General features: G+C 48.5%; 1 long non-coding RNA gene and 1 pseudogene across 1 annotated transcript; both read left to right on the plus strand.

Annotated features, from left to right (window-relative positions):
* The first annotated feature begins 9,024 nt into the window (after positions 1–9,024).
* Positions 9,025–32,909, plus strand: LOC144123030 (uncharacterized). Its single transcript, XR_013312971.1, has 3 exons — positions 9,025–9,197; positions 29,521–29,643; positions 32,584–32,909. It is a non-coding gene; the product is annotated as an uncharacterized LOC144123030 (long non-coding RNA).
* An 18,622-nt stretch (positions 32,910–51,531) lies between these two features.
* Positions 51,532–57,425, plus strand: LOC144123805 (uncharacterized; annotated as a pseudogene).
* The last annotated feature ends 14,664 nt before the right edge of the window (positions 57,426–72,089 follow it).

A 72,089-nucleotide genomic window follows, 5' to 3' on the forward strand; every position in this document is an offset into this window, starting at 1 on the left:
GTGTCGGTACCAGAAATGTGCATTCGTGACAGTAGCAAGTCGTTAAGCTTTAAGTTAAAAAAAAACATTTTTTTTTCATTTCCTCACCTGTAGCATATGTGCTTACTGCACCTAGCAGGTTGTTTTTAAATTCACAAAAACTTTTCCGTTTCCTCGCCTGTAGCATATGTGTTCAAAATGCACAGGTTCCCACTGGACAACCCAAACCTACTTTCTAAATGGCTCCAAGCGATGGGGCAACCGGACTTCAGGCCCAGCAGGCACCAAAAACTGTGCTCGGCTCACTTCGTGGCAAGCAATTTTAGAGCTGGGCGTCGGTGCGCGCTGCATGAAGGCGCAGTGCCATCGCAGTTTTCACGCTACTCTGGGGGCACACAGGTGGGTATGCACACACATATTTTATTGCATTTCATCAATTAGCAAGCACACAACATAGAGAGTAGCAGCGGCCAAATTTAGGAGCACAAGTTCTTGGCTCGGCAAACAGTAAAAGTTGATATTTTACTTCAAAGGAAACCTCATAAATGACACACACTATAATTCAAATCAGACGAAGGGTAAAACGGCACAAGAAGAAATGCGCAGATCCTGAAGTGCTCAAGGAATTACTGGACAATCTAGCACGTGCCTTACGCGATTCAAAAGATTATTTCTTCAACACATCCCTTCAAAATTTTATAAAAACTGAGCCATGTAAGTTTTGGAATTATGTTAGTGAAAAAAAGAAACCAGTCACACAAATTTTGGTGAACAACACTAAGGTATGTGATCCTAAGGCTATTGCTCTGCATTTTAATAGTTATTTTCAAAGTATATTTTCTGTTTCTGCCCCGAGCACATGTATCGACAACAGCCGAGCGTATTATCCCGCCAAAGTGAATTTTATTTCTTACCCTGGTGTCTTTTCCATGTTACTGAATCTGAAAACCAAACGTGATGTGGCCCTGACAACATTGCGAACGCATTTCTACAACGCTATGCCGAAACTCTTGCTAAATTCCTTGTGATAATTTTCGCGTTTCAATGTCAATAGGCAAAATACCTGATGACTGGAGGACAGCCCGAATTACTCCCTTTCATGAAAAAAGAAGACCGTCTTCTTTTGCAAACCTACTGTCCCATATGATTGACGTCCCCGTGCTGTAAGCTATTAGAACATAATATAGTTGCACACTGTATGAACGAATTTTTATAAGTAAATCTCGTGCTAACTAGCTTCCAGTGCAGGGTCAGAAAATGATTCTCTACGGTAACACAGCTAATTACAGTAATAAATTCATTTGCTTCCTGTATAGATAATAAAGGCTAAAGCAATGCTATATTTCTGGATTTTAGCCAGGCATTTGACAAAGTTCCTCATGATAAACTAATTTTTAAAATTAAAGCAGTTGGCATTCCTGATATTTTAGTAACATGGATTACTGCATACTTAAAAGACTGCAAACGGTTTGTTGAGGTGGGTGGACAATGTTCGAACTCTGTTCCAATTTCATCCAGTGTTCCCCAAGGAAGTGTTTTGGGCCCTCTGCTTTTCCCACCAGTGCATATTTGATTGTTCGCTGATGGTTGCATTCTATACACCGAGAAGTTACAAATAAGGAAGATCAAAGTGACCTGGACAATGCTTTGAACAACGTTTTCGGATGGTGCAAACGATGGGGCATGATTCTGAATGCTGATGAAAGTGTTTATATGCCGATAACTCGGAAAACCATACGTCATAGCTACGCATATAAATTAGGCTCTCTCCCTCTTCAACAAGTATCCAGCTACAAATACTTAGGAGTAACCATAAGTAGCAATCTATCGTCGAACTTGCACATAAACAATATCTGCTCTGCTGCATTTCTAAAATTGGGCTCCTGAAGACATAAACTAAAAAATGCCCTGTCTAACATAAAGCTACTTTGTTATTATTCAATAATTACACCTAAACACGAATATGCTTGCATAGTGTGGGACCCGTATACTAAATTTAACGTAAAAAGTCTGGAATGAATACAGAGAGAGCTGTGAGGTTTATTTTTAATAGATATGCAAGCACGGACTCCCCAACCACATTAATGGAGATTAATAAAATTGAACCACTTTAACATCAAAGAAGAAACTTGGGTTAGAATTTATTTCTCTCTTATTACATAACAAACTTGGTTGGATCCTCATCATACTTTACGCTGGCACCAACCAGACAAACTCGTCAACACCATCCCAGTTCTCTAATCCCTATATTCGCTAGAACGGACACAAGTTTTCGTTCTTTCCACGCACAATAGGTGATAGGAATCAGCTAATTAAACCGTTGACCTGTGAGTTTTAACCAATTGCTATATTTTGTCATTTTCTTGAAGTGTTGCGTTTTTGTGGTTTGATTGAATTGTTCGCCCGCCCTGCTTGGACTGTGTCCGCAGTAGTAAATAAAATAAATAAAAAATGTATCTTCACTGACAAGATCATGCAGTGCAGGCACAGTGCTAATCAGGAAATGGGATGTAACTTACTATAGTTGCCAGGGGGCAGGTCTTTGGTACAAGTATTACCATAAACATTTAAAAACATTGAGCACACTTGGCAGGTATTTTACAGAGGGATAAAGTTCTGTGGGATAAATGGACGCTGGAATTTGGGACAACCTCTTGGCCTGATTTCATACAAGTGGCAGTGGTCTTACAACAGAGATGCTGAAAAATATACAACGGAGCCGCCGCGGTGGCTAAGTGGTTACGGCGCTCGGCTGCCGGCCCGAAAGACGCGGGTTCGATCCCGGCCGCGGCGGTCGAATTTCAATGCAGGCGAAATTCTAGAGGCCCGTGTACTGTGCGATGTCAGTGCACGTTAAAGAACCCCAGGTAGTCAAAATTTCCGGAGCCTTTCACTACGGTGTCTCTCATAGCCTGAGTTGCTTTGGGAGGTCAAACCCCTATTAACCAAGCCTAAAAATGTACAACAATGTCAAACACGAAACTTGAGCACGCATGTCTTTCTCTCCCAGGAAGCACCGCAACCTAGTGAATGTGCTGACACGGTTCCACAGGGAGAAAAAACACCATCATCATGCTCAACAGATCAGCGAGATGCTGCAATCTCCCTGCCAGCAGAACAGAAGCCATCGCCAGTAAAGCATGACCACGCATACAGCAAAAAAATAACTGAGGACAGGCTGAAGCTGCTGGAGAAAAGTCTTGCATCTGCCCGAAAGAAATTTAAAGTGCTGCGTGGCAAAATGACCAGATATGAAAAAAATGTAGAACATGAAAAAATGTCATTAAGGAGATGGAGAAAAATTTGCTTTCACAAAAATCTGAAAAAAGCTTGAAGAGTTTAGGAATCTGCCACAAGAGATTTTAAAAATATGGAGTGAAAATGCAGCAACAGAGAGAGGGTTTATTGATAGGAAAGGCAGAGAGGTTGGCCTGAAAAATAAATATCTGGCCTGCTGCTCTGCTCTGGGGGACGGGAAGAGGAGATAAAAGAAGGTCACAATGGGGGACGATGATGATGGGAGGAGGAAGATGAAAAACTACTTTAAAAAAAAGGCACACAACAACAACAACAACAACAGAGCATTCCTGTCGCAGAAGGTATAGTGATGAGATGAAGTTTTTTTCCACACTGTACTACTATTCACAAGGGGCACATGAATGAAGACTTGGGTACACTGTCTCCTACGGCCAGTGTACCGGCTATCAGGCAGTGCCTACAAGTTGTCAGTGGCTGGCCGGGCTTTACTGCTGAAGTTCCCAACAACCTAAAGGTCAAACATGGGCAGGAGTCGACGCGGGAGCGCCTGTGCTCCATTGTACTTGATGGTATGAGCATAAGAAAGGCTTGTGAGGTTGATTCCAGTGGCTGTCTCATCAGTTATGTAGACCTGGGACACTCTCAACAACCTGAAAATGTCGATGATGCACCGCTAGCCTAAGAAGCGTTTGTGTTCATGGTGGTTGGCATAGCAGCACTGTGGAAGTTGCCATCTGGCTATTTCCTAATAAAGGAGTAATTACTCATTGGCATCCACCCAAATGCAGCCATACGGCTACAAAGGAAAGCTATACAGCTTTCTCAGAAACTTCGCAGTTAAAGAAACATTCGTTCTGGTCGGGCTTCGAACCCGGACCACTGCTTCACCGGAGCAGTCGCTCTATCAACTGAGCTAACCGGGACGGCAAGCTTATGGTAGGGCGAGAACGAATTCATCAATAACTCGAAATGGGAACAATGTTGGTCAAATGTTTAGGGGAATCCCCCAAGGTGGAGTTCATTTGTAATAAAGGAGTAATTACTCAATGGCATCCACCCAAGCGCAGCCATACGGCTACAAAGGAAAGCTATACAGCTTGCTCAGAAACTTCGTAGTTAAAGAAAAATTCGTCCTAGTTCGAGGTTCGACCCCGGAACCTCAGTGCTGGCCTCTATGGTGAAGTGCTCAAGAACTTGCTCCTCGACGCCACACACTGTATAACCGAGTGTGGGCTGACAGTAGTGGCTGTTGTGTGCAATTGTCTCCGCACAAATGTGTCGATGGCAAAGCTGCTTGGCTGTCAGGTCTAAGAGCAGTCATACAATGACCTGAAGACCTTTTTTCTGCAAACATTTTCGTGCTTTTTGATGCCTGCCATGGCATAAAGCTGCTCAGGAATCTGCTTGAGGACAAAGGTTTTCTGGTCAGCAGCGGCTATGGGGTAAGGAATACTACATTTTCGCGATGAGAAAACTAAAAAGTATATTCAGTTGTCAGCAAAAAGAAATTTGGAGGACACTTGAGCTCCGCCTTTAATAGCATGACGCGTCAGCGATAATAATGGCTCTCGTCTGCAGTTTTTCTTCCGGGTCTTTGTATGCGTACATACGCTTCGTTACCCGCTGGATGACTAATCCCTCAATTTGTGCATCTATTATCTCACGCATACTCATTACCATACAGTCAACAGCTACCATGTTATATTAGTGACCACCCGGCATAGACATAAAGCACCACTTCAATAAAGCTGTACAAATGTGTCCGTGTGGCCTAGGGGAAGTGTCTGACAAGAGACCTGGGTTCGATTCCCATCTCCTACCAACTCTGCCATGTCATGCGGTCTTGTGACGTCACGTAATCAGTTGACCGATCAGAGCCCGCCTGTGTCACCTGCCAGCTACCAGAGGAATGCCCATCATTTCTTTGCTCACAATGCTGAGAACAGCGATGCTAGAATTTTTTTTGCAGAATGGGACCCTTAATGCTGTCGTGTTAAAGCAGCCCATGTAATGCCTCTACAAAATATATTAAATGGGCTGCTGTTCATTGTTTGGTACACAAACTAAAGCTACTCACAAAGCTGCACTCACAAAAGATTGAGATCAAGGACAGTGAGGAGAAATGTAATCGTGTAAAAGATTATGCTGTAAGGAACAACAGTCACATCAGGCTTGGATGTCTGAATGACAAAAGAAAGGAGCATCATGTGAATCTCCTTGACTGTGCCAATGGCTTTGTTCATATGTCATGACCAGAAAATATATCAAAAAGATGCTGGCTGCTCTGAAATTAAAAGAGTGTAGCAGATGACCATTTTGCTTTTATGCCAAGAGAAAATTTTCTTCCTTCACTTCGAGTTTAAATCGTGATTGGCATCATGAAAAATATTACAAAAGAAAGAATGAAAATGGTAGTGATCATTGCAATCACTTCGCATAATGGAAAATGCTTTAAAATAAGAGAGGTTCATCAGCAACGAAAGTATGTAATGATCCAAAAGTTGTAGTTGATAGTATGCCATCTTGTTCAGAAAAAAATGGCCTGTGGCAATAGTACCTGCATTTCAAAATCTGCTGTCGCCGAGCTTATAACTTGCCCTTTTTCGAGAAAACAAGCCTGAAAGTTCTAAACTAGCATGCACTACCTGCGTATGTTTACACTGTCCATACATTTCATTTGGAAGTAGTCTTTGATTGAAATATTTCAGTAAAAAATATAATAAATGTTATAGATGCAGAAAAGCTTAGTTTTCTCAAATCTGCTTTTTTGTTATTTCCGCCATCTGATTCTCAATTCTCCCATTTCCATCACTAAAGCGATTTTATTGTACTCAACTATCCCTGTGCAAAAATCACCTTCACTCCGTCGCTTAACTCATGATTTATGGAGTTTAATGTCCCAAAGTGACTCAGTGAAAGCCGTTGCAGGCTCCAGTGATCAGCTGGAATTATTTTATGTGCATTTATATGGCACGGTACAAAGGCGTCTTGCATTTCTCCTCCCTTGAAACAAAGCCGCCATGGCTGGGATGAGCCACTAGTCGCCCGACTCAGTACTTCAGCACCCCTACTACTGAGCCACTGCAGCATGGCTATGCTTTAGTAATAAAAATTTACATGAAACACAGACGATTATTTAGATTTCAAGTCTGCTTTAAAGTGATTACCTAAGGACACTGCAGGAGAAAAATTACATGCAGCTCCTTTTATACAGTGCAGCTGCAAAAATGAAAAAATGAACAAACAGGACCTTTAGTATTCACGAAAGGTGGCAAATGCCTAGAAAGTTAGGAGTGCTTTAAAATTAACCCAAAACCCTGTGTCTCTCTACTCTACAGACCATACAGTGGAAGTACAGTGGAAGCCTCCACGACCTGCAGGATAAGGAAGGGCTGCGTACAGCCAACAAACTTTCAAGAGCCCACATCGAGTGCTATCGACAGGTGAGGTAACCCCTGTAAAGTCGCCAGCACTAGTTCAACTGACCTGCTTTTGTTTCCTTTAACTCGTGATGAAAGGTAGACTAGCCACACAGACATTCAGCAGTTCTGTGAGCAAGGCTCTGGAATTCGCCTCGAGGGTGCAGCTTCCAGACTTTGCTGACGGCAGTGGCAGGGCCAAGTTTATCACCTTGATCAATCGGTAAGACCTGCAATAGGCTGCTTTGCGTGTATTTTGTAAAGTACCGCGAACAATGGCATACGGCTAGGTTAATGCATGAAGCATTTTCAGGACATAACGTATATGAAACCTCTAAATGGCCCATGCTAAGTGGGACAAGAACACATAAATTAATAAGACATTGTTTTTATTTAGCTTGAGGCATAATTCTCAATGTTACTAGGGTCATGACTTGGACATGCTGAAAATGTTCCTATCTCTCTGCTTGTATCCAAAGATTGTGCGGGTCATGGAAGCGTCTGAAATGAAAATATTCGTGATCTGAAAATAGAAATTCAAGGAAAAGCAAGCCACAGAAAAATAAGAAAGCAATCACCAACGAAAAGGTGACAGAAGTGTAACTGCAAAAAACCTTCTGGCAACCGTACGCAGCAGTTTTCAGTAACTAACACCAGTTCCAGGCAGAGAGCAAGCCTGTTCTTTGCACGAGTCCTTGATTTGTATTCGGGTTGCGTCACACAAAGCGGGCAAGGCGCTATCGGCATGCCAGTGCATTATTACAGCTCCGGTGCTTCAACACAGCGAACACTTTGCTCACTGCCCCCCTCATCTATTTAGAGTAAGCACTTGGCTGTTGGCCCACAAATTCTGTGTTTATCACAGGATGCTGCACTAGCAATAGCAGTGAAAGACAACAGTTTCCAGAACCTGCGAGATCAATGTACAATCAATATTGTTATGAACACGAGCTTTGTGCATGTGCAAAAGAACCTCAAAACAAAACGCTTACACAGCCAAGCAACTGGCAGAGCTTGTTCAGTTAAATGCAGCTGTGCTCAGCCAGCATTGTTTTAGTGAGTGCACCAGTAGCTAGGTATTACTACTTTTCCCCGTAGGTGATAGCATCGTACTGGAGTGTCACATCATGCACTTCGATGGGTCACACAACTGCGTATTTCGCATCGAATATTCATGTATGGGTGAATATTAGTACATATTGCTTGAGTAAATCTTTTCAGTTCATTTGGGACGTACAATTATGCGATTCGTATTTGAGTCAGATCTATTACTATGAAATTAATACTTCAATGAATTTTTTGCTACACTGTTCATTTTTTATTTGCTTTGAAACAAACTGTTGGAATACCCCTGTAAGTAACTCTCTCTTGTTTGAAACACCTATGACTAGCTTGACAGTATCTCAGTGGCCTATTTACAGGCACTTTTCAGCTCTATAAGCCTGTAAAGGGTCTTTATGATATGCTAATGTATAAAATTCATGTGCAGAGTTTAATTTGTTATGCACTGGTTCTATGAGAGGTTATGTGCCTGAAGCCAGACATACCTCAGTTATGCTCACTTCATCAAACCCTCTTTCTGGCCCTCCTGTGGCTAAAAGCATGACATGGTGCCGCAGGTGCCACCACCTACAAAAGGATCAATCTCTGCATGAAGCACCTCAGGAGACAACACTCCACAAAGGGGCATTGAGAACATGCCTGTTTAAGGTTAATGCCAGAAATGCAATGCAAGTATTTAAGCAGAACTTGGGTCTTGCCTGCACTTCGTAATGAACATTAACCTCCCTGTGAGTGTGTTTAGTGCACAAATGCTTAGGGAAATGAGACACCTGTCGTTGCATATGACAATAGAACTTCATATTCGTCATATTATGCTGCAGGCGCATGAATGATTCCTGCAGCTTGTATTGATATACCAGAACACGCGGTAAGCTAACCACGTCACTACCACTGCCTTTCAGGGCATTTGATCACTTAAACTCCTGCGACCGAACTGCCAAAGGGTTCAAGGCGCCAATGTGGCCATCAGCATTGCACCCGCCGCGGTGGCTCAGTGGTTAGGGCACTCGACTACTGATCCGGAGTTCCCGGGTTCGAACCCGACCGCGGCGGCTGCGTTTTTATGGAGGAAAAACGCTAAGGCGCCCGTGTGCTGTGCGATGTCAGTGCACGTTAAAGAACCCCAGGTGGTCGAAATTATTCCGGAGCCCTCCACTACGGCACCTATTTCTCTCTTTCTTCTTTCACTCCCTCCTTTATCCCTTCCCTTACGGCGCGGTTCAGGTGTCCAACGATATATGAGACAGATACTGCGCCATTTCCTTTCCACCAAAAACCAATTATTATTATTATTATTATTATCAGCATTGCAGTACCAACGAGAGATAATGGAGGCTGCCGGTTAACAATGGACCTTCGGCTACCAGATGGAAGTCCAGAGGCTCAAGACTGCAGGCGCATGTCTGTGATGGCACTAGCATTTACACTGAAGAGCGTGTCACAGCTGACAAACACGCTCTTTGATGCTGAACTGTGCAGGTGAGTACACATCTATGCCACAGTCACACACTGTATATCCGCAGAACAGCTAACTGGCAATGTTTACTATGTTCACGATGCAAAATGCCTTGCACACATTTTGATTTTTTGTACTGGTTCGTAGCTCCTTTTTGTGTGTCATGTAAACATCAGCAACTAGATTGTAAACACCGGTCCTATTATATGATACCCACAATGAAATTATTGCGCATTACAACTTAATACTTGGCACTAACTTTATTACGTAGTTATTCATTAGAAAGTGGTGTGTCCCTGATAGCAATTAATTGAAAAGACCAAGAAACAGACCACACTAAGATGCTCAACACTCTATGTGCGATTGTGGCAGTAAACAAGCAGCATAAAATTTTTGCTTGCTTATCTTGACAACTGTTATTGAGGTGGCAAAAGCTGCAATTATGCCATGAGATGGCTAAAAGACAAATTAAAGCACAAGTAGATCAGTCCTTTTCTATCTAGCTGAGCCAAAATCCTTTGCTGCAGAGTAAGAAATATTGCAACACTCAATATTAATGCCTCACATACACTAACGACCCGCCGCGGTGGCTGAGTAGTTAGGGCACTCGACTACTGATCCGGAGTTCCCGGGTTCGACCCCGACCGCGGCGGCTGCATTTTTATGGAGGAAAAACGCTAAGGCGCCCGTGTGCTGTGCGATGTCAGTGCACGTTAAAGATCCCCAGGTGGTCGAAATTATTCCGGAGCCCTCCACTACGGGCACCTCTTCCTTTCTTTCTTTCTTCTTTCACTCCCTCCTTTATCCCTTCCCATACGGTGCGGTTCAGGTGTCCAACGATATATGAGACAGATACTGCGCCATTTCCTTTCCCCAAAAAACCAATTATTATTATTATCACATACACTAACATGTTACAAAATTGAAAAAATTGTTTTAAAAATGTGATTACTGCTAAATGCTTTAAATGACCTTTCTTAACAGCACTTACAGAATCCTGTCTGCAGATCTCATCTCATTTTGAATGAAGGACATCTGCAGTAGCAGTGCAATAGTATATTGTTGGTCTAGTTGGTTGATACTTCATTAGTGATATTCACTCACTCTCTCACTCACTCGCGCTCACTCACTCAAAATTAAAAAAGAACATTTTGACTTACCCGCCGCGGTGGCTCAGTGGTTAGGAAGCTCGACTACTGATCCGGAGTTCCCGGGTTCGAACCCGACCGCGGCGGCTGCGTTTTTATGGAGGAAAAACGCTAAGGCGCCCGTGTGCTGTGCGATGTCAGTGGACGTTAAAGATCCCCAGGTGGTCGAAATTATTCCGGAGCCCTCCACTACGACACCTCCTTCTTCCTTTCCTCTTTCACTCCCTCCCTTACCTCTTCCCTTACGGCGCGGTTCAGGTGTCCAACGATATATGAGACAGATACTGCGCCATTTCATTTCCCCAAAAAACCAATTATTATTATTTTGACTTCATTTCTTCAGCCAAACCTGTACGCACTTTAAGCTCTATTAAGGAAACTGAGATTATTATACATGCATAAAAAAGACTACGCAGGCTTTACTCGCTCTGAAATGCTTTTTTCACAGTGCACAGATACGCAACAAAGTTAGCCTCCAGACACACAGAAATGCTGTGCTGGCCGAAATGAGTTTATTGCTTTTTGTTCTGATGCTGTGGTAATATTTAAGCGATAATTTGCCATGCCAAAACTGGGAATAAAGCTGGAGACAGTGGCGCTTCAAATACGCTTCCTCTATCCAGTAAAAGGGTACAAAACATGATGTTGCCCATTGGTTGGGAAAGGTTGTCAAGCTTTTGCATAACGTTAGTTACTAGCTAAATTCATGCTGCCAACTGTTTGCAGCAATCTCTTGCCTCTTGCCTTGTAACATGCATCAAGCAGAGATAAGCAGTGCTCAGTGTGATTCCTGATACTGTTAGTGCTGTTCATACAGAGCAAATTGAATAATATGAATATCAGCACAACACAATAAACACTTACTTGTCCTATGCAATGGTGGCAGTTTGGTGCATGCAGAGTCCACCAATTTTTCTGACATCCTGTTTTGCAAAAAACCTAGCTTCACTCTTTTCTCAGTACACACTCACTGGACAGAAATATTACATAACAGATCAAGTCTTCCAACCTGCACTGGATGATGTCAGGCAAAAAAAAAGAATCGTTCATTTAACCAAAAAATATTTGCATTCCCTTTGATAATGGCAATATATTGAACTTCCTTACAAATCTGGTTTCGCTACAGAAAAAGATGTGCGCAAAGATAGCTCTTTCTTACCATCTTCACCAAGGCACCCAATGAGCGTGTTTTTTATGGTCCTTTTAATGCCTACATTCAATGAAAATCCTTCTACCATCCAAAAGGCAAACAGTGAGCCAGTATCAGCACTCTGACTGAACAGCTTAGGATACTCTGCCTCGCCTTCATTGTTCAGTTACCCCTTCGCTGTTCAGTTACCGTCATGACTATGCACATAACGGATACACTCTGCTAAAAACCACACTTCTTGACACGGTTTCGGTGGGTTCGCCCTTACACCATATGCCATCCCATGCACAGCAGCCAAAGTACTTGCAACTTTGAAACTACTGACAGAATGTGAGAGCATCACACGCCACAAACTCATACTACATGCCCACACGGGCTTAAATTATGATCTTCTGAGCTGTCCAGACAGCATCACTCCATGGTTGATCACTGTCATCCACTCGGAGTACAGGTGTCTGAAAGCTGTTTCAAATGGCACACAGCTCCAAAACAGCGCGCACCGGAAAATAACGACCATACTAGCAGACAGCTGTCGTTGCCTAGCAACTCCTCAAGTAGTGTGCCGCGCAAGACAGTGTGTGCACATGTGAAGCATAGTTACTGTTTGCCATTTTTTTCCTATTATCGGCTCCCTATTGTCGGCAGCCCTCAGCCAGGTGTCTTCGACGTCAATCACGACTTGACTCCCGCACGTACAGAAATGCAGAGAGAACGATAAAGGACGGCACAAATATAAACCAACCTCAGGTACACTTTGCTACCTCACACACGAAGGCTGAGAATAAAAGGGCAGAAAGGATTAAGCCAAAGAAAGGATATGGGGCATTGACAAAAGGGTAAATTTGCATGAGAAGGCTCACGCAGGACCCCCTGGAAATGTACTTCAGCTGCAACAGGCAGCACGGTGGCTGGAACAACAATCACCTGCCCAGTTCCGGCATGCCTACGGAAGCATAAATGGGCATGCAGCTATGGCTGCCTCACAGAACTGCAATGTCTCCACAGAGCTGGAAGGCATTTGCTAATCCAAGATCTAGGGACAACTGATCAGGCCCTGCGTGGAAGATAGCAGCAATGAATTTCAACTGCCAACAGCTGCACTGCCACGGTCACTTTTTGAACATGGCTACTTTGCTTTGAGTGACTTTAAAATCAAATTCGTTCTGTACATAGGCGGCTACGTCATCAAAGCCATCAGCATCACACTCCATTGCACTGACTGCGCTGGACTGCTTGTATCTGATAGCGTAAGCAGTCTACTGACATTGATTAATAACCAGGGTGGCCTCATTGAGCCATCTTGCTTTGTGCACGCCGCAGTGCATGCTGTGAAAGGATGTTCCTATAGACACCAGATATCAAGTAACACAGTGTGAATGAACTGACACTAAAAGCTGTGAGAAAATTTGTGCAGCATCACAAGCCTATACTGTAAGAACTTGCACACCATTCTGAGGATCCGCACCACTTGATCACCCTGATAAGAGTGGTGCAGAAGAAGTACATTGGATTATGGTTTAGAGAGATTGCCTGCCGTGCCACTGAGAAAAACCGTGGCACCTACCTCAGTCATCTTTTCACAAAGCGCGTGCTTGTTGCACACCAGTGAACAAAGCCAGCACGTGCCTTTCTGCATCACTGACTTTTTTTTTGCCTACAATGATTTAGGTTCGACAAGCAACTGCTACAGAGTGTGCAACATTCACAATTCATTCCTCCATAAAGGTCCTTAAGTTAGGGCACCACATTTGGGCACGTTAACTTGGTTGTTTAGATTTACAAAAAAACATAACTTGAATAACTTGCACTTGTGTAGACTGACAGATTGGATGTAAAAGCTGGCAACTGGAATTTATGCCATGACACCTGTGTGAACTCAGAGTGAATGCTATAAGTGGTCCCTGTTTGTGACACTGTTTATGAGTTGTTCACTTGCGACACTGCAAAGTTACATGAGTGAGTGCGCGTAGCGATCCTTCAAATTGAAGTGAATGTGTGAAGTGTTCCTGCTACGTGACCGTGTGCCGTGTTTCAATGTTTTTGTTATGACACTTACCGAAACTGACAAAATGGCCACTCTGGTTAAAACTAAAAATTTTTTTCTGGAAGGGCCGGAGAAGTTGAGCCCTGGAGTCGTAGTTGTACCCCGCAGCTCTCTCCTCCTTGTGGTTCCCCCCAGGAAACGCTGGGGTGTTGGCAAAGCCTTACTGGCATCAGCCTTTTCCTCAGTAGGCTAAAGAGAGCTGAAATCAGCACTTGATAAGGCATGCTAACTGAATTCGTATAGCCCACAAGCTACCTGAATTCAAGCATAAAGCATTCAACAGGTTAAACAGCTACACAGGAATAAACGTAACAGAGCACGAAACATGCAACATATTACAAAAAATAAAGAAGTTAAAGGCTTAAAAATGCTCAATAACTGCAAGGTTTCTGTGATTAAGAACATCAGGAAAAGCATTGTCAAGAGTAAATGCTACACGCCACGGCCACAGACCCCTCGATAAGCCGGTGGATTCTGGCTACTCCGGGACAACACTTTCATGCAGCTCCTGAATTCTAGCAGTAATAAGCCCACCTGGTCAAGAGAGATACATGAACTGTAACAGAGCTATGATCAAATATATACATGTTTCTTCATGCGTGTCACGGATCTTTCCTGAGAACACTCGGACCGAAAGAATGGACTAGGCGACGGGTGTACACACACAAACGCACATGTAATACACCCTACGTGACACACGCACTAGAACACAAAACTAACAAAACCAACACAAAACACAGACTATAACTACACACGACCCAGGCGCATTGCTACCAGCGTCTACTACTAGCGTTCTACTATTAGCGGTGGGCGTTCGTGCTCACGGTTGGTTCGGTGCGGCTGCGGCGTTGTATGGATCCCGTAGCCAGCGTCGAGGCTGCGTTCGGCGTGCTTGGGCTGGCGTTGCTGGCGGCGTCGTATAAGCTCCCGGGTCCAAGCGCCCGTGGAGGTGATGCCGGTGTTGTTGGCGTTGGGGGCGCCACCCGGATGGGTGGCATCAGCGCTGGAGGTACCCCTGGCCGTAGCAGGTGGTAACGTCCTCCGTTGACTCCCCGGAACGGGCTCAGGCACGGCAGGAAGTCCACGATGCGATGCCGTAGAACGCGAGCTCACCGGAGCAGTAGCCGGCGTCGCTCTCTTCCAGCCGATGTGTCCCTGACCCGCCGGAGCCTCCGCTTCTCTGCTGTCCCCCCCCCCCGTGCCTCGCTCTCACTCGCCCTTTTATAGCCTCGGTGTTAGTTCACGTAAGCCTTGTCGTCGTCTTCTTTTCTCCACCAATAATCTCTCTCCACCTCACCGAATGCTTCTTCTTCCTCTTCTTTATTCGTCGGTTAATCCACTTCGTCTTCTTCACACCTCTTTCCTTTAAAATTTAATTTAGGCTCCTTAATATATGTGACAATGCACCATCAACGACGACCATGTCCACTGGCGCATGCAACCTTTTCTGACCGAGGCTGAAAAGAGGCATGCGAATAACAGTCCAGAAATCAACTGTAGATTTGCGCTCACCATCCGCCTTTCCCTCTTAACCACTATTAAGATATTTTCAACACGATCCTGAAGAGCAGCAGATATATCCGCTCTTCTCTGAAGCAGCACATATGCGTGCGCACACAAGGAGAACAGTGTTTTCGGAATGGGACATTTCAGTAACATCACTCTGTGTTCCCGAAAAAATCCGACTGGCCCACATCTGGTAGCTCACCAGCCCCTGATACTTTGAGGTTCCACGGTGGCTGAAGTGCAGCGCTGCCAGCTTTCTCTATAGTAATGTGTATCCTCTATGGAGAAGAACGCTCACCAGATTGAAATCTAGTGGCTTGTTGACTGTGCTACAGATTGGATTTTTTTGGTTCAGTTTGATTTTCACTGTAGCTTTTGCTGACGTTTTGTGCGCTTTTGTTTTTGTATTGCAGCTACGCACATGGTTCATTTGAGATATGACCCCCAGCAGCACAAGTAGTTGGCCCAACATTGGAGCCGTATTGGCAAAGGCCGGCCCTACAAAGGACCAGGATGGGACCATCCTGTTGCAATATTGGGTCGATGACCTGTGCTACTTGGGACGCATCCGAAGGTGCTTGACTTAAAGTGAGCTATGCGCAGTGCCTGGTGCCTGCTAGGCCTAAACTCCGTTTGTCCACTCACTGGGAGCCAATTTACACAGCAAGCTGGGTTTTGCTCAGCGGGAACCTGTACTGCCTGTGCCTTTAAAGGTGAAAGAACGGAACAAGTATTTTTGTGAACTGATTACTAAGCAGTCTGCTGCCGTGACCACTCTGCACATTTCTTATAGGAGTCTCGGAGACACTTTAAAAGCGCAAAGTACTTCGACAAGCGAAACTTATGTTAACCCTACTCGCAGGGCTTAAAGTGGCTCCATCGGAGGGGGAGTCTCTAGTGATTCGAGCACAGGCGGAGAGGGTAACAGAGGAAAAGACAGAAAACTGCTGGCAGCCTGTTTTGTGCGTAGTTTTATATAAAGGGGAGAAATAAATTTAAGAGTGTTTTTTTTTGCTCCGTTTATAACATAGTTTTATACAAAGTGCACGGAGAATGAAAGAAGCTCCGTTCTAAGACGGTGAAGCTATCTGAACAGTGTACAGTGGACCGTGGTGCGTGTGCGCATGAATTTATAGGAACGGGCCTGTGTATGCTCGCTTGCAAAAAAAATCACTGTGTGCAGGTTCCTATTTCTTAATACCCAAAGACAATAATGGATTTATCCAGTTGGGCAAGCTGCACCAATTGGAACCCAGTGACTCCTACTGGTTTCAGTTGAACACCATTTGTCAAAACGAGCAGGACAAGCTGCTGCCAATTAGAACCCAGTAACCTCAATTGGTTTCAGTTAATACCACTTGCCAAGACCAGTTGGACAAGCTGCTGCCAATCAGAACCCAGTAACTCCAATTGGTTCCACTTAAAGGGCCCCTGAAAGAGGCTCTCAATAAAGTTGCGATATGTCTGGGATGTTAAAGGACGCCGCTTCGTAATTACCCTCCAGCAAGAATTTTTTAATGTGTTCTGTGGAAGCTGAGTTATATGCAGACAAAATTTGAACTTCCACGTCTTCACGCCTTTCCCTCCTCTCAAACGCCAAAACGGCGGTGGTCCTACGCCAACCCCACCCACTGCGTCCGAATAAATACCGAGCTGAACCCAACTCCAAGCCTTCCCTAGCTCAACCAAACTTGACGTTGCTTGTTCCCTGTTTAGGTGTCCCCAACCAATGGTTACGGCGTGCGTGGTGTGCGTTTTTGCACACGTTTTTGTATGCGCGTGACCTTCGGGCTTCGGTTTCGGTCGTACCAATGCCGATCTGTCATGGCCGTGCGACGAGTGCCCGTACGTAGTCGACAGTCAGCAGAAGCGTTTGTGAAAGTCTCGTCTATGGTTGTGCCCATCGACCGAGACTTGCTCTTCAGCGCTGTGCAGCACGCACATTTCTCTGTTGTGAACGTGGGGGGGGCAACGACGCCCCTCTTTCGAGACCCAGCGCAAGTCCGCAGGAGAACTGCGACAACATCAAGGTTCTTACGTGGACATACAATACGTGGACATACATTCCACTCTAGAATTCACCACGGCGGATGCTTAGGCGATCCGTCGCTAGTTCAACCGCCGTCACTTGCTCAACTGCAAGCTGACGGCTATGCCGTCTTTTGTTATCTTGAACCTGGACGTGAGTACCGACATGCATGTCTTGATTGTGCGCCTGTGAACAAAGCACCAAAAGGAAAATAGGCGGAAGACCTGACGAACGCAGTGCTGGTTTGCAACAGCATTTATTCAGCATACAGGCCGACAGTTGCTCAAGGAAGGAAGGAAGGAAGGAAGGAAGGAAGGAAGGAAGGAAGGAAGGAAGGAAGGAAGGAAGGAAGGAAGGAAGGAAGGAAGGAAGGAAGGAAGGAAGGAAGGAAGGAAGGAAGGAAGGAAGGAAGGAAGGAAGGAAGGAAGGAAGGAAGGAAGGAAGGAAGGAAGGAAGGAAGGAAGGAAGGAAGGAAGGAAGGAAGGAAGGAAGGAAGGAAGGAAGGAAGGAAGGAAGGAAGGAAGGAAGGAAGGAAGGAAGAAGGAAGGAAGGAAGGAAGGAAGGAAGGAAGGAAGGAAGGAAGGAAGGAAGGAAGGAAGGAAGGAAGGAAGGAAGGAAGGAAGGAAGGAAGGAAGGAAGGCAGGCCCCAGACGTTGCTGGCACATACCCACTAGGGGGGAGTGGCCGAGACACAGGTGGTTAATTGCTGGATACAGGAAAGTTTTGACGGGAAAAAGAATGGTAATAGTGATAGATTGGAATACGGAAGGACAGGTGTCCTGTTAACTTGGAGATCGAAGACGGGACAATGGCTTAATATGCATAATAGTATACAACGCCTGTAATGTTCCAATGTCGTACTGACTGAGAGCGGGAAGAAGAAATTAGAATGGGAGGCGCTGCGTTTCTTGAAGAAAATTTTGCACATCAGAGCGCACACCCTTACAAAAAAAATTGCAGTCTTTCTGCAGAAATCTTGTAGACCTTGATTCACCAAGGACGCAGAATATGTGAAGACTGGTGACAGACTTTCTGTCACCCCCTGTCACCTCCCAGCGGTGAATTGGGACACTCTTTCTGCAGAAAGTCTGCTGAGCCTGTGTAGCCGCAGGATGCAGCTCGTCCGCAGAAAGTCTGTAGAGACTGTGGTCACAGGATGCAGCTATTTTCTTACTTTTGACATTGCCAAACAAGTCAAGGACATGCTTTCGCTCGATGAACTAAACTTCAAGTTATTGCCCAGACAGTTGTCCTATGATGTAGGCGAGCTGACGACTAGCCAAGCTAACCACAACCTGCCAATGTCTACTCATGACTTGTCAGTAACGTGGAATACAGATGGTGTTCCTCTTTATGAGTCATCTGGGTACAGCATCTGGCCGCTGCTTCTTCAAATAAATGAATTACCCCAGAAAGTGAGAACGAAACACATGCTTCTAGCTGGGTTGTGGTTTGGTACCACAAAACCTAAAATGTGTTCCTTTCTCAAGCCATTTGTTGAACAAATGAACATTCTTTCCAGCAGTGGTTTCCAGTGCACAAACCTGAAAGGAAATACTCTGAAGGTGCGAATTTTTCCAGGGCCCTGTTGCGTCGACACAGTGGCCAGAGCCATGGTTATGAACATGAACCAATTTAATGGTTCTTATGGCTGTGCTTGGTGCATGCATGAGGGACAAGTTGTTAGGAAAGGCAGCGGTCATGTTCGTGTGTACCCTGTTCTCTCTTGTCGACCAGCGCCTAGAACACACAAGACATTTTTGCGAAATGCTGCTAAGGCAGAGGCAACACAGCAAGCCAAATGTGGTGTCAAAGGTTCAAACGTGCTGTTTCATTTGGCATTTTTTTTCATTTCCGGCAGGTTTTGTTGTCGACTACATGCATGCTGTGTGTGCTGGCTTTGTTAGGCACACAGCATGCATGTGGTTTGACACCTCCATGTTGTTTCCGTACAGTCTTGGAGGCAAAATTGATGAGATTGACCAGCAGCTGTGTGTTTTGAAACCTATCTGGGAGATTTCTAGGCTGCCGCGCTCGCTTAAAGTCCGGAAATACTGGAAAGCATCAGAGTGGCGTAACTGGTTGTTGTTTTATTCTCCAGTAGTGTTGAATAACATTCTACCAAGAGTGTATTACAAGAATTGGTTGAAGCTTGTCAAGGTGATGCACTTTCTTCTTGCTGACACAGTCGCTGTAGAAAAACTGAAAGAAGCTGGCAGGACAATGTACGTGTTTGTGAGGGAGTACCAAGATCTGTACGGAATAGCACATATGACATATAACACCCACCTTTTATTGCACCTTGTTGCATCAGTGGAAGTATGGGGCCCATTATGGAATTATTCAGCATATGCATTTGAGGGCATGAATGGGCAGCTCGTTCAACTTGTAAATGGCACACGCTATGCTGGCTGGCAAGTGGTTGAGAAGTTTTATTTTCTATCAAACCTTCCCATAATATGGGACAAATGTTCCCACTTTGAAGATGCCCATTCAAAGCACCTGCTAATGAAGTACTTTTTAAGGGGGTATAATTTGCGAAAGAACTCTCAGAGCACTTGTGGTGTTGTTTTTTTTGGAAAGGGAGAGACTTGTAACCGTGGCATCTCATACAAAAAAGTGCTAATTGGTTCATTCCTCTACTGCACGAAAGGCCTTGATAAGTCACGCCGCCTTAACTCATTTGTGTGCATCAATGGCATATTCGGCCAAATCGAGAATATTTTGGCAATTTGTGTAGAGGGACATCGATCATGTGCATGTGTTCGCCGTGTTGTCTTTCATTTGCGCAAACTTCACGTAGTAAGAACATTTGTTGCCGATAACTTGAGTGGAGCCATCATACATGAAGTTTGCATGACGTCAGAAGAAGTGGAGATGGTTTGCGAAAATCCACGAAAATGTATGTTATTGCAGTCTTCGTCAAAGACATTTGTGTGCTGTGTTGCAAGCAAGTACATTTTTGAAGCAACATAAAGATGTTCTTGCATGAGGCAGAAGGTAGCCAGAAGCAACGAAATTTTTTATACTAAAGTGCTAAGGGAGAAAATACTAAAATATCTTATTTCGAGCACATTCTTGCTCATTGCTAGCATTTTTTTAGCAAAGCAACATTCTTCCATAAACTTAAACTGGTAGAATTTTGCAACAGTGTTGAATTTTAAATAAGAACCGATGGCACAAGTGCATTGCCTTTTAGGGAGAATACTTTGACGCTTGCTTATTAAATTATAAAAATGATTTGAACTATAAACGGCTCAAAATGATTATCACTACTTTTGTATCCCTCTCATACATGCTGTTCCAGCACTAAAAGTGCCGTTTCTCATGTTGTTGCTATAAGCTTTTTTGTTGTTGGCCGTGGTACATGCCGCTCAGTTGCTTGTGTTGTCTTGTCTACGGTAGGTGTAAATTAACCTTGTTTCTTTTGTGTTTCATACGTAGGCTGCGCACTATTTGTAAAAGCTTTCTTTATATAGAGGTGCAATTCAGTGCAACAGGTTGATGTATTTGTTTTCCTGGCATACAATTGTGCCTACACACGTTTATGAGAGTACATTATTTTTGTGTCCATGAAATTCTTTATTCAGTGCTCATTTCATAGACTTGAATTGCTCTCAAGTGCTCTCATACAATTGACTGAATGGTTTCTTTCCGAGCGCTAAGCCTGTCTTGCTCAAACCAAGTAAATTGGTTCATTGCTGTGAATTAGGTATAAAAACTGTTGTTTGTGCCACACAAATGTTTATTTTTTAGTATTTTGCCATAGCAGCGACACATGAATTAGTAGGTGTGCATACTATTGTACTTCTCTAACAATTGTTAGTTTTTATTGTTTGAAACGTCTGTAGTTACGATGTATTTTGTTGACTTGCCTATGCACATAAATTTCATTACATTGTTTCTGCTATGTCTTGTGTATTTCTTGGAAAATTAGTGTGCTCAGTGTGAAATCTTCACCTGAAAAGAATAACTACAGGTGCATATTGCATATATCTGCTTCTTCAGGTATGTGTCGCAGTTAAAACATTGCCTGCAGTGGACGCCAACTAAATGTGATGTTGGCTTCTATTTCTGCCTTCATTGCTTTCAAGAACAAAAGTCTCGTTAAGCTGCAAACTAGCACCTTTCAGTTCTTGTCAAAGCTTTTGTTTTGTAAATGAATGAATGCCAAATAAAGGTCGATTGATTTATGTATATATAACTACCTTTTGTTAACGCAGGCCTGTGTGGCCTGTAATTGTGTTCTGGTAAGCGGTTCTGTAAGCTTGTTTGAGTATAAACCTGCATACCTTCTGCAGGTCATACTTTTTTGTTTTATGGGAATCCTATGGGTTAGCTAATGGGCATGCAAGAGATGTGCCATGAGATATTGAAATCTGCCTTAAATTGGACGTTCCTCTGGACATACCAGGAATGGGCACTCCAGTTTTAGCAAAAATCATGTTCAACCCTAGTTTAACCTTAATTAGTGTTCTACTGATCAAACAAGTTTTGGTAGATGCAAGCCGGCATGGTTTGTAACTAGCATCTGGCGTGAGACTGAGTGCAGAATAACCGTTATATATGACTTGCTTCCACACTGAATTGACCGATAATGCAACTGCTGCATTTAATGCAGATTACATAGCCACTACCTTATTTCAATTAATATTAATTGCTGTCGGTTGCAGGCACTCTCAGACTGTGTATCCGGCGGGAAAGTTTAAAAAGGCAAAACTAAGGATAAAATGTGTCTTGGTTCAGTATACATGCATGCATACATACTTAAACACATTAGTCTGCAGAACATCTAGACCTAGTCTGCAGAAAATCTGCAGACTAGGTCTACATGAAGGTGTCTGGTGGGTGACTCATAGGTGACTGAAAGGTCAAACCAATTTAATCGTAATTATAAAATGTGTCATGGTTCAAAATATATAAATGTATATATATATATACCTACACATACACACTAGGCGCGCATATTAAAGACTAGTCTGCTTGAAATCCGCTCGGCGTCTACAGACATTCTGCAGACTAAGTCTACAGGAAGGTCGAATCTACAGGTAGGTGACAGGGGTGACTCGTGGGTGACTCATGTATGACTGAAAGGTCAAACCCACTGCGGTCGCTTCGTCCAAGCAAAGAAGCGCCAATTGAAAGAACAACCGCGGATGACACAGGCAAGCCTAGTTGATGAAATGGAATTTGCAAAAGACGCTTCCTCAAATGAGAGAAGCGGCGGCAGAACAGCAAGAAATGGTCTATTGTCTCAGGTTCGGCACAAAAAGGGCACAGTGGGGAAGCCGCCAGGCCAGATCTGTGAAGGTAGAAATTTAGAAGTGGAACCCGGCAACGCAAGCGCGTGAAAGAGACCTCTAGTCTGCGTGAGCGCCAGTCTTTGCTACTCCAAGGATGCTGAAGATGCTGATATTCGGGAGATGATGTAAGAGTCTAGGCAGCAAATTCCTGAAATATTGTGTAGCTGCGAAACCTCACCGCAGCTGTATATGCACACATTGGTAGGAGAGCAACAATTGGGCCGCCGAGAGAGGCTCTAGCTAAGAAATCTGCAACCTCATTTAAGTGGAAACTCATGTGACCTGGTACCCAAAGCAGCCTTACCGAATTTAGATGGAGCGGAATCAGGAACTTAAAGAGGCGTAATGCCCGAGACTCAGTGGGTGAGGATAAGGAAGAGCAAATGGACAGAGAGTCTGTCATAACCACAACCTGGGAAACGGTAGTTTCTAATTTTTGTAAGGCCAAGATTAATAATTCAGCCAGAAAAATGGGAGTGAAGTCAGGAAGACGGAGAGAAAAAGACCAATTCAGTGAAGGCGAAAAAATTCCCACACCTGCCTTCTCGCGATCCTGCGAGGCATCGATAGCAATAAGAACATGAGAGGGAAAGGACCTTAGGTGGTCCTGCAACAGACCCTGAAGAAGTGGGAAGGGCTGCAGCTTTGCATTCGATGGGAAAATGTCATCGAATTCAATCTGGACCGATGATGAGTTGTTATACAATTGGCGGACATCTGTGAAATGAATATTTATGGGATCAAGGAGGGACTGCACGTAACATATTTGCGGGGTATGAAAACGAGGCCAGGCAGCACTAAAAAGGGCGGAAGGTTGACTAAGAAATATTATAGTGGAAGCGTGAAGAGGTGAGCCGCACAATTTTAAAAATGTTTGAACTTTTAAAAGGCGAAACCTAGCTGATAACGATGGCATTCGCGCCTCAAGGTGCAGAACAGCATTGGCGACATATTTTGGATGCCCAAGACAAAGGCGCAACGCCTCACGCTCCAACAGCACAAGAGGGCGAAGTTTATAGGCAGGAGCTCCCGAGAATAAAACACACCCGCACTCCAAAATTGGGCGCACGTACATTTTATAAATCATCAGAAGTGTATGCCTTCTCATGCCTGAGCTAGCACTACAAAGCCTACGCAGGATACCAATGGCCCGAACTCCTTTTGCAGAAAGTTGCTCAATGTGTGGCCGCCAGGAAAGAGTAGAGTCGTATATTACTCCGAGATACTTCACCGTCTGAACTTGAGGTATTATGTTATTTCTATATACCAGGCAGATATTTACAGGAACAGAAACTGGAAATACTAACAATGCGCATTTCTTCACATTAAGGGACAGATGAATTCTTCCTAACCAGTTGTCAAGAACATTGAGGTAATTTTGCAGGGTTCGATAAAGAGTGTGAATATCACCTGCTGTTGCAAAAAAATGCAATATCGTCGGCGTACACATAAGTGTTCACATTTTGAATGCATGAAATTGAGCTTAGAAGAATGTTAAAAAGAACAAGTGAGACAACTGATCCTTGCGGTACACCTCTTGTCTGTAGAAATCGCCTTGAGGAAACACCATTTTGGCAGCAGTAAAATTCTCTATTTTCCAAAAGAGCAGAAATCCAGGCTACAAAATAGCATGGGAAGTTCAGTTCCTGTGATCTTAGTAATAGAGTCGAGTGCTCAACGCTGTCGTATGCTTTACTGACATCCAAGGTGACAAGCGCCGCAAACTGTTTTCTATCGCGAGCTAATTTAATACGACTCTCTAGGTCAGTATGAGCACACCAAATTGAACTACCCGGCCTGAAACCAATTTGACATGGATTCAATATAGCATTTTCTGAAATGAATGACAAGACACGGCTGAGAAAGACCCTTTCCACCAATTTCACTAGGTTCGATGTTAAGGAAATTGGGCGTATATTGTCTAAAGTTAATCCCTCCCCTTGCTTTTTAAGCAGTGGAACTATTTCAGCAAGACGCCACTCATGCGGTATCCAAGGACCTTTAATAGAATGGTTAACTAGAGCCAACAGGTCTGCAGGATATTTATTGAACAAAATTTTGATCATAGATGAAGTGACCTTATCGGGGCCAGGAGCCGCTGGGGATAAGCGCAGAACAATTTGCGACAGCTCAGGCATAGAGACCTCATTGAAATCACTTGAGGTGCATGTAAATATAGTAGGAGAAGGTAAGGCAGATGTAAAGCGAAGCTCTGAGCCACACGCAATATCCTCTAAGGCCTTGGCGATGTCAGCAGGGGACTGAACGAGGGATTCATTGCTGGCAGCCGGTGGAATCACCTGGTTGCGCGTCATGAAACTAAACAAAGCTCGTTTATTTCCTGATTGTGAAAGAAAATCGTAATGATTTGTATTATACTCCTCCTTTGCACGGGCGACGGTGCGCTTAAATGTTGCTGCAACATACTTATAATCCAACCAATTTTTTGGGCATTGATTGATGAGAACTTTCTTCCAAGCTGCTTTCCGTCGTCTATATGCACGCGTGCACTCAGCATTCCATCAATTGTTCGCGATTGCACCCTTGGTTCTCTTAACCAAAAATTCAGACTTTTGCCTTGCATGGTCCAGTACTGAACATAGATGTGCAGCCTTGCTTTCGGCACTTGTCGGAACGCAAGTGTCTGAAGTGATTTGGAGGGCTGATTTTAGCTTGTCTTTAAAGCAACTGTAATTTATTAACGTGCGCTGATGTCGCTCAGGAAGAGTTAATTTACACGCAAACTTGAAACTAATCGGTAGATGATCCCTGTTTGTTGCATTGTCAACAGGCGCCCAAGACATAACAGAGACTCCTGGGGAGGAAGAAGTTAAATCCAAGGCAGAGCGGCATTGGCTCCGAACAAACGTAGGCAACCCGGAATTGTTGCAAATTAATTTGTTGTCAGAAGCCCAATCAAATAGTCTAGAACCAAAGCTGTCTGTTTTAAACCGCCACGCCACATGGTGCGAATTGAAGTCTCCAAGTAATAGAACCTGAGACCGGCTACTAGACATGAGTGAGTCAAGGGGCCGAGTGTCACGCACACCAGACGAGAAATATGCATCAGCTACCGTAAAGGGCTGGTGACCTGGACACTGAGGTCAACCGCAAGGATTTCATATTCATTGTCCGTATATTGGAAAGGAAGGCATGCCCTGTGGCAAAACTTTGTAGAGATGAGCACTAACAACCCTCCCCTCGTGTTGAGCTGTCAAGCCGGAAAGGACGGTAATTCTTGAGATTATAATTAAAATTTTAAGTTAGCCATGTTTCCTGTAAAGCAACTAAATCTGGTAGAAGCTGATTGCATAGGCGCAATTTAAATCTGTTGAAGCTGAGAATATAGATGGACAATTCCACCGTAGTATACTTAAGAACCCTATCTTGGCGGGAGTGCCGCAGCCGCGACTGCTTTTTCTAGAATCCTGGTCTTAGCATTTTGACTTGCGTTACTTTTCTTTGTCTTCGATTGGGGGCAAGATGGGCCTGCAATATTCAGAGGAGACCCACTTCGTTTCTGGGCGCGGAGATCAGACTCCATATCCAATACAGTCTATAGAGGATGAGTCCATAACGCTAGTCGAAGGAGAGGCCTGAGAGGTCTTTTGTTGCTCACATTGTTTTTGGCCCTGTGGAGCGGAATCGATTACTACAGAAGGAGGGGTAGCTTCCGAAGCCAAAGAAGACAAGAGCGGAGCGGTGGACGCCTGCAGAAAATTGGCCATCTGTGCAGCTATGACCTGCAAAATGCACGCGGACAAGGTTTCCATAATGCGATCCATTGCGTTTGCCACAGCTTTCTCAACTGCCACTGTAATAGCCTGGGACCAACTAGAGTCCATTACGGGTGGGCATTTGGCGGCCACACTAGAGTAGCCTGAGGCTCTCCTTGACTGCGGCAAAAGCCTCTCTCCGCGTGCATCTGCGCTTGTCAATAACCTCGAGCACCTGAACTTCTTGTGCTCGTGCAGGACAGTCAGGTGAATCAGCAGGGTGAGCGCCGCTACACAAACAACATTTCTCTTGCTTTTACAGGCATATTTTTAGCGCAAAGGACGGGACGAGATACAGAAAAGACGAGCACGGGCGCTACTGACAACTGCTTTATTGAAGAAAGATCGAGGCGTATAAATACATATCTGGCCTGCGCCAGCGCTACCTAACAAGGAACTTGGAATCACAGCAGATGACGCGATAGGAAATTGATCTCAGCATTATACAAAACGACAGACGTGTCACTAACGCAGTTCTGACCCCCTTTCCTGATAAAGAAAGCTTCCAAAGTTTCACGGGCAGTTTTTTGACAACTTCTGCCAAGGATTGAAGCACTCCGGAACCGTGGCTCACACTTGGTGCAAGCAATGCAGTGGGCAACTAAATTCGTGCGTTCCTTATTGTAGATATCTTTAGCATGCTCCCGGAGTCGATCGTTTACGCAGCGCCCTGTCTGGCCGATGTACACCTTGCCACATGACAGGGGAATCCTGTACACGACGTTCATAGCGCACTGCACAAACCGTTTTTCGTGGTTCTTATGACAGCCCCTTATTTTGTCTTCGCAAGTAATGCGGCGGCTCAGCTGAGCAAGGACATTCCTCTCTGCAATGACGTTCCCCACAGGCACAGCAGCGTAAGGCCGATTTGCAGGCTTTGCCGCTGTGGCCAAAGCGCCAGCAGTTGGGCACTGAAGGGGCCGAGAGTTAAAGGTATCTACTCGAAAAACCAATGGCCACACCTTAATCTCTGACGGGCAAAATATTCCTGCAAATGTGGCAATGACGGACTCCGTAGGAATTTTTCTCTGTCAACCATCCTGCTGCATCGATGGACAGCAATCACTCCAGAGTCGACCCCTCGGACAGAGTCGACAGAGTCGACCCCTCGGACCAAGCCCTTGGAACATGCTAGATGAGGCGGAATGAATGCGCTCACCGTGTGGTTGGCGAAGGTCGTACACTTTAGAAGGTCTTCAATAGAGTCTATCCAGCGACCTGCACAAAATACCACCCCTGTCGAACTGCCGGACATCGGTAATGTGCATAAAGTGCTTCGATGCGGACTGAAGGGCCGCCTGCACTGCCTCCGGGTTGTTCAGTCGGATGGCGCCTGCGTCGGAAGGCACTAATGCGACCGGAATGCTTGAAACACCACTGCGGAAAAAGAGATCAATTGGGAGCTGGTCTTGAGGAAGAGATGCCGACCAAGGGGAAAACCCCTGGCCGGGAGAAGAAGTAGACATTAAGCTCTCGTCCCTCGCCCGATCACCGCAGAACAGGAGCAAGCAGGCACAGACAAAAAGAAGGAGAATTTAGGAAGCTAGCGCTACACCGCCAGGAACTTAGCCACTGCCCCGAAGCCTGGGTTGCTGGGCCACGTCACGAAGAGCGACCAAGGAGCATTGAACGCTAGAGAGCGGCAGGCGCACAGGGAGCAGGCTTCTTCTTCGCTCTGGTGCTACCTCATGGCACAACAAAAACAAACGGTCGAGGAGAAGAAGTTTTAACGCCCACATGTGGCCGTAACTGGTGGCCTCTTCTGCGAAAAGAGAAACTGAGTATACATTGGCGTAGTTTTGGCTCCCTGTTGCAGTCATCACATGTTGCATTCTTTCCTGCATCAGTTGGACTTCATATTTTTGGGAGCAAAACAATTTGCGAATTGAGGCATACGCCCACAGGTATTACAAAACAGTCATCAATCAACCTACTGCTTGCAATTATACTAACTGCACTCTTAATAAGAACTCATGATGACGCGTGTCTGCATAGCTACTTTTACCATTCAGTTGTGCACATTGCAAAATCGTTAAAAGAACATTGATTGTGTATTGTTTTGAATTCTTTGGCGAGATCTTGCCATCACGAAGTGGACTGAAGTTTTCAGCAGCTATGTATACAGGTAATATGTACCAGTTGCTCAACTCATATCCTCATTTCCGTTGAAGAAAATGTGCTATCACAATCACGTTTGGTAAAAGCAGTTTGCTCACAGCATTAAGAAAAAAGGCAGAGTATGCTGTTGCTGCCATTTTTTACCTTCACTGTCTGCCACACTGCCTCAGGAGGTTGGCTGATGTTAAGGTTGCTTGATGACTGGTGATGTCTGTAATTACTGTCTTCATTCTAGTATTTTTGTTTCATTAGGGCAAGTATTTCTCCTGTTTCTGCTGTTTTTCATACTACATAGTTTCATTCTCTGTATGTATGTTTGCCTTGAATGTGCACATGTTCTGCTGCTCTGACTTCACCGGGCCTCAGGCATCTCTCAAGCTACCCTTGTAGCTTTTCGCCCGAGGCCCATTTCCTGTATGTCTGAAAATTAGCTTTCGTCTTCAATTATTCAGCACCTAAAATGTTGGATAACATATGTGAAAGCATGATGTCCATTAACTCAGTGTGTCTCCAGAGAAGTGCAGGTTTATGTTTGCTGGTTTGCAGAAAGTGTGGTGTATAGCCCTTTGTCTCACAGGAAGTAGTATATGTTGGCTGGTGTCATAACAAAACTCAGTGGGCCTGTCAGTAAAGTGAAAACCATGAAGGATGCTTGGTTGCGCATTGTAGTACCAGTGGGTGCACACTCATTTTCAAAAACGTGAAGGTAAATAGTAGCAGAAAAATAAAGAAGCTGAGAAAACTGCAGCAGGTGGTGATGACTGTATCAGTATAAGCTCGGTATCTTGCAGCAAAGCTCACCTAGCTGAGGGGCACATGAAGGCAATTAAAGTTCTTCTGTTTGCATGTCAGCTTGGTGACCTGCCATCAATATATATTCGGACATTTTATTAAATAAATTCTGTTTTTAAGCAAGTGCTGTGTTTTTGTGGTCTGCATTTTTTCTGCTTTTTTATATGTTATTTACTTTAAAGATGTACCAGAAAGCTTAATTTTTTGCTGTAGCTCTATGCTGTTTTAATGATTTACATGTTTCCCTGCCGCGATGGCTCAGTGGTTAGGGCGCTCGCTGAGCCCGGTGATGTAAAATAGAAGGCGCTCGTGTGCTGCTGTGTGCAATATCACAAATGATCATAAATTAATCCGGGACCCTCCACTGTAGCAGCTCTCATAGCCCATGTCGGGTTTGGACATTAACCTTATATAGCATACCATGTCGTACGTGTTGGCTTAATTTGCCGTATTTCTGAACAAATTCTATTTTGTTTTCAGCATCGCTTCGCGGATACATCTAAAGCTACAAAGGAGCACCTTTCGCTTGTGATGGGTGCCATCTTCGGCTCGTGAAGGAGTGGAGGAGCTAGCCGAGATCCTCATCAGGGGCCTGGCAAAGATGTACGTACCAGTCATCCTTGCACCTTACTCAGGGGCACCAGCCAGGCTGATGATTTGTGATCGCCTGTAGTTCAGAGTGACTGTAGTTCAGTGGGCCATCTGCACGGGCAATGTTACAAGTACTGCAGGCCATAGGACCTGTGCTGCAACCTGTAGTACTCATAGCACTGGAACTGCAGTGAGAGTGAGACCTGTTTATGATGTGTTTCTCAGCTGTGTCTGCTCCTCGGAGTCTGTCGACATCTGGGGCTCTGATGTGCACTGACGTTGCATAGCACACAGGCGTTTTTTCATTAATCCCCACTGAACTTGCCACTAATGTGGCTTAAATTAATCCGCAGCTGACCACTATGGCGTCTCTTGTAGCCCATGTGGAGCTTTGGGGCATTAAACCGCACGTGACAAAGATTAATCACATCCACTGACTTTGTGCTGGCCTGCTTCAATGTGTCTACTATCAGTAAGCTGGAAATACTGGTTGGCAAGAACAATTGGGAAGGATATGAAGAGTGGATGGAATTTTACTTCACTGCAAGCTATATCCCTGCAAATGGCAAGGTGTTTTATAAACTTGTATTGCAGCTATGTCTTTAGTGTTTTATAATACCTTCTCCCCACAACCATGTAGGGCTGCGTGTTACTACAAGTCAAATACTCTTCACACAGACAAAGCACTCCCAGAAATTTGCAGTGCCCCTTCACCAAGGCTGTCACCACTGTACCTGGTTCCATATGTGCAACAAACAGATGTGATCATGTATTGTCCAGCTTGCCACTGTTCACAGACTCTCAGAAGCAAACCGTTCACCTCTGAATCAGATTTCCAATGTGTGCTGCAGTTTGCTCCGTGGTCCGTATCGGATGACAGGCAGAAAGCACCTGATGTGGGACCCTTGGAGCCGAGCAATCATCAGTGCATTTACTGACAACTAACACAATGGCAACACCAGCTTATTACAAGTTGCAACCCAGTTCTCAGCTGGTCTGCAGTTAATCTTATACCAAGCTTCAAATTACCGACAGATGTCCAATACCCCTGATGGACTTCTAAAAGTGAGGCCTTAAGCAAATAATTTTGTGTTTGTGCACTGCTACAAGTATAGCTGCACAGCGCTGATCATCGGTCATCGCCTCTCTTGCAATCTGCACAGAACTTGTCCCAGCTCCACAGTACGTACAGATGAGCCAACCCAGGCCACAGTACTCGGGTGTAGCCCGTTGTGTCGCTAGACGGTGTGGGCATGGCAATTTTTTCTTTCTTAGGCCAATCTAACCTCTGTACTCGGGTGAACCATCGCAGCCACAGCCATGCGAGTGCCCTTTCCAGGCTCCCTTGTTCACACTCATCAAGGGTGAAGCAACTCATTCATTCAGATAAGAGCAATAGCAGACATAGGCTACTGCCTCTGCTGCAGATCTCTAGCTCACCACATCATCTTTACATAGTGGGTCTGCCTACTGCTGCTACTGTGCCATTTCGCAATTTTATGACACACATCTTTCGTGCAGGCCAGTCATTGACTGATAGTTTACATCAAGTTCCTTGTGGAGGGTTTCCTAGCATCTATGTGCCTAATGAAACAGCACCACTTCCTTACTCTTTGGCATCCCGCACTGCATAATAGCCTTTCAGAAGATCTTCAGAGCTCATAGCTGGTTTGTGCATTTTAAAGTGAAAGCTTCACTGGCCGCGAACTTGCGATTTCGCTGTGGCGGTGCTCCAAAGAGGCAGAGATACGGACCTCGAGCCGTTGCCCAGCAACCGCCACAGCTGCGCGAACGCCGCATGGTCGCCGTGCCATCTGGCATGACATAACACCGCGCGCCTCGCCGCGGAGGACTCGGCGCGACCATGCTTGAGGACGAGTATAAACTTGAAAAATCATGGCGTTTGGTTGCCTAAGCGGTAAATAAGCTTGCGAAATATATTTGGCATGCTTATTTTGTTCTTGACGGGTTTAATCTCGCTTTGGTATGATGCAATAACGCACGATCGCCCATGTTACATGTCGCCGCTCTGAGGCGATTTTGTACTCACATTTAGCTGCCACGTCAGTATCACGGGATACCAGTTTGGGCGCTCAGTAGATTATGATGGTGCCGGCCGCTACTGATGCATTAGAAGATGCAGTCATTTTGAGCATTTTTTTTATCGTTGTGCAGTTGCGCGGTAGTGTACACATGCAGCATGAGGGGTTCGTGGCGTCGCACGGCACACGAGCGTTTTTCCCTTCCGCCTCCTTCGAAATGCTTCCTCCTCCCGAGATTAAATTTCGCTACTTTAGGCTCATCACGTCTGACTCTGAGCAGCCCTTTGTGTGCAACTGTCACTGCGCCATGATTTAAAACATGGGAGGCACTTCATCACTCTCTCAATTAGAGAATATTGAATTGAAACGTTTTTGCGGGGCGGTCGCCCAGAACATAACCTAGAACCTAACCTTCATAAGGCCAGTTTCACTGGCTATCGATCCCGAAGCGCTATCTCAGTGGCCATTGAAATGGTTTGCTGTCGGTTTATGAAGGCTTAACAACCTAACCAAACCCAACCCAACCTAACGCAGCCTAACCTAACCTAACCTAAGCTACAGGCCACCAGAAATGCTGGCTGTTTCTGCAGAGCCTGCAGGCAAAGCAACCTCCCCAGTGCATGTGACTTGACGCTTGATTTTCCAGGATTTAAGAGCAGTCACCGTTCTGAACTACGGGGGGGGGGGGGGGGAGGTAATGCTCTTCACCTGCCTGTTTGCCTGTTTGCGTGTATTTCCTGGAAATCTGTAATTTACTAGTGTACAGCAAATGTCGCAAAATCAGCACCAGAAAACAGCCGCAGGTTTTTTTCTTTGTTTGTACACAAATTTTGCAAGCTTCTTCCACAAAGAAGCGAAGAACTTTCCTCGGGAGAGGTTTATGTGCAAGTGCAATCCTTTTCCCTTCCAGATTGATGTTGCCAGCACAGTTCGTCAGCAGTGGTCGCATCAGCTTGCCCAGGAATACTTTGGAGGCCCTTGGTGTGGCTGTGGTCTTCCCTCTCGCAGATCAGGTCTGGATGAAGCTTGCTGTTTCGTCTGCCCTCCGGCCACTAATGACCTTACTAACAAAGGTGCATGTGAGCTTCAGTTGGATTCACTACCTAGAGCAGGGTTTTACACGAATCACAAGGCAGACAGAAATGGGTGTAACTCCCCCCCCCCCCCCCAAAAAAAAAAAAAAATCAGTAGTAGTTCTTTTCTCAGGCCGCCGCGGGGGCTGAATGGTTACGGCGCTCGGCTGCTGGCCCGAAAGCCGCGGGTTCGATCCCGGCCGAGGCGGTCGAATTTCGATGGAGGCGAAATTCTAGAGGTCCGTGTACTGTGCGATGTCAGTGCACGTTAAAGAACCCCAGGTGGTCGAAATTTCTGGAGCCCTCCACTACGGCGTCCCTCATAGCCTGAGTCGCTTTGGGACGTTAAACCCTCATAAACCAAGCCAGTTCTTTTCTCGCTCAAAAGAGGCAGAATGACCCCACCCTACACTTGAACCATACTACCAATAAAACAAGAACATAAGTTTCTGTGCATAACATTCGATAAAAAACTGATGTTCATACCACACATGAACACACATACTTCCTAATGATGAACTATAGTCTCGTGAATTCACTTTCCACAAAACAAGGGTCCCATGCAGCATATAAAAACTCTGTCATTTCTAACTGATCAATAGGTATTTTATTTCAGAGGAAGAGAAGTAAATAATAATTTAATGTCACGAGACTGTTGCTGACATTTCCACACGCATAATCTCGTAGTTCTTTCAGTGCTACAGCACGGCTAGGGTTTGTATTTTGTTTATAGACTATTCAATACAGGTCTACTAATTCTGCAACTCTGAACGCAAGGCTAATCTTGCCTTCCCCTAAACAAAACCGCCACTACTGCCACAACATCTACATGCCCTTGACAAGAAGTGAAATGTTCATTTATGTCCCTCTCTTAAAGGAGGTGGTACAATTTTTTTCCTTCTAAAAAAATAACATCGCTTGATTTATCAATTGCCCTAGAAGATAAAATTGTAAGATTACTTAGTAATTCCCAGGCATTTGGCCTAGAAATTTGAGCATGTGCCTTGCATGCGGAGGGTACTGGGTTCAATACCCAGTGCTGCTAGGTGGGCACCAGCTTTCCACAGGCCTTGTTTCCAGCTTTTATGGCACCAAACGCTTTGGAAAAGTCTTTGACCAGAAAATATCTTTAACAGGCTGGTGATTCCTCCTGCTATGCAAAAACTTAAACCTGCTTTGTGCGTGAAAGCCCATTGTGGCCCTTTTTTTTCAATGTTTTCAGACAGGAAAACTACTGTTCTGTTGCCTTGGGAAGCACTATTCAAGCTTACCTACCCAAAATCAAATATACATGCTGCAGCCGAAAGCTGTACGTTACATAGCTAATGTTGGTCTACTTTACGCACAGCAGAGCGATCAAATGTAAAAGAACAAATTTTCTCACCGTGGCCACATATCTTTCAACAGTCGCCCCTCAAGCCAACTTCGGCACCATATATAAATATTGAAAACAAGTATATTGGTACCTTCGCTTCAGCCTTACAGAACTTGGCTGACAAATGATACATCATGCAGCCCCATCATTAATGAATAAACTAACTTCAACAGGTTTTTCAGTAAAAAAATCTAGTCTGTGAGCACTATAAGAATATTTTCTGTAAGCATCTTTCTATTTCCCCAGTGTTAACATGTGGTATGTCCATTCTGGTTTGCATGTGTCCTTTGGTAGGGAAACGTGCTACGTGTTTTAGTGAGCATTCGTGAACGTTGACCATAGGTGGTTGCATCTGACACTCTTGTTTCTTCTGCTTCGTCCTCTGTATGTAATTTGTTTGTCCTTTACTCCTTGCACTTGATGTATGCCCTCCCTATATTATTGCAATGTAACGAAATATAACTCCCATGCAGAACATAAAATACTTTGTGTCATTTCTAATTGATCAATAGGTATTTGATTTCAGAGAATTTTTGTTCAACCGTAACGCAACACGCCTGATACAGATGGCTTAGTAGTCTTATCAACTAATGCAGCACATGCTGCCAATACTGGCTTGCATCAGACCCATACAGAGCTCTGGTATGAATCATATGACATTTTAAGCATTCTGACAGGCTGACCAAACAATGTGAAATATTTAGAATTGTTTATAAGCGTAGCATTCACACAAGGTACGCTCAGAATTGTGCTTGATATATATGTAGTCTTAAAGGGCGACTGCACCACTTTTTGAGAATTCCGTGCTATTCAAGGATTCGAATCTCTTTTGGCTGTAGGTAATTAGCATGCCAGGAGTTTTTGCGCTAGCATTTAAAATAGTGACGTAATCGACAATTAAATTTTAGACTTCTTTTCAGAACACCAAAAAAGTGCAGAGGAGCTTGCTGTGAGGTGACGGAAGGTAAGATTTCAAATTTCCGCTGTCGTCAACCGCACCCTTCTGTGCCTCGTTGGATGCCGCCAAACAACGGTTGGCGCCCTTTGCATTTGCTGGAATTGCATTTTTTTCCTTGAAAGCAAGCGTTTATACGTTGGAAATGTACCGGTACCTTCGATGACGTCATGATGCCCCCCCCCCCCTCTTGGTGCTGTGTGCTACGGAGAAGCTTGAAGGCCGTCAGGATTTTTTACAGCAATTACGTCAGCATTTCAAATGCTAGCCCGAAAGGTCTTTGCATGCTTTACCTTCAAGCTTCATACATCAGACCTCTTTAAGCTCGTCGATTTCTAAAACCTACGCAGTTGCCCTTTAAATGTCAAATTTGGCTAGTTTATGAAACATGTTATATTTGTGCCATTAAAATGCTGTTGCTTGCAATCATCTTCTTTTCAGAGTTTCCCTTCCTAACAAGTAAAGCCAGTTCAAAGGAGCATGTCTTCTCTAGGCATAGAACTTTCATCTTTAAAAGCATCCAAAGCCATATCATTAGCCGAACTCCATCCATTGCAAGATGAAGACCTCTCCAATATCTCTCCTGTTAACCATGTCCTCTTGCTCTTGATGTGGCCACCCTGCAATCTTCCTGATCTTAATCACCCACCTGACTTTCTGATATGCTTGTCTTGTCTTGGAATAATAATAATAATATTCTAGGACAAGACTGGCATATGCATTCCTTTAGTATAATGGATCATCTGTTATCTGTTAATATTACATGCTGTGCAGATTTCCTCATTTCCAGCTAGCATATCCTTATCTCCTATTTGTCCCCTAACCAATTAGGATCTCTTCATACCTTTTACTGTTACCCCGTCATTTTACTTTCCATACTTCACTGCATTGTCCTCAATTCAAAGTCCACCCCCTTTTTCACACTCAAAGCTTCTGCCTCATCACCGAGTACAAGCAAGATGCTATGCCTTCTTGAGGAATACTGGCTACTTGGTTTTCATAACGTGAGAATAACTGCCAAACACCCTATTCTTAAAGGCATTAAAGGCATACTACCAAACGTCCCAATAAAATTGAGACCCCCATAGGCACCTTATTATTCCAGACATTTCAACACATTTTATGACTGTCATGTGCCTATGGATGCTAAGGAAAATTAGACATTTTCTCTCAATTTCAGTGTCTTTCTTTTCCCACACTAAACAGGAACAATAACCTGGATGGTTTTCATCGCAGTTCACAAGTTAGAAGGTGGAAGTGATCTGGGCTAAATGGCGCTTCTGATGCCCAGAACTGCCAAAATTGCTTCTGTTGACACAAACTGGGCCGCAGGAACGAGGCTATACTGGTGTGTGGTGGCAACACTTCCTCAAGCAAGAAATTTTACATAGGAAAACCATGCTGAACCCTATTTTTTAGATAAAAAGGCCCCAAAAATATGCAGTCCAAATTAGATTCCCCCTAAAACTGCCCCTCCAAGAGTGCCCCATAACTCTACCCCTGCTCGTCACATGCCCATACCTGTAACAACTATGCCACTGAGGTGCATAGCTCTTTTCATGCCATATGTGATTTTTGTTTTAGGAAGAAGCATGAAACAAAATTTAGAAATCACAATTTTATTTTTGTCACACATTACATACGATTGTTTTACACAGCAATTACAAAACGGTATTCAGAACTAACATTTTCTTTTTATAGACATGAACACTTTTTCAGCATAAAAATCTCCGCATTCACAGACTTGTGGGATGCAGATGTTTCACTGAAGGTATTTATTTTTCAGAGATTTGAGCTGGGCATGACAAAAAAGAACGCTTGTGCAGCTAAATTGTTCCTGCTTTAAATTTGGTGCTGCTGGCATACTTAACTGACTAAAAGAACAGCAAAGTTAGTCGTATTAGCAACTGTATTTTAGGGCTCTGGGATACAGCAGAAGTGGCTTAGGGCTCAGATGTGTAAGGCATGTCCTTTAGTGTGCTCTATTCTTTCAAAAGATAATAAGGAGAAATTTGATGTTCCCGTGCAATTTCGTGCTCTACCTATGACACTAGTCAGCCATCTCACATAGCAATTAAATGTTTCTAAATGTTTCCCTACTCGGCAATGGGGAGAATGAAGGTAAACTTCTTCACACAAGACTAATTTCAGCTCCCTAGAAATTGGGAAAAATTTAATTGTAAATATTGTGGTTTAATTTTCCTCAATGACACATGAGCTATGAGGAATGCCGTAGTGGAAGACACCGGATTAATACTGACCACCTGGGATTCTTTAGAATGCACGTGCAACGCAAACCAAATGGGCATTTTTCTTAATTAATCCCCCACTGAAGTCCTGCCGCCATGGTTGGGAGCAGAACGGCAAGGCCTCTGGCGCAACGCGACGGTTCAAATCAGGAAAGTGGATAGAACAGCAACAGAAAAATAAAATGTTGGAAAAAGGATTCAAAGAAGAGGAAAACTTGCGAAGACACAAATAAGAAAACGTGGTACATAGCCTTTTCTCATTAATATCCTAGAAAACCTGCTTGAGCATTTCGAAAAGCAGAGCCGAAAGCTACGTTCGACCAGTCCAAGCATTTCACATCAGTGCATACATCCTTCTATGTGCAGTCAAGACATGCGTTTGGCTCAACGCACCATTTCCAACTGCGGCTGTCACTTTATCAGATAAGAAACAATGATCTAATTGCCACACAAGTGGCCAGAAACAGTTCATAATCGAGGATGTGCAAAGGATTTCTCGGAGCCTGCCTTCGTTAGAGAAATAAGTCGGAGATAGACGAGAGCCTGTGGCTTTTCCTGCAGGCCGCACTGCCGGAGAACTTATTTTCAAAAGCATGCGCAGATATGCATCTCGCTTTATGTGACGGTAACCAATGAAAGCCGGATAAACAGCCCGGATTCAGAACAGTTCAAGCCTTTCGTATTTGTAGGAATCACATAATCTTCATAACCTCCAAGAAAAACGATACGAGAGGCACGCGCAAGGAACTTTTCATCGTTTTGACAAGCTTGAAGTGCCATAGACCACTAGCGTGGCACCGAAGCCCTGTGTGCGGTTACAAATCACACTCCATGAAATTACTAGGTGCGTCCGAATCTTCCGAGCTGCTGTGAAAAGAATTTTTTTTCCTCGTAATACGAGAGCTGACCCAGCTGAGATAGTCCGCTAGTTCCACTAGCCCTGCGCGGCAAAAAAAAAGGATGATGATGACTATGGCATTGCCCTTTGAATGGGGTGGGTGTCGTCGGTATGGTGCCCAACCACAATACGGAAAACACATGCACACAAAACACACGAATAATCGCTCCCTACACAGACATCATACACACTAATATGTACAACTGGAACAGAAATGACCGCAGTATATCACGAGCTCAATGGCCACTCCAGCGGCTGCTGCCACATTACACCCACAACCAGTGTTTTTAGGTGCTCCTAGAATCATCCGTGCACAGCACCCCACCACTCAGCAAGGCAATTCTTGATGGCCTCCACTGGGGCTTGGATGTCATGTTTGCTGCTGTGACTGCGATCCAATTCCCCCGGCTCGGTGGGCAATGAAGAAGACTCAAGTGACTCTAGAATGTGACATCCATGGTGGACTAGAGTTGCCTTGGCAGCAGAGCTCCCAGCGTTCCGTGGTTTCGTCTTTTTCCCCCACACATTCAGCATAGCGTACTCTGTCGACTGTCTAATGAAATCAGTGCCAGTACTGTAGGGTCTGCAAAGCCACTCTTACCTCAAATAGGAGGCTGCTGCAACACTCATTGTAGAGCACTGTAAGCTGGGATGCTTATTTCTGGACGCTGATCTAGCCTCGTGAAGGCTGTACACGGATTTTCAGCGCATACCTCCACTTCCAGCCACCAAAACTCTAAACTCGGACAACCACCGTCTTCTTGGAATTAAGCCTCAAGTTCAGACGCATAATATCGTTCTGGCAGATGTTTTGCAAACACTGCAACTCGAAGGAGGATTTCACAAGTACTAGACCGTCCGCGAAGGCTAACCTCGGCAGTCAGCGGTTGTCATCCATACCAGCTGTCTAATGTAAGGCCTCGGCAGCCCTCGCTCGGAGCTACGAGTGGCGACGACGGGCACCCTTGGCGCAGACCTTTCTTCACTGCGATGAGGACTTAAGACCGATCGAGGTCCCGAAGTGCACGACTACCGTGTTTTCCTTACACAGGCGTCCATGGAATATTGGCCAGCAGTAGCTGCGGAAGCCTCAGGTACGACGGGGAAGTAAAAGCATGGGCCCGGCATGGGGTACGTTGTCGTACGCTTGCTCGACATCAAGAAAACAGCAGCACAAACCGACGATCCGGACGAAATTCATTTGACCCGCTGTGAGTACTGTACTACATAAATTTTCAGCGCGCACCTCCACTCCCAGACACCAAAATACCGCCATCTTCTTGAAATTGAGCCTCAGGTTCAGACGCATAATCTCATACTGGCCTTCTACCTTCGAACCGACGGTCCGGACGAAGTCCATTTGTGCCGCTGCGAGAATTCCAATTAGGGTGCCTCGATGGGCCAGCGCCGCTGGCGAGCGGCCATCCAGGCACCCTAATTCCACTGCTAGAAGCCCGCCTCCATTCGCGGCGGCCTCGCCTCAAATATCCTCAAACGCATAACCTCCTATGCCCATGCGTTTCGTAAACAAATTCAGATAAATAAAGAAACAGAACAGTTCATTCTATGTTTTACGCAAATATTGAAGTTATAATTAAATGTTTTGCACGTTTAAGTTGATTTAATGCGTTTTGGAGCCGTCGCGTGGGTATGACGTATTTCTCTCCGTGTCACCAGGCGCTGCCTACGTTTTTACCTTTGAAATCCGTGAAAGTTTAAATGAAATCAGGGGAGGTAGAAAAAACGCTGCAGTGGCCTTTAAGACAGCGCACATGCGGACTAGTTTCTGCAAGCTCTAAAATAGAAGCTGGTGCCCAGACTCGGTGCCGAAAAATACTAGTTTTACATTTTAATGCAGTGACATTGTCAAAAATGCATTTGCAGCTGTCACGAGTTACATATTTTCACAATTGAGCTGTTTGTATCTGATGTTTTCTTGGATAACACATTTTTGCGCACACTTTTTTAAAGTGCATCGCTGAGATTTTACTGTATATTGTCGCGTCTACAACAATAGCTGCTCGGCACACGGCTTGCAATTTTGCGCCACGTTCACTTCAGAAGAAGAAACTGACGTTCCGCTCTGGCCGCCTCGATGTGCTGTTGCATCTTTTCAGAGCTCCTCGGTGTTGGCGTTTCTCTGCCGTCTAGACGCGAGCTACTGCTACGTGACACTGGTGTAGGTTGCGGGCTCAACCAGCTTATTTCCGCTTGTCTACACGCCTGTTCACCGCAGCAGCCGCCGACTCCTGGGACTGGTCCCAGAGTTTGGTCGCCTCTACAAAGAGGCGCCCAATCGTGAGCATACCACCATGGTGCAGGCTAGCGCGTCACCCTTGACGCTTCAGCAACCCCGTGTGCCGGCCAGCTTCCATGGCACCAGTTCTGAAGACGTTGAAGACTGGCTTGAGCAGTTTGAGCTGGTTGCCGATTTCAACCAGTGGAACACTGAGAAACTGCGGAACGTTCATTTCGCACTCGAAGACAGAGCCAAGACTTGGTTTGAGAACAGGGAGGCCGATATCTAAAGCTGGGATACCTTTCGCCAGCAGGTCCAGGGCATGTTTGCTAGCACGGACCGCCAGGATCGTGCACGGCACCTCCTGGACGCTCGCGTACAATTGCCTAATGAGAGCGTTGCCATGTTCGCCAAGGACGTGACCTGCCTTTGTCGGCGCGCTGACCCATGTATGGCGGAAGCCACGAAGCTCCGCCACCTGATGCAAGGTGTGAAGGATCAAGTCTTCGGTGGTTTGGTGCGAAATCCCCCGCAGAGTGTAGCCGACTTCATAAAAGAAGCGACAGCCATTGAGTAGACCTTGCAGCAGCGCTGCCGCCGAAATGACTCCTTGTACGTGAGCCATGCAGCAGTGCGGCCACTTTGAGCGTGTCCAGCGACAATTCGTCGTTCCGTGAGCTCATATACGCGCGGTGGTCCGTGAAAAGCTCCAGAAACTTACGCTCGCCTCGCCTGATTCTACAGCTACGGCTCTTACCGAAGTCATGCGCGACGAGATCCGCCAAGCATTTTTCACCGCCTCCTCCAGTGGTGCTGGAGCCACGCGTCCCATGAGCGACGCCACAGCCCTCCGTTCCGATCGAGTTGCCACCTGCGCAACGTTTGCCATATCACCCGCCGACCGCTCCGCCGCCGTCATTCTACCAGCGGCCCCAGCGATGACCTGCATTGCGTCCACCGGCTTGGCTCGCTTACCAGCAGCCGCTCTGCTACCATTTCGGTAAAGCCGGCCACCTGTATCGCCGTTGCCCCTACCGTGAAATCGGACTCCATGGTTTTCCACGTAACGCTCCCTGTCCCCGTTTCGGTAAGCGACCCCAAAGAAATCAAGGAATACCTTACTGCCCGTGACACTACTTCTACCGCCCGACCACGATCTCCGTCTCCCGCACGCACATCGCCTAGCCGCCAAGCTTTCGCAGATGAACTGTGGGGGCGAAGCCCGCGCCGGGGAAACTGAAAGCGGCAGCCCCAGTGGGGAAGGTTGCTGAAAGCAGATATTCCGAAGACCCCCGAATTCCGCCGGAGCGCGATGCCGAGATCCCGATGCCGCCGCAGCCCGATTCTGTGATACCGAATTTCCCTGACACCGATGCAGTTTCTAGCGCCGACCTCCGCATTCACGTTGACAGGCACTCAGGGACGGCTCAACTTGACTTTTCAATAATAAGCAAGCATCTCGCGGATTGCCTCAGCAAGGTGAAAACAGAATGGGATGGACCACAAATTCGTACTGCTGGCGGTCACCTCATGATGCCTGTCAGAAAGGGCATTGCTAGAGCCGCCATTGCCAACTCTGCTTTTGTTCGCACGTGTGCTGTTCTGCCGCACTGCTGCGAGGACCTGATACTCGGAATGGACTTCTTGCGCGAGCATGGTGTCATTGTAAACCTTCCTGGCCGTCTGGTAACATTTTCGACCCCTGTGACAGTTTCAGCCGTCACCGAACCACGCAGAGCAGGCATCATCGTCACTGATGTGACTGCGATCCTGTGCACTCATTACCGTCACTTATGACGACCGGTGCGGTGCTGACGGCGCAGCAGAACAGAACACTCCACTTATGCTTTCTCATGGGGTCTGCATCGCGAGAGGTATTGTAACGCTATGCAATGGCCTGGCAGATGTCCTTCTAACAAATTTCGGGACCGAACGGCAACACATCGCCAAGGCACCACGGTCGCATATACTTCGAGGGCATCGCCGAAACTCACGACTGTCTTGCCCTCCAGAGCGAAATATCCACCTGTCGCACACCCGAGCTGGTCCTTGATGTGAACCCAGGCTTACCACCCACCGAGAGGGAAAGACGTTGGCCTTCTGCATCAGTTCCAAGATCTGTTTCTCGTCTACGTCGGCAGTCAAACAGACACATCTCGCTCAGCACCGCATAATAACGAACGACAGTACCCGTCCGGTTCGACAGAACCCATACCCTGTCTCATTGCGGGAGCGTGAAGCCATAGCTCAGCAAGTCCAAGAAATGCTGCAGGATGGTGTTATCCAGCCATCGAGGTGCTCCTGGGCTTCGCCTATGGTTTTGGTTAAGAAGAAAGATGGTTCAGTCTGTGATTTTGCGCTGACTACCGGAAGTTTAACCAGGTTGCAAAAAAAAGGCGTCTACCTATTACCACGCATTGACGACTCTCTTGACCGGCTGCGGCACGTGCGCTACTTCGCTGGACTTGAAAAGTGGTTACCGGCAGATCGAAGCTGACGAGGGGGATCGCAAGAAGACAAAGTTCATGAGGCCGGATGGCCTTTATTAGTTCAAGGTCCTTCATTTCGGTTTGTGTTCGGCTCTGCAGCAACATTTCAGAGAATGACGGACGCTGTTTTGTCAGGCCAGAAATGGCAAACGTGCTTGGTATACCTGGACAACGAAGTTGCACTTTCGCCAACATTCGGAGAACACCACCAGTGCCTCTTGACCGTGCTACATGCTATAAGGTCTGCCGGCCTGACGTTAAAGCCCGAGAAATGCCACTTTGGTTGTGAGGAGCTCCTTTTCCTGGGCCATGTCACCCTGCAGCCGTCGTGGAGTCCGGCCGGATCCTGCTAAAACAGCTGCCGTCGCCAACTTTCCCACTCCTTCGGACAAGAAATTTTAAACTGTCCGGCATTTTTTCGGCCTTTGCGCTTATAACCGGCGGTTCATTGCAAACCTTTACCGACTAGCTGCACCGTTGACGCATCTTACAAGAGAGGACGTCCCGTTCGCGTGGACAGAACAACAGCAGCAGGCATTTCTTGAATTACGGCACCGCTTGCAACAACGCCTGTCCTTGGCCATTTCGATTCTCGTGCCGAGATTTTGGTCCACACAGATGCCAGCAACGTAAACCGCGGTGCTGTGCTTGTCCAGTGGCAGGACGGTGCCAACGCGTGATAGCAAACGCCTGCCGCACTCTGTCTCGTGCTGAATCTAATTATTCCACGACCGGAAAAGAATGTCTCGCCGCGGTATGGGCAGTAATGAAATTTTGACCTTACCTGTATGGCCGGCATTTTCAAGTCGTAAGCGACCACCACTATCTCTGCTGGTTGACGAGCTTACGGGATTCCTTAGGCCGCCTTGTGCATTGGAGCTTACGTCTTCAACAGTTCGTCATGATCATCGTGTGCAAATCGGGGCGCCAGCATAAGGATGCCGACTGCTTGTCCAGATATCCAATTGAGGTTGCACGCGACGACGACGAACCGGACTTTCCTCTCATCGCAGCTGTAGGCGCATCAACTATTTCCAGAAAGCAACCTGACGACCCGGCGCTGAAACCTCTCATAGACTTCCCGGAAGCACGTGCCACGGATGTTCCCCAGCCCTTCGCAAGAACGCAGTACTCCTTCTGTATGCGCAACAACGTGCTGTAGAAAGTCAACTTTTCTCCAATCGGAAGCGGCTACCTCCTCATCGTCCCAGCGCCTCTCCGCGAAGAAATCTTGCAGGCGTGTCATGACAAGCCCACTGCCGGTAACCTCGGCTATGCCCGCACCCTGGCTCAGATCCAAAAGAGCTATTACTGGTCTAAGCTTGCGTCAACGACGAAAAAGACCGCCTGTCAAGACAGCTGGACTTTTAGATCCTGTACAAGTGCCCAGACTTTCGTTTGAGTAAGTTGGCATGGATCTCCTTGATCATTTCCCAACTTCTTCTTATGGAAACCGGTGAATCATCGTCGCCACTGATTACCTCACGCGCTACGCTGAAACCAAGGCCCTCCAGCGCGGCACAGCAGCCTAGGCTGCTGAATTTTTCTTCGAACACATCGTCGGGAGGCATGGCGCCCCGCACTTATTATCACGGATAGAGGCACTGCTTTCACTGCCAAACTCTTGGAATCCCTCATGCGGCTGAGTAGCACTACTCATAGGAAAACAACAGCCTATCATCCCCAGACAAATGGCCTGACCTTGCGCCTTAACAAAACTCTCGTCGACATGCTGTGCATGAACGTTGACGCTGAGCATCGATCTTGGGATGATATCCTGCCATATATTACTTTCGCGTATAACACGGCTCAACAAGAAACCACGTGGAGGACGCCCTCCTGTCTGTTGTACGGTCGCGAAGTGTCAACAGAGAGAGAGAGAGGTTTTATTGATAGAAAAGGCAGAGAGGTTGGCCTGAAAAATAGTCAACAGTTAAAAATAAGTGTCGACAGTGTTGGAAGCAATGCTGCCCTATGATGGCCACGACCCCAAAGTTGGCGCCGAGGAATTTACGCTTCGCGCTGAAGCTTGACAACTTGCGAGAGTGCGCATCCTGAACCAACAAGGCCGTGGCGCCCGACGTTACAACCGCCGCCACAGACTGATGACATTCGCCCCAGACGACAAAGTGTGGGTATGGGCCCCAATTCGACGCCGCGATCTTTCCGAAAAACCGCTGAAGCAGTATTTCGGCCACTACAGAGTTCTTCGTCAGCTAAGCAACGTAACCTATGAAGTTCTTCCGGATGGGGTTTCCTGGACTACTCGTCGTTTCAGCAGAGAGCAGAGATTGTTCATGTGCGGATGAAGCCCTATTTTTCACGAGACATTTAGTGGCTAAGTGCAGCGCGTTTCTCACTTTTGTTTTTTCTTTTTCTCTATTTTCTTGTTAAAGCATCGGGCTGAAGCTCTTTTCGAGAGGGAGGGTAAATGCCTTGTCTACAACAATAGCCGCTCGGCGGCTGCTCGGCACGCAGCTCGTGCGCCACGCTGTTCTCTTCTGTAGGACAAAGTGATATCCGCTCTGGCCGTCTCGGTGTGCTGTTGCATCTTCTCAGAGCTTCTCGGTGTTGGCGTTTCTCTGCCGTCTAGACGCAAGTTACCAGTACTAGCTGCTACTTGACAATATAGAATATAAGCACACTATTACCGAACAGCACCAAAGGTAGCGAGAAATTCTTTCATCCTGAATTCCACTTGGGCAAGTAGGTGTAGAGGAAAGCCCATTTGTTTTTGTATTAGGTGCGATGGTCCCACCACCACCCGCAGTGCACAGTCACTGCACACAGCACTGCACCAGAGTGCACCATGCAAGTGGCAACAGCACTGGGAGCACCCCTCACCACCGAGGCCAGTCAGTGACACTTGGCTGCAGACTACAACTATATACACTGTGTGAACACACCATCACTGGAAACTAGGACCACCACTGCAACTTTTCACATTGAGAACCAGAAAATACCTTTTCACAAGGCACAGACACTGCTGGCCCCAGAGAGATTTCTCGTCTAATGCACTCAAAAAGGCTGTAACCCTGTTGGACTGACTGTATCTGGTCGTGCTATGCAAAAGCAATGTGAGCACAAGTGGCAAGAGCTCTGGCGATAGCTCTCACATACCACCCAGGTCAGTTAGTGCCACTAGGCTGCAGACTGGAACAAGTGGCCATCATCCTGCATCATCTGGTGCGAGCGGGTGTACCCAAGTACAACACCACTGCTCATGCCCGGCATTTTCCTCGCCAGCATCTAGACAACAGCTGGGCATGCAGCTCATGAAGGAGACTAGTTCGGAAGCGTTGCCGTACACTTCAGAACGGTCCGGCGGCACGGACCAGTGGCCGTCGAAACGTTCATGGATCGTGCTCAGCGCTAGATCTACCACAGCGGCTTGAACGCATCCAGCTTGAGTGGTTGCAACACCTCCAGCTCGCCATTTGAGTAACGTTAAGGCTCGAGTGTATTTACGACGTTTTTTGGGCCGGAGAGCGTCCCTGTGTTTCATCTTACAGTCCTAGCATTGGATTGTTATTGGCAAAGCAGCCAAGCTCCCTTTGATCATTGTGGCGCTAGCCCGTGTGAATGTAGCTGCGTCGTTAGCATTGTCTCTTGTGCCGTGGCTAGCAGAGCGTAGCATGACATTGCTGGATCCGCCGGGATCTCCCTTAAACTGTAGTGTTGAGTAGCTGAGGCGCTATCGTGGCGTTGCACTGTACTGTGCTTAAACTGCGGCACGGGTGCACTGGTTTTGCACCTTTTACTGTTTTTTTGTCACCCCCTAATGAACGGTGTTGGGTGCTGCTTGTGGCATGTATGGAGTATAGGAGATCGCTTGAAATTATACCGCAACTGCAACCCGAAAAAGTTTATTCTTCAGGAATTAGCTCACATTTATGATCTCCTCGCTCTTACTGTGATATCTAATTTGATGTTCCAGACACTTTGGGACCTAGGCGTTGACTCGGATGTACAGTTGCCTGAAGAGGTACAAACAATGTGGACGCAGTGGTACACAACGCTGCATAACATAAGAGATAACTGTTCCAAAGATGGTGCCTCAGTGCCACTGATGACGAATTGGAGATTCACAACTTCACAGATCCAAGTGCCAAGGCGTATGGAGTCGTTGCATATGTGTATTCATGAATGTCGACAAGGCAGGCTGACAGTAATACTGATCTTGTCCAAATCGAGGGTGGCGGTACTGAAGAAGCTTTCCCTCCAACGACGAATTAATGTGAATGATAATGGGTGCCAGGCTGGAAGACAACTTTGACTCGATTGCACAGCCTCCCAGTGGAAAAGTGGTTTCTCTGCACAGATTCAACAATCGCACTTCACAGGGTGCGGGGTTCTGCTCAACAGCGAAAACTTTTCATCACCAACCGCGTGCTGAAAATCCAGACGTCTGATCCAGATCAATGATCCAGATCTAGACTCTTGGAACCACTGTTCAGGAGCAGAAAACGCGGCTGACCTCCTTACATGGGGAGTTCCCCCGAGGTTGCCATATCAACAACGACTTGGTGGCGAGGACCTCCTTTGCTCACTGAACCCCCTGCTAACTATCCACATAACGAAATCATCTGTGAAAATACAACCGCAGATGAAGAAAAGAAGCCAGTTCATGTAACAGTGTGACACAAAAGGCGGAACAATCTGTTTTGGTTTTAAACAATAGAGCTCCCCTGTCCAAGCTGGTCTGAGTTGTCGCCTGGGTGAAATGGTTTCTACACAAACCGAGGCATGCTACCGAGAGAAAGAAGGGGTGTCTGACCGCAGAAGAAAGGAACAGCACTCAAATATGTCTGATCAGAGAGCAACAACGTGAGGCCTTTTTCGAAGAACTGCAGTGCATTCATAGCTCAGCACGAATACCGAACTGCTCTCCAATGAATGACTTCAATGTTTTCTTAGACCATCATGAAATATTTAGAGTTGGGTGACGTCTCAAGTATGCCGAACTTTCCAGCAAAGCAGAGCATCTAGTTGTCCTCCCAGCACACCATCTGTTCATCGAACTGTTAGTTCATGGAATGCACAGGCGCCTTTTACATGCTGGTCTACTTGCAGCTCTCACAGAACTAAGAGAGCAGTTCTGTATAATTAACGGTATACAAGTGGTAAAAAGGTGCTCAAAAAATGTGCGACCTGCGACCGCCGAAACAGCAGAGCAGCCATTGAAGCAGCTGCTTCCTTACCTCTTGAAAGAGTAACACAAACGCTGCCTTTTTAGGTGGCAGGCACCGACATTGCCTTGCTGATTCACTAAACGCTAAAGATCAAGGCAGAGACAAAAAGCCACACATTTTCCTCTTCAAATATGCTGTCACACGAACAAGGTGTCTTGAACAAGCAATAAATATGTCGACCGCGAGCTTCCTTCAAGCGTTCAGGAGATTTGTGGCAAGAGGAATATGTCGAGTTACTTTCTCGGACATGCAAAAACACTTCAGCGTGCGTCACAGGATCTAGAAAAGATGTGTCAAACCGTCCGTGGAAGAAGTCCAGAGATATTTTGGTGACTGTCGGATCCAACGAAGTTATCAATTCTAGACCTCTGAACTATGCGTACGCAGAAACTACTGCTGCATCCCTCACTCGATCCCATTTCCTAGTGGGCAGACGTCCGACTTTCCTACCCACCAAAGCTGGATCCACATCTGAGCTACCTCAGCCAAACAACCTTGACAGCAGTTGGAAATATCTTCAAAGGATGCTGACCATTTCTAGCCAATTGGCAAGAGTACTTGAACGGTCTGCGAACTGCACATTTCAACACACCGACATCATCTAACGCCATCAAGAAAGGAATCTTGGCGCTAGATTGCAGACATCTACCACGGCATTTCTGGAAGATGGGAGAAGTCATAGAGGCGTTAGTCGTGTGTGACGGATGGACCCGGGCCTGCATGGTGTGCCTACCCCGTGGCACTGCGATTCGAAGACCAGTGCAATTGTTGTACCCCCTGGAATCTACGTACGAATGAGCTAAAACTTATTAAGAGCGAGTATGTAGAAACTAACATCAGTGGGCTTAAATTTGCTTCCTGGCCATCATACACATCCCGAATTCTTATCGGGCAATTGAAATGAAATAAACATCAATATTTTTGTTCATGTCCGTTCTGCTTCAGAGTTTCCCGAGTTTCTTTACATGCTTTTACCCTTTGGTAAAGGTGTGGACACAAAATAAGCAGCCTACATAAGGCCGTCATGATTGTCTCTGCAAAAATATTACAGCCATGTCTGCTCGGAAAGTCACTGAAAGTTCAAAGCCCATTTGCACCGTTTTCAAAAAGCCTATCTCCTTGTCTACAATTCTGGCACCCAGGGCGAAGCTGTGAATGCATAGCCACTATGCATTTCTTAATGTCAATACCTGCAAGCTGAATGTAAATACCTGCAAACACATTTTTCGAGTCTTTCTTCTGAATCATGTCAGCTTGAATGCTCTCTCATAGCGCCTCAGGCCCATTCACAAGGAATGAATTGTCATCTGCAGATGTGTCCTCACCGACTGACTTGTGATCAGGAGGTTCATCCAGCGAGAATGAATGTTCATCTGTAGATGACAAAATAGAAATGGATCCTCACTGAGCGGCTCATGAACTATTTTTTCCGCAACTCCCACTGCACAACCGCATGTATATGATGTCACAGTCTGATGTGCATAAGAAAATTCGTACATGTGCACTGGAAGCTGTGGAAACAAGTGTTACAATCAGGGCAGCTGTGCATGCACCCTTTGCACTGTATCCGTCCTAACAGTGCCGTCAGTACATACCGCGGACTGGGAGTGCACGGACCACTTTATCATAAAGTCTGATCACTCCACACTTGGAGATTTCCACACCTGCAGCATGCTTCTTGAGACAACTCTACTGTGTCATGGCCTGCACTGCGCTTTCACTGCTGTAATCTCGTTTTCGGCTCGTTGCAAACAGAAGGCTGGCATACATTGACTTCAGATAACAAAATAAAGGTGCCTGAAGTTACTAAAACGGCATTACGTGTCTATTTTCTTTATAACAACCCTTTCGCCAGCTGCCTGCAAAATCCTCGTCGGACCGAGTGCAACAAATGCATAGTTTGTGCCGGCTTCTCTACTATCGTGCATTACTACAACCAGATTCCTTCAAGGCATTGAAGGACTCTGCTACAACCCATTGACAGAAAAGACTAAGGGCCTTTTTGCACAAGATGAAAATTACTTTGATAGCTTACCTGCTAAGGAAGAGAACCTGAGCTTGATGTACACCTCGGCACAAACCCATGGTCCTGCTCGCGGTGCCGCAACAGGCCACCACGGTGGAGAAACGCAACATTAGAGTTAGCGCCACATGCAAACGAGGCAACGTCAAGGTGCTGTTTTCGCACTTGCCGCCTCCGTGTACTTATGAAGGTGAACGCAGCATTGCACACCGGACAGAGGTACTTGTTCAGCGGAGTTCGCAGCAGTGCTTGAACTTCCGCGACGACGAAAACAGCAGCAGAGACGATCAGCCAGAGGTTCAAAGCGTTTATAGCATATGAAGCCAAAGGAACGTGGTCACCTGGCAAACGCATTTACTACCTCGCCGATAGCAAATAATCTGATATTTAGAATATATGGTACAAAATTAACTCAGGTGTTGAGATAAGATTTAAAACATTACCTTTAGGCACCTTTAGGCCGTGGTAGGGCGTGACGTTTGAAAGAATTTGGCGCTGTGAACCAACGATATCCCCCCGCTGCTGATGTCACTTGCACGACGTGACGTCGTATGTAAGGTTCCGCGCGAAAGCCCAGTACCGCGCGTCGCCACGCGGTGTGAAAAAGATAGTTTTTTTAAAATGTATTGCAAATTTCCTGCTACCTTTTGAGGTCTCGTACGCGGCATGGACGCTCGGTGGTCTGTACTCTACATAGTGCAACCATTTTAAAGCCAAGCTCAAACACCCCTTTCTGTGCCCTTTAACACCAGTTTGAATTCCAATTGGAATCAGTGGACTTTTTTATCAGGGATATCCTATATTCACGAGAATAGGGCCTAGAGCAATTAAACGTTTGTTTTACACAATGCTAAAATGGAAGCTTCTAAATACTATTTTAAAAATTTACAACCCAGGTAGCACTGAACATTAGAATAGTGTTATAAACATATTATGCAATGTTACACGTTCCATTACAATGTTACATTAAACATTAACATATAACAATGTGTGTTATATAGAAAACGCTATTTTATTGCTCTAAAGAAACATTGTTTTAATATAGTCTTCGAAACATTATTATAATGTTAGAGCCATAACTATATAGAGCAATTCAGTAGAAAGATGACTGACGCCAACCAGGTTGATTTTTGAAAAACATGACGTTTAGGGACCAGCTCGGTCCCTTCTTCACGGTGTGACTACGGGCGAGGCGCAGCTTGGCTTTTTAAGCCCTCGTGTTGAATACCTCCGGGTCAATGGCCTCGAACCATGGATGTAAGACCAAGAAAGGGTCCCCAGGGAGCGATTAACATTCCAGTACTTCTTCCCAGTACTTATTTCACCTATAAAGCAGAATTTTCGAAGCAAACAACTGGAACTGCCATGGGGGCGTCGATATCGGTCACAATGGCTAATTTAACCATGGAAGACGCCGAAAGCCGGGCGCTTAGCACCTTCAATCCCGAGCCAAAGTTGTTCCTTCGATATGTAGACGACTGCTTTGTGTGGTGAAAACGTCAGAAATAGAAAACCTCCTAATCCATCTAAATTCAACTGAACCGGCCATACAATTTACAGTTGAACATGAGCAGCAGGGCAGTCTACCTTTTGTCGACGTTCTAGTCACAAGACACGACAAAGGCTTGCGGTTCTCGGTATACAGAAACCCAAGCCACACGGGACGGTACCTCCATTTCAATACGATTCATCACACTCCCCGCAAGGCATCTGTCATTACATCTTTATTGAAGAGAGCCGACACCATATGTTCTTCACATGAAGAAAAAAGAAATGAGAAGAACCGAGTAGTCTCCGATCTCCAAAAAAAATGGGTACCCAAGTTCATTCATCCGACGCGTCAGCCAAAACAAAAAAGAAAAAACAAAAATAGCTCTATTCCTTCCCCAAGCACACGCCAAAACCGGAAACGTGTTTGCATACCATACGTGAAAGGCGTGAGCGAGACGCTGGCTCGAATTCTCGGCAAAGAAGGGGTGCTAACAACGCACAAACCGGCTACCACCATCGGACGCTTCCTCCCCCGCCCGAAAGACCGTCACCCAAACGAAAGGGCCCAAGGGGTTGTATACAAGATTCCCTGCGCAGTCAGCCCGGCCTCGTACGTTGGGGAAACGAAGAACTTAGCCGAAAGTATGAGGCAACACAATGCGGACGTCCGACAAATGAACCATCAGCGCAGCGTGATGGCCGAACGCTGCGAGGAATGTGACGACCAAATTGACTTTGACGGCACTATTGTACTGGAGACTGAAGCTAACCAGCGCAGGAGGCTTCTGCTGGAGTCGTGGCACATACAACAGACACGAAGGAATGTTAATCGCTCCCTGGGGACACTTCCTTCGTCTTACATCCATGGTTTACGGCCATTGTCCCGGAGGTATTCAACACGAGGGCTTAAAAAGCCAAGCTGCGCCTCGCCCGTAGTCACACCGTGAAGAAGGGACCGAGCCGGTCTCGAAACGTCGTGTTTTTCAAAAATTAACCTGGTTGGCATCAGTCATCTTTCTGCTAAATTAATTTTCCCAACCAGACAGACTTCTGTCAAATGTTTTCTTTTGAGTATAAAGAACATTACAAATATATTTGGAGCGCTGATTTCCACAACCTTTCCCACTGTTTTTACAGTACAGACGTTTTTCAACTAGCAGTACTTTGCAACCACATTTCTTAGATAGTACTCACCGTAGATTGCGTGCACAGGCCCATTATTTTGTCAGAAAACCTTGGTTATTACCCATTCGTCACTATCACTCGATCAAGGGACATTCCTTAGTAATGGGTATATAAGCTTGACTCTACGATATTCGTTCGGAGGTGAGTGAATACGAGTTGTATGTTGTGCTGTATAGTGGAACTGAAGTCTCGCCCTCATTGCTGGTTCTTGCAAAGCGTTGGAAGTTGTGTGCCAGCGGGTCTGCACGCTTGTGCAGAACTGCTTCACCATTTTCGAGAATGTTACATTTATGTTGTGTACATGTTTTAATAATCTTCGGTGAAGGTTATTTTAACGTTTATATGTAAAATTACAGTAACGTTAGAAAAAATGGCAGTGGCTTAGCTCGGCTATGACAGGTATATGTAGCGAAAGCAAGTGTGAAGCTCCCCGGTTGGCCTTGTTCACATATTCCAACACGTATGAAGTACAGGCATAAACGTCCAGTATGACCTGTAGGTCCATGTTTGATTTCAGCACCGAGGCTATCCAAGGATTGAAGGGGTGGCGTCACTCTTACGCCTATTCTCTAGGCTAACGGCACGTTGTTCTTCGGTTTCTTGAGCCCGCCGCTGAGTTCTCTTGGTCGCATTCCATCGTTAATCACGGGCAGTCTTCAGTGAAGCAGGACTCAGATCTCTCCTCCGGCTGCTGTCGCAGCTGCTAGCGGTCGAGACACCGGACGTTAAACGTGCCTGTCTCGCGGCGGCCTATTCACGGCGGCGTTTAGCCAGTCGTTCGGCGCGCTGTTCGTCTGTTTTCTGGGCGATTCGTTTCCTCTTCATCTCGTTCCGCTGTCGATTCCAGGCCTCCTGCAGCTTATCAGAACTGTCGCCGTCCATACTGTCGCCTCAACTGTGGTTGCGCCGCACGCCAGTTCTCTTTTTCAATCCTGTGACATCTTATCACGCATGCGACGCAGCTGTCGAAGCGAGCGGAGGCGAGCGCAACGACTAGGGCTGGGAGCTGGTCGAGGAGATCGGGCCCCGTCCGGGTAAACACGCGGCGGAATGTGGTAGCAGTGGACGCGGGGAGCAGCGATGCTCTCCAGGCCCTGCTAGCCACAGCCATCATCCGCGGCGTGCCGGTCTGCGCCAAGGAGCCCCCTCATCGGAACCAAAGATCCGGCCTGGTGCACGGTGTGGAACGGGCGCAGGACGGCGGAGGAGCTGCTAGCGGCGGCGGAATCAACGGTGTCGATGGTCTCGGCGTCGCTGTCGGGCAGCACACTCGCTCTCCGTTTTGCAGCGCCGACCCCACCGGCGTACATCATCATCATCAGCCTTACTACACCCACTGCAGGGCAAAGGCCTCTCCCATGTCTCTCCAATCAACCCTATCCTTTGCCAGCTGCATCCACCCTTTGCCTGCAAACTTCTTAATCTCATCCGCCCACCTAACCTTCTGCCGCCCCCTGCTACGCTTACTTTCTCTTGGAATCCACTCCGTTACCCTTAAGGACCAGCGGTTATCTTGCCTTCGCATTACATGCCCTGCCCAAGCCCATTTCTTTCTCTCGATTTCGACTAGGATGTCCTTAACCCGTGTTTGTTCCTTTACCCACTCTGCCCGCTTCCGGTCTCTTAACGTTACACCTATCATTTTCCTTTCCATGGCTCGTTGCGTTGTCTTTAACTTAAGCTGAACTCTTTTCGTTAGCCTCCACGTTTCTGCCCCGTAGGTGAGTACCGGTAAGATTATGCTGTTGTACACTTTCCTCTTGAGAGAAATTGGTAAACTGCCACTCATGATCTGCGAGAATTTGCCATATGGGCTCCACCCCATTCTTATCCTTCTAGTTATCTCCCTCTCATGATCCAGATCAGCTGTCACTACCTGCCCTAAGTAGACGTATTCCGTCACAACTTCTAGGCTCTCGCTGCCAATTGTGAACTGTTGTTCCCTTGCTAGGCTGTTGAACATTACCTTGGTTTTCTGCATGTTAATTTTTAGACCCATCGATCCGCTCTGCCTGTCTAAGTCATTGATCATGATTTGCAGTTCACCTCCTGAGTGACTCAGCAGGGCAATGTCATCAGCGAATGGCAGATTATTTAGGTCATCATCATCATCAGCCCTACTACACCCACTGCAGGGCAAAGGCCTCTCCCATGTCTCTCCAATCAACCCTGTCCTTTGCCAGCTGCATCCACCCTTTGCCTGCAAACTTCTTAATCTCATCCGCCCACCTAACCTTCTACGCCCCCTGCTACGCTTACTTTCTCTTGGAATCCACTCCGTTACCGTTAATGACCAGCGGTTATCTTGCCTTCGCATTGCATGCCCTGCCCAAGCCCATTTCTTTCTCTTGATTTCGACTAGGATGTCATTAACCCTTGTTTGTTCCCTCACCCACTCTGCCCGCTTCCGGTCTCTTAACGTTACACCTATCATTTTCTTTCCATAGCACGCTGCGTTGTCCCAACTGTTCCCAATTTAGGCCTCGAAATACCTTCTGTAAACATGCGGTGAACAGCATTGGCGAGATCGTGTCTCCTTGCTTGACGCCCTTCGCTATTGGAATTTTGTTGCTGACTTTATGGAGGACTACAGTAGCTGTGCAGTTGCTATGTATATCTTCCAGTATTTTGACATAAGGCTATTCTACCCCCTGATTACGCAATGCCTGTATGACTGCTGAGGTTGCCACTGAGTCGAATGCTTTCTCGTAATCAATGAAAGCTATATATAGAGGTTGGTAATATTCTGCACATTTCTCTATCTTCTGATTGATAGTGTGAATATGATCTATTGTGGAATATCCTTTACGAAAGCCTGCCTGATCATTTGGTTGATTAAAGTCTAACGTTGCCCTGACTCTATTAGCGATTACCTTAGTAAATACTTTGTAGGCTACGGATAGTAAGCTGATCGGCCTGTAATTTTTCAAGTCCCTGGCGTCTCCCTTCTTATGAATTCAGATAACGTTTGCATTCTTCCAAGCTTCTGGTACAGTCGAGGTCATAAGGCATTGCGTATACAGGGTGGCTAGTTTTTCTAGCACGATGTCCCCTCCATCCTTCAACAGATCTGCTGTTACCTGATCCTCCCCAGCTGCTTTTCCCCTTTTCATTGCTTCTAAGGCTTTCTTAACTTCATCTTTCGTTACTGGCGGGATGACGCATTGTTGTGCACTGCTGTCTTTCTCATTAACGTTCTGATTACATTGGCTACTGTACAGGTCTGTGTAGAACTCTTCGGCTACTTTACTATCTTATCCATATTGCTAATTACATTGCCCTGCTTGTCTCTTAATGCATACATCTGGTTTTTACCTATGCCTAGTTTCCTCTTCACTGCTTTCAGGCTACCTCCGTTCTTTAGAGCATGCTCTATTCTCTCCATATTAAACTTCCTTATGTCGGCTACCTTGCGCTTATTTATTAACTTTGATAGCTCTGTTAGCTCTATTCTAACGGTAGGGTTAGACATAACCGGCGTACATCACCATAGTCAAACGAAGGCTCGCGGTCCGCCCCTGCCGTCCCCGGCCGCTCTAGTGTGCCAAGTGCGCCAGCCTGGGGCATGCCACTGAGGTGTATAGAGCTCCTGCCCGATGCACGCGTTGCGGCGGGCCGCGCGAACTTGGTACCTGCGCGAGCAAGCCCCGCTGCTTAACTGCGGGAGGCGGCACGCGGCCCTGGACCCGGCGTGCCCGCACTGGCAGCAAGAGCGCCACGTGGCCACTTTAATGGCCACATTCATGGCTCCAATGTCCAGGCCAGTTGTCCGAGCCGTCGTCCAAACTGAAACAGCGGCTCCAGCCCAGCAACATCAGCAGGCGCCGCGCGCGCTTTCTTATAAGCAGGCCGCCAGGGGAGCACCCCAGCAGCAGCAGCAACCGAAGCAACGGCCGCGCCGGCAGCGGCAGCGGCGATCCGGTTGGCCGGCGTCCTGTGCCGTGCGGCCCGAGCCTGCGGCCGCTTCTCATGGCCAGCCCCCTGACGCTCGGGACGCGGAGATCGCGCGCCTAAAGCTGGCGCTGCGCGCCCTCAGCACGCTTTTCCCGCAGGGCACAGATAGACACCGGGCTTGCTTAGAAGCAGCAGGTGCTCCCGCACAGATTAGCAAGCATGATGGCTAGTCGCCGGACTCGCTCCCGAATACTATCCATCCTGCAGTGGAACGTGTGCTCTCTTGCGGCACGGTACTTCGAAATGCGAGTTCGCATCGCAGAGGATTCGATGGAAGTTATCGCGCTGCAGTAGACGTATGTATGTACACATGACGGGGAGCCCCAGATGCGGCTACCTGGCTACATCGGCTGCCACTCAGCCACCACGTGCGAGGAAGCCACCTGTGCCGCAGTGCCCTGTTGTGTCACATCTCATCGCCCCGGGAAATCAAGGTGCGCGATATATGTGCGGCAGGACGTCCAGCACACCCTTGTCGGCTCGGCGGCGGCGACATCCGATGCCCAGGAGTGCGTGGTGGTGACTGTGCGCGTCGGTGGTGTTGACACGTCGGTGGCCAGTGTTTGTGTGCACGTGAAACGCGTTGTGTTTTCGTGCAGTGTCTTGGTGCTGTGCTCCGCTCCAAATGATCTGTGGTGATTTTAACGCCGACCATAATGCATGAGGCAGTGCGCACCATTCCGCGCGTGGAGACGACCTGCACGACGCAGCAACGCAACTGGGACTCACCCGCTTGAACACCGGCGAGCCCACCTTTCGACGACGCGGAACACCCGGCTCCTGCATCAACGTTGCCTTCGCATCCAGGGGCATCGAGGCGAAATGGCGCCGATCACCATCTCTCTGGGGCTCGGATCATTGCTCCATCCTAATTGAACCCACTGCATTGGAGGCGCGCGCCAAACGTGCTCCATTACCAATTGGAGTGACATACTCCATTACCAATTGGAGTGCGTTCAGGCGGGCGGGAGACGATGCGGCGGCAACTGGCGCCTATTTCTTTTCAAGTCCAGTCCGAAGCGCCCTCGCAGCCACCCAACGCGCAGAGGTAAGGGCGGGGCAGCCCGCACGTGATAAGAAGGTGCTCGATCTGCGCGAGAAGAAAGATCGCGCAGAGGGACGGGCGCGACGGACTGACAGAGCCGCCGACTGGACTGTCTACAACCACCTGGTGGTGGTGAAGAGCATTTATTAATCTATATGTACAGAAAGGTGCTCGGGGAGAGGCCCCTAGTGGGTCTCGCCCCTTACAATAGAAGGCGGAGTCCCTCATTTTGGGACCCAGTTGGTCCTGACCGCTGCGCTGGTCCGCCGAACCAGGGCCTGTTGGGCCGATAGTTCCTGGCAGCCGAGCAGAGCCGCCTCCCAGTCCTCTCGGGTAGGGGAACGGGTGATGGGGGGAGAGAAAGATTTTGCCTGCATGCCCAAACCATGTGAAAAGTGTCGGTCACCTCCCCACAGAATGAGCAGCGGCCGTCAAAAAAGTCAAAGTGCTTGAGAACCGCCGTGCACAGCTGGGTGTTGTAAAGAGCCTAAGGGGAGTTCCTTCGCCTAGCTTTACCCAGTCCCTTCATAAGAACCGGGTAGCGCCGGTGTTCGGCACGATAGTGCTCAGTAATATGTTTAAAAGAAAGACGAGGGCTGTGATCTGGGTTAAGGTCCTCCCAAGAAATGCCTGGTGCCCGGTAAGTGAGTGCGCGGGCTGCCACATGGGCGGCTTCGTTACCTGGCATGCCTTGGTTGGTAGCCGGGGACCAATATTATTGAGCGATGAGTTGGATCGCAGTTGCGAGTACTCTGCTGAAGAATTTGGTGAGCAAGTGGAGGGATCTAACCGAACTCAAAGTTAAGACAGGCGCCGCGAGAGTCTGTGAGGATGAATTTAGAGTCGGGATGGGAGGCTGCGAGGGCGATCGCTACCTCCTCCGCATGAGTTGAGCTGGGCGCTCCGAACGAGAGGCCATCCACCTGTTTTCCCCCGTGTATGACTGCAGCCGTGTACCATTTCCCCCTGGAGTGGTAGGGGTCTGCAATGTCGACGTAGAAGACGTGTTTCTTTGGGCCAGAGTGGCGGTGCAGGGCATCCGCCCGCGCATGGCGCCAGCCATTTTGGTCCTGCTTGTTCATCTTAGTCGGAAGGGGTCGAACGTAGAGGGTGCGTCTCCACAGTTCGGGCACTCGAACCTGTTCCATCGTATGGTGGTCATGTTTGATATGTAACCGGTCCAAGAGGCGGTGACCGGACACGGTCTGAGCGAGACGCGTGCATTGGTTAACGAGATGCTCCTCGCGAAGTTCCCGATAGGAGTTCACCGTCCCCAACGCGAGCAGTCGCGCGTTGGAAGTGGAGATCGGGAGGTCGAGGGCTCTCTTGAAAATTTTGCGGAGTACAACCTCCAAGCAATATTCGTCATGTTTCTGTAAGCGGAGGTAAGTAGTCGAGTACAGTACTCGACTAGTTACGAAGGCATGGGCGAGCCGCACCGCATCCTTACTTCGCAACCCTCCTCGCTTGTTGGAAACGCGGTGAACCATTCGGCCCACCTGGTCGCCAACTTTACGGAGTTTGGCAAGGGTTGTGTCTGCCTTGCGATGCTGATTAATGAAGAGCGAGTTTTCGCAGCTCCTGCGCTTCACGGATGGGGCCGCTAGCGAGAGCTGAAAGGAGATTTTGCATTTCGGAGAATGTCGAATATGCACAAATTCAGACTTGGACGGGGGGCACTGGAGGTCGCAGTACGTAGCATAGTGATCTACTGTGCTCGCCGCTGCTTGCAGGCATTCCTCCATCTCTCCTATGTTTCCCGTAGTAGCCCCGATGGTGATATCATCGGCGTGCAGTGCATGCTGAACACCGCCGACACCCTCCAGCTGTGCCGGAAGGTGCATCATGGCAATATTAAGGAGAAGAGGGGACAACACAGCACCTTGTGGTGTGCCTCGCGTTCCCATCTCAAACGGGCCGTACTCGGTCTCTTGTATGGGTATATAGGCCAAGCGGTCTGTTAAGAAATGTTTGACGTAGTTGAATGTGCGTGGGCCGCAGTTGGTCTCGCTAAGATGTTTTATTATGACGGCGTGTTTAACATTGTCAGATGCACCCTTCAGATCGAGTGCTAGGACTATCTTGTCATCGTGTGAGTGTTCTATGGGTTCGAGAACCTCGCGATGAAGCTGTAAAAGTATGTCTTGTGCGGACTTATGAGGTCGGAAGCCGAGCATGGTATCGGCGAAGGTGTTCTTGCTCTCTAGATATTCCGAGAGGTGGTCACGGACCATCGTTTCTATCAGTTTCCCTACGCATGAAATGAGGGAGATGGGCCGGAGGTTGTCTGTGTTTACCGGTTTTCCCGCCTTCGGGATAAAGGTTACCAATGATGTCTTACACTCGGGTGGCAACGAAAGGTTCCCGGTACAAATGGCGTTGATATATTCAAGTTGGGTTTCGTATGCCCGATCGGGGGGGTTTCACTGTGACCTTATCCCTCCCAGGCGCCGTCCCCCTGCGCATTTTGGCAAGAGCAGCGCGGAGGTCGTGCAGCTGGAAAAGCTGATCCAGTTCCGGATTATCGCTGCCTGCATACGAATAATCCTGCCCGCGCGGATCTTGATCCTGACTGAGGTATTGTGAGCGTAAGACATTTGCTAGCTAGTCTGTGTTTCCTTGAATATTGTGTATCGTGCGAGTGAGGTGTTTCTGGGATTCCGAGCGATGAGACTCCTAAAGAGCCGCCAAGTGTTGCGGCTCGACATCTTTCTTGCTGCGCTGTTGCATCTATCGACCCAGTTATTCTCAGCGAGCTGGGCAGCATACTCGGCAGCTTGCTGGGTGAGGTCAGAGATGCGAGCGCGGAGCTTACGATTGTATTTCTGCCGCCGCCATCGTTTAGTGAGGCTGCGGCGAGCTTCCCAGAGGTGCATCAGGTGGTTATCCACGTCCGATGCGCGCTCCGTAAGCTGGATCTGCTTTTCGTGTGAACAGAGTGTTTGCATGAGTCCGTGTGTGTGCCCAAGTTAAGTAGACTTGCTCCAAGAGAGAAGTTACTGGGAGGGTCTGGCGGAAAACATTCCAGTCGGGAAGTTTGGCTTGCGCAAGGGGGCGACGTAAGGGTCGAGCGTAAATTACAGCGTTGAGTATGCAGTGGTCGCTACCGAGGGTGTCCTCAGTGTTGATCCACTCTGCGTGTCGGATGAGTTTCGTGAGGGTAAAGTCGGGGCAGGTGTCCCGAGTGACGGAATTCCCTACACGTGTCGGGTGGGCAGGGTCGGTTAGAAGAGTGATGTCCAGCGTAGATATAAGTTCCGCCAACTTACGACCACGCGGCTCTTCCTTGCGATAGCCCCACATGTGACAGGGGACGTTAAAATCGCCCACTATTATGAGGGGGTCGCGACCCGCGATCCTTAGCGCAGCGCTAAAGATGTTAGAATTTAGATTAGGAGACAGATGAACGGGTCTCGTTGAAAAGTACTATAGCTCGAGAGCTTGACCGCATCCCCGGTTTCTTGCAACGCAAGGACTGCGGCGGGGTGTTCGAGGTTGTCAATGTACGCTCTTAAGTTGGCGCGTTTGGTCCTGTCTTTGAAACCCCGACAGTTCCACTGTACAATGGAAAGAGCTTGCGGTCTTTGCGGGGGGCGGCGCCCTCAAGGGGGTTGGTTGGAAGGGGACGCAGCCATGCTGATTAGAAGAGACATTGCTTCGGAGAGCCGGAACTGGTTCCGTCACCTGCAACGGGAGCGGTTCCGGCTACTCCGAGAGTTCGGTTAGATCAATGGGTCGGTTGAATCTTGATGACCGGTTCGCGTCTTTGAGGGGTCCCATTCGGCGGAGAAGCCGAGAGTTTGACTCTAGCCACGTCTTATTGTTTGCTGTCACGGCGGCTGTAACTGTGGCCGTGAGTGCCTTGAGAAGGTTGCCTTGAATTTTGCCAAAATCGGACATCTGAGTCGTTAATTAGGCGAGGGCATTTTCAAGGGCGTTGAAACGCACGTCAGAGCTGGAGGGTGTCGGGTCCGCCGGCACTTGCATCTGTTCCGGAGCTACCTGGGCAGTGGGCGGGGAGGACCGAGCCGTTTCTAGCGCATGAATTTTGGCGCGGAGTTGAGCATTTTGTGCCCGGATAGTCTCGAGCTAGTGGCGGAGGTCCGCGACGTCAGAGTTAAGAAGGGGAGGAGGAATATTTGGTGTAGGAGAAGGTAAGGAAGTATGGGGACGCGGAGGAGGCCCATCTCGGCTGCCTACCTTGGGCTGTGATGTCTTTGGCGCGCCAGGCAGAGGGCCCAAGAGAGGTGTAAAATCCTCGTTTTGGAATGCGGGGGCAGCTGGATGACGTGACGCCTTCTGATTTGCTGATCGAGGAGGCTTGGCGGTACGCCCGGGCAATGCGCCCGCCGGTGTCTCGCTTGTCCGATTGTGCCTTGCACTATCTTGTTGCTAGGCGGGGGGACTTTCGCAGCAGTGCCAGGACCCGATGCCACTGCACTCTGAGGTTGTTTTCTATGACCGGTCGTGTTGCCCGGTTGTTGCAGCCGTCGGAATTTGGCTTTGCAATCTTGCGAGCCCATAAGATGGGCGCTACCGCAGACGATGCAGGAGGGATTGCAGTCGTGGGACGCCATGTTGCCGTCTTCGAGGACTGCGACCGTTTGGCCATAGTGTCCGCAGCGATTGTCTTGAGGGTTCGGGCATAAGTCCACGTGGTGACCGATGGTGCCGCGTCAGAAACACGCGGGAACAGTCGCACACATGTGGTGACTGTGGTGCGCTTATATCCGCGCACCGCAGTCACCACACTGTTGTAGTGCACGTAACGCGGTACTAGTACTCTACGCCCCACGAAGGTGAGCAGGGCAATCGTCGACTTCCCCAGCTTGCGGATGAAGGCTATCTCTCCGCGCCACTGCACTTTAGATTTCAGGGTGGTAAAAGTTTCCTGCTCATGAACCGTAATAATCCCCCTGCAGACTTCACCGTCGACTTTGGCGTGACCGACCATCGGAATGGAGTCATTAGAAGATTTAAGGGTAAATTCTCGAGTAAGCGCGTTCGCCGCATTGACGTCTTGAGTGGTGGCGATGATGATATTCTGGTCCCAGGTGGGCCAGATACTAAGCGTGTCCACCGAAGAGGCATTTACATAGGCTGAGAGCAAAGCACCAAGCTCACCGTTCTGCAGGACCGTCTTCAAGGAGATCGTCACTCTAGGCTTGGTGACGATCGTGAAATCTTCTTTGCGGAGTCGAGACATAGCGGTGGGCCGCCACTTCTTCGATACCACTGTTTGAGAGAGCTGAGGGTTGTAGCTTGCAGAATTCTTATGCACAGAAACAGCGGCACTCACGGAAGGTCCGTTGACCGCCGAGGTGTTCAGGCGTTCCTGGCGTTTACGAAGTGCCACCAACGAGAAGAGACCTTCGTCCACTATCTCCTGCGTCGGAGTGAAGTTTCAGGCGGAGACAATGCGCCTGCGACGACTTGAGTCCATGCCATCGTCTCGGGAGCATACCGGTGGCAAGCGGAGGCCGCCATGGTGTCCGCGAAGAGCGCTGGAGACTGGTTACATGGCTTTAGGCCTAGCTGGAGCTCCCACAGGGTGAAAACATAAATGGGCCTAAGAGGCCCAAAAATTGGTCCACCTGGTCGAGAGCGGTATCTTCGGGTGCCGCGAGATGTTATCCGCTTAGCAGAAGCAAAATTTCCGCGGTCATATGGAACTTTTCGGTAATCCGGACGAAAATTGCCGGAGCCGAAATGAGGCGCATCCGCTTCAGACGCGCGGCGGCCGCATTCAACCGCCTGGATGCGGCAGCGCGCCGCCACGCCAACAAGCTATACCGCCGGCAGTGGGCCTCACTATGCCAAAGGATGGAGGAAGAATTCACCTCGCGGAGGCTGTTTGACACCCTGCGGCGCATCACCGAACCACAGGCAAACCGTCAACCGCTGGCCGCCCTCACAATCTGCAGCGGGCGCAGCTTTGAAGAGCTGGCAGAGCGGTTTGCCGACCGGTTCGCGCCGCCCAGCCCCGCAAATGCAGCTAACATAGCTGCTCCTGAGAGCCACAGAAGCGACGCAGCTCTCCCCTCTCCCGTCACCTCGGAAGGTCCATGTGATGCGCCGTTCACCGCAGCGGAACTGAACAATGCGCTGCAGCGCTGCCGCTCGGCGCCCGGACCGGACGGGGTGACATACCAGATGCTGCGAAACCTGGTTTCGGAGCAACGACAGATCATCCTGCAGTAGATCAGCCCGGTGTGGGAACGCGGGGAGCTACAGGATGATAGGCGAACCGCGGTCGTTTGTCCCATCCGAAAGCCAGGGCACCGACTCACGGAGCTGAGTGGATACCGGCAAGTGGCATTAACACTGGCGACAGGTAAGCTCATGGAGCACATGGCGTTGCAGCGTCTGAACGAGCGGGCTGCGAAGGTTGATTTGTTTGACGAGCGGCAGACGGGTTTCCGTGGGATGCGGTGCACGGCTGGTTCTATATCGGACGTTGTTACAGCGCTGGAGCATGCCAGGGCGGCAGGCCAGGTTGCGTGATTGCTGGTACTGGATGTCTCGGGCGCTTTTCACAGCGTTCACCGCGCACCAAATCTCGCGGTGCTTGAGGGACCGGTGTGAGCGGGCGCCTTTTGCGATACGTTCAGGCTTCCTGAGTGGGTGCACCATCCGCGTACTAGTGGGGGGTAAGCTCTCCGAGTCTCGTCCGGTGGACTTGGGCGTGCCGCAGGGCTGTCTTATCACCATTTCTGTTTAATGTGTTTCTGTTAAATTTCTGTTTCTGGTTAATGTGCCGGCCTCCCTTCCCACGAGCGGCCGACATCATGTGTACATGTCCATATATGCAGACGACATAGCTCTGTGGTGCCGGGGACCACCGGGCGAGGCGCTCCGCGTGCGGGGGTGCCTTCAGGGAGCTCTGGCTGCTACCGACGCCAGATGGCGTGGCCTTGCATTGTTTGTCGCTGAGCGCGGACTAATCGGTGGCCATGGCCTACGTTTCGCGCTCGCGCGCGCACCTTGCGCCACGTCACTGGACGGGACTCCCGATTCCTTGGCGTAAATCGGTGCGGTGCCTTGGCCTGGACATCGGCTGGCGCCTTTCCTTCTGCCCCGCGGCGACTAAGGCCTGTCTGCAGATGAAGAGCACCACCGCCGCCGTGCACGAGCTCACCGCTCGAGACCATGGCACCTCCCAGCAAGCCGCGCTGCGGCTATACAATGCCGCAGCTTTAGGAGCGGTTCTCTATGCGTTGCCGCTCGTCACGGTGTGCAAGCCGTGCTGGGAAGAAGTTCTAGCTCCAGCACTGCAAGTCCTTGCGCGTGTGCCTAGGCGTCCCCAAAAACTCGCAGTGCGCCGCAACGTTGGCCGAGGCAGGAGCGTGGCCACATGAGCTCCAAGCAGCGCGCAGGGCACTGAATCACATTGACCGGCTTCACCGCGCACCGGACGGTGGCTCGCTGCTGCAGCGCATGCGTTCGCACCCGCGCTCACGAACGGGCGCGACGCTGCTCGAATATAATCAATTGACCCCTACGGCTCCTGAGCGCTCTGGCCTGCTGCCTCGGAGGTACATCGAGAGATCGTCGGCATCGCGGGAAAGCGGAGCACATCCCTCTGTGCTGAGCAGCAGCTGGACAGAGCCGTCATACACGAGGAGCTCCAGGAACATCTCCTCGTGTACACCGACGGCTCAGTGGCCCGCGACAGCTGCTCCCTTGCAGCGGCGGCTACCATCCCCGCCCTGCGACTGCACAGCCAGCAACACGCAACCTTCCTGGGCTCTTTCACCACGGCGGAGTTGATGGGGATACGGCTAGGGCTGGACCTGCTGCTCACCCTCTGCCCTCCACCGCCCAGGAGTGCTCTGCTGTGCGACTCCCGCGCCACCCTCAGCCGCCTGCAATCCAACGGCCGCGGTACCCCACTAGTGCGAGACATTCGCTCGCACATCGAGCGCCTCACGCAGAGAGGATGCGCCGTGCGTGCACAGTGGGTGCCCGGTCACTGCGGCATCGCCGGCAACGAAGAAGCTGACGACCTCGCGACCGCCGCACATCAACTACCTCCCAGTGATCTTCCCCTTGCGCTGGAGGACTTGCATGCGATCATCCACTACCATCTAAGAAAGCAGCACCCCGACCCACGCATCGCAGGAGGTGAGCGCATCGACAGCATCAACGGCACTCGCGCACTTACGCGGTCGCATCGTGCAATGATCCTCCGCGCCCGCATTGGCTGCGTGTTGCCCGGGGAACGACGGGAGCGTCACGGCATTGAGACGAGTAATGTGTGTGACGGATGCGGCGCAGTGGAAACACTAGAGCACCTGCTCATTCACTGTGCCGAGTACGCCGATGCTCGTCGCGATATGCTTCCGGACTATAGGACGCTGGGCATATATACTACCAGACTCCCTCAGGACACTATTGTGGCCGCAGGGCAGTGAGCGCACCCGTGAGCGAACTTTGGTGAGCCTCTGTGCGTTCCTCGAACAGACGGGCTTGACGTCCCGTCTGTTCTCCGCCAGGTAGTTACAGGCAGTGACCGAACGCTCCATGAGTTATACCTTGAACGATTAACAACTGGACGCCCCACTCCATCTGTAGTGAACATAGCGCTGCGCGCGTGTTTTTATTGCTCCATCATGAACTAATCACGCGCACAACCTGGACACATTTCTGATTGTGTAAATAGTTTGTGTATATTACCTCTCCCCCTATCCTCTCTTCATATCCCCTCACCTCTTTCATTTCATTTCTCCATTCTGCCTGCTATCCGCTGCTATCTGCATGCTAGCCTTTATTTCCGCTGCCCCAGCTCAGGTGCTTCAGTATCGATGGCAGATGCCGGGGCTAGCGAAAATATTGCTACACTACTAACTACTCTAGTGGCGCCATACAGCGGCTAAACTGCATTTCCTGGCAGTTGGAAAGCCTTGAGCCATCTCGGGGCTAGATGCTTCGTCTTCATCTCTCGTGCTGCCTGCTGCCTTGCGCGTTCCAACGTCTTGCGCGTCTAATTAAAACAAGTAAACCAGCCCTGCTTACGCCAACCGTTTCTCAGTGACATATTTGGTGGAGGTGCTGGGTAACGGCCCATGTACGCTGACCTCGAGGACACCTTTGACGTCAGCTCTCAACGCGTGGCTACAACACAAGTCCACAAGGCGAGCCGCCGCCTGCGAGGCCTACAACCCGAGTTCGGTCAACTGACAGCGCCGGTAAGGGCCATGACATCCACCGCGGCTAGCCAGACAAGTCAGCACTCCGGGAATGCCCCGCCATTTGTCCTTCACGCACCTCGATCGCCGCCACCGTTCCACGGGGACAGGTTCGAGGTCGTCGAAGACTGGTTGGCCAGCTTTGACCGAGTGGCGGGTTTCAATTAGTGGGACGGCGAGCACAAGCTGCGCAACGTTTACTTTGCGCTGCAGGACTCGGCCAAAACGTGGTTTGAGAACCACAAAGCTTCCTTTACCACCTGGGAAGCTTTTCGTCTAGAGCTGCTAACGACATTTACCAGCAGCTAAAGAAAAGAGAAAGCTGAAATCGCCCTGCGCTCGAGATCACAGCAGCCGAACGATGGCGTCGCGATGTTCATCGAGGACATGACCCGACTGTTCAATCGGGCCGGCCCTGCTATGCCCGAAGCCCAGAAGGTACGCACTTAATGCGTGGCGTAAAAAAGCGCAGCTGTTTGCCGGACTGGTCCGTGACCCGCCACGAACAGTGTCCGACTTCACCAAGGAGGCAATGAGTATCGAGCGCTCTTTAGAGGAACGGGGCGCCCACTACGGACGTCAGGCTACTGTAGCAGCCGCTTCCCAGTCCCAGTACACGCCTACGTCGCTGCCCGCCGAGGACCTTCGGGAGCTTGTAAGAAGCCTGGTGCGCGAGGAACTGGCGAAACTTCGCTTTGAAGCTCCACAGGTCAGCGTCGCTGCCGTTACGGACGTGGTCCGCGAAGAAATCCGACGAGTTGTGCAGCCACCCCCAGCTTCACACCCGGCGCCCTCTGTTATGACGTACAGCGAGGCGCTACGAAGTCCCGGGCCAGCGATGCGAGCCTTTTCCCCCATCGCTCCTGTGCAATACCTGCAGGAGCCAATCGCAACAGCACCCTCCGTGCCGCAGGAGTTCAGGCCAGGCCCCCCGTGAGCAAAGCGCACGTTTGGCGTACGCCAAACAATCGGCCGCTCTGTTACCACTGCGGAGCCTGGCCACATCCTCCACCACTGCCCCTACCGCAGGATGGGTTTAAGGGAGATTTCACCTGACGCACCTCGATCACGCTACGGGGAAAGACCACGGGATATCGAACAGTACTTGGCAGAAAACGTGCAATCTTCGACCTCACAGCGACGCCAGTCCCGATCGCCATCCCCAAGGCGGTTCTATTCGCCCGGCCGCCCGTCATCCTCTGGCCAGTTCAGAGGTACGTCCCCACTTCGGAGAAACTGAAGACGGCGTCCTCCGGGGGTAGGGCTGCCGTTACTGGACCGAGTCAAGAGCCTCCACCCGACGATTCGTCGCGACGCTCCGACCGACAACGACCTGACCCGACGACCTCGACGACGCGCTGCGACCGACTGGCCTCCGCCAAAATTCCGGTATCCGCCGACAACCACGACGTTACCGCACTCGTGGATACCGGCGCCGATTTTTCGGTAATGAGCAGACGGTTAGCCACGGTCTTGAGGAAGGTTCTGACCCCTTGGTCTGGGCCACAGATCCGGACAGCTGGTGGTCACGTTGTAACTCCGATCGGTTTCTGCACTGCGCGAATCCAGATCCGCGGTGTTACTTTCCCTGGCTGCTTTGCTGTGTTACCCGAGTGCTCCAAAGACCTCATACTCGGTTTGGATTTCCTTCAAGAGTACGGTGCCGTTATCAACCTAGAGGAGCTAATCGTGTCGTTTTCCACCCAAGGTCCTGTCGACGACGATACCGAGCCACGCAGGGCTACGTTATGCGTCTGTGACGACCACGTTTTGATCCCATCAAGATCCAGCATGTTTTTTTACTTTAGAGTGCGATAACAGCACCAAAATTCGTGGCATTGCTGAAACCAACATGTCGCTGCTCCTTGGTCGGCAAGTCTGTGTTGCTCGAGGAATTGTTGAACTGGACAAGGGCCGAACCGAACTCTTGGTGACCAATTTGTGTTGTGAACCTCAGTGTTTGCCTGGCAGAACAGCTATTGCGTATTTCAAGGAACTCAGCGAATTCGCGAGACAGCACGCTTTGTCCGGAGCCCCGGCATCAGTGGAGGAACCGACCACTCCCATAAACACTTACGTGAACCCAAACCTCGCAACTAACCAGAAACGCTGCTTGGAAAGCATTATAAAGTCTTTCTGCGACTGCTTTGCCTCGACCTCCAAGGTTAGGCAGACACCGCTCACAAAGCACCGAATTATAGTTGACGCCAACCAACGGTCGTTATGTCAGCCGCCCTACCGCATTTCTTCGAAGGAGCGCGATGCCATTCGCCGCCAAGTTCAAGAAATGGTCAAGGACGACGTGATACGGCCGTCGACGAGCCCGTGGGCGTCGCCTGTTGTTCTAGTGGCAAAGAAAGGTGGAACCCTACGGTTCTGCGTTGATTACAGACGTTTAAACAAAGTCATTAAAAAGGATGTTTATCCTCTCCCGCGTATTGATGACTCCCTCGACCGGCTGCGCCACGCCAAGTGCTTCTCATCGCTAGATTTACGAAGCGGCTATTGGCAAATCGAGGTGGACGAACGCGACCGGGAAAAGACCGCCTTTATTACACCGGACGGACTGTACGAATTCCGGGTGCTCCCTTTCGGCCTGTGCTCGGCTCCTGCAACCTTCCAGAGGATGATGGCCACCGTTCTTGCCGGTCTCAAATGTCAGTCCTGCCTCGTGTACTTGGATGACGTTGTCATCTTTTCTGACACGTTCGAAGAGCACCTGAGACGCCTGCGCGCTGTGTTCGAAGCAATTCGGTCGGCCGGTCTTTCCCTGAAGCCCGAAAAGTGTCACTTCGCTTTCGAAGAGTTGAAGTTTCTGGGCCACATCGTGAGCGCTAAAGGGGTTAGCCCAGACCCAGATAAGACTGCTGCCGTGGCTGCTTTTCTTGTGCCCACCGATAAGCGCAATGTGCGCCGCTTTCTGGGTCTCTGCGCCTATTATCGGCGTTTTGTGCAGAACTTCTCCCAGATCGTTGAGCCCCTCACGCGACTCACGAAAGATTCCGAACCATTCTTCTGGGGCCTGGAGCAACAGAAGGCCTTTGAAGACCTCCGCACTCGTCTCCAAAGTACGCCCATCCTAGGACACTTCGACGAGTCAGCCGACACTGAACTACACACAGACGCCAGCAACATGCTCGGTGCGGTCCTTGTGCAGAGGCAGGATGGTCTCGAACGCGCAATCGCATACGCGAGCCGCACATTGTCACGATCTGAGGCGAACTATTCCACCACCGAAAAAGAATGCCTGGCCGTGTGGGCAGTAACAAAATTTCGCCCGTACCTATATGGCCGCCCTTTCAGGGTCGTCAGCGACCACCACTCGCTCTGTTGGCTGGCGAACCTCAAAGATCCCTCGGGACAGCTTGCACGCTGGAGCCTTCGACATCAGGAATTCGATGTCACCATCGTCTATAAGTCTGGTAGGAAGCACAGTGATGCCGACTGTTTGTCTCGTGCTCCTATCGAGAACAACTGAGCTGACCCCGACGACGATTCTGTTTTTCTTGGTGCCATTTCTACGTCTGTTCTGATTCAACACCAAAGGGACGACAGCGAACTACGGCCCCTCATTGAGTATCTAGAAGGAAGCGCTCAGTCTCCCCCGCGAATCTTTTCGCGCGGGCTGTTGTCGTTCTGTTTACGTGATGGCGTCCTGTATAAGAAAAACTACAGTCCAACACAAGCTGTCTATCTACTCGTTGTGCCTACGGCCCTTCGCGACGAAGTCCTGCAGGCGAGCCATGATGACCCATGTTGTGGTCACCTGGGTTTTTGTCGAACTTTGGCACGAATACGGCAAAGATACTACTGGCCAAGGGTTGCTGCAGTTGTGAAACGTTACGTAAGAACTTGCCGCGAGTGCCAGCGTCGCAAGACGCCGCCGACTAAGCAAGCCGGCCTACTCCAGCCTATTGATCCGCCTCAGGTTTCCTTCCACCAAGTTGGCATGGACATACTCGGCCCATTTCCGGAGTCCTCTCTGGGTAACCGCTACATTGTGGTCGCCACCGACTACCTCAGCCGATACTGTGAGACTAAAGCTCTTCCCCGTGATACTGCGGACGAAATTGCGAACTTTTTCATTCAAAACATTGTGCTTCGTCACGGTGCACCCACCATCGTTTTAACTGACAGGGGAACAGCGTTCACCTCGGCCCTTACGCAGGAGGTTATGCGCCTAAGCGGCACCAGTCACCGCAAAACAACCGCTTACCACCCTCAAACGAACGGCCTCACCGAACGGCTCAACAAGACGATCGCCGACATGATTTCTATGTATGTCGACGCGGACCACCAGAACTGGGACGCCATACTCCATTACGTCACCTTTGCTTATAATACTGCGGTCCAGGAAACGACACGCTTCACTCCATTTCGTTTAGTACATGGTCGCGAAGCCACAACCATGCTGGATGCAGTGCTGCTTCCAGCTAGCGCTACCCCCTCTGTTATGGGTGCTGCCCAATTTGTTCGTTACGCTGAGGCCGCCCGCCAACTCTCTCAACAGCGCATCCGGCACCAGCAAGTTCACGACTCTCAGCGATACAGCCTCCACCACCGAAATGCGCGTTACCTGCCCGGCGAACAAGTCTGGGTGTGGAGCCCAATCCGCATGAGGGGACGCTCTGAGAAGCTTCTACGCAGATACTTTGGCCCCTACGAGGTGCTCCGCCAGCTCAGTCAAGTTACCTACGAAGGTCTCCCCCCAAGGAACAGTTCGCTCTTCTAGACGGCCGACCTCCGAAATTGTCCACGTCGCTCGGATGAAGCCGTACCACGCCCGCTAGCCCCTCGAGCGTGTCTACACCACACGCCAGACATGTGCGACTACCCTTTTGGTCCTGCCTGCAATTGCTACCACACCGAGTCGGTGTCTTCAAGAGAGGGGGAGCAATGCTGCGCTACTAAGTACTCTAGTGGCGCCATACAGCGGCTAAACTGCATTTCCTGGCAGTTGGCAAGCCTTGAGCCATCTCGGGGCTATATGCTTCGTCTTCTTCATCTCTCGTGCTCCCTGCTGCCTTGCGCGTTCCAACGTCTTGCGCGTCTAATTAAAG

The sequence above is a fragment of the Amblyomma americanum genome, chromosome 3, assembly GCF_052857255.1.
Source record: "Amblyomma americanum isolate KBUSLIRL-KWMA chromosome 3, ASM5285725v1, whole genome shotgun sequence".
Classification (NCBI taxonomy): Eukaryota; Metazoa; Arthropoda; class Arachnida; order Ixodida; family Ixodidae; genus Amblyomma; species Amblyomma americanum.